Source organism: Balaenoptera physalus (assembly GCF_965194825.1).
Source record: "Balaenoptera physalus genome assembly, chromosome: 6".
Taxonomy (NCBI): Eukaryota; Metazoa; Chordata; class Mammalia; order Artiodactyla; family Balaenopteridae; genus Balaenoptera; species Balaenoptera physalus.
The window spans coordinates 115,124,593-115,196,681 of record NC_138885.1 but is presented as its reverse complement, the minus strand read 5'-3'; the positions used below and the strand labels follow the sequence as shown (position 1 = coordinate 115,196,681).

The window sequence follows — 72,089 nt, the reverse complement described above, 5'->3', positions numbered from 1 at the left end:
CTAAAGAAATACATATATAAATAAATATGCATGTAAGATAGGGGATGGGCATGGAGATAAAAGAAGAGGAATTATTGTGATATAAAGAAAGTCCCTGAACAAAGCAATGTCGATTATTTAAGAGGAGTTGTGTATTACCAGCTCAAGCCTGTCAACCTAAATCCGAAGCAATAAAAACAATCCTAGAATATGACAGGGTGATCATTCACACATTTTCCATCCTTTTAGAAATCCCACTGAAACAGAACTATACGTAGATTAGAGAAAAATTATAATCGTAGAAATAAAATAATAAACAAGTAGTGATGTACATGTCAGTAAATAAAGGCTGGTAAATCTCTCAGGATTGAATGTGGAGAAAAGGAAATTTTGTGCGTTGTCGGTGGGTATGTAAATGGTACAGCCACTGTGGAAAACAGTATGGAGGTTCCTCAAAAAATTAAAAATAGAACTACTATAGGATCCAGCAATTCCACTTCTGGGTATTTATCTGAAGAAAATGAAAACTCTAATTCTAATAGATATCCACACCCCAGTGTTCATTACAGCATTATTTACAATAGGCAAGATATGGAAGCAACCTAAGTGCCCATAAACAGAAGAATGGATAAAGAAGGTGTGAAATATATATATATATTTATATATGCCAGAATATTAATAATGGAATATTACTCAGCTATAAAAAAGAATGAAGAATGAAATCTCACCATCTGTGACAGGATGGATGGATATAAAGAGTATTATGCTTAGGGAAATAAGTCAGACAGAGAAAGACAAATATGTTGTGTTCTCACTTATATGTGGAATCTGAAAGAAAAGCCTAAAGCAAAACAAATGAACAAACAATACAAAATGAAAAAAGACTCATAGACACAGAGAACAAACAGATGGTTGCCAGAGGGCATGGGGGTGGGGGAATGAGTGAAGTAGGTGAAAGAGATTAAGAAGGACAAACTTCCAGTTATAAAATGAATACGTCATGGGGATGTAATACACAGAACAGGGAATATAGTCAGTTATATTATAATAACTTTACAAGGTGATGTATGGTTACTAAACATAGTGGTGATCAATTCGTAATGTAAATAAATGTCAAATGTCTTTGTTGTGCATCTGAAACTACTATAATATCGTATGTCAACTATACTTCCAAAAAAATGAAAAAAAGGATGTTAAAAAAATTTAATGGGAGAGTAAAACAACTGAGTATTTGCATTTGGTATATTTGGCATATATTTTATGACATTTTTTAAAAATATTATTTTATTTTTCTCAAAAGGACTTTTAAAATAAAAATAAATCTACTCTCACTGTCATTTTTAAAAGAGAAAGGGAATTGTCTCTTTTAAACCTCACAATCTCGTGTTGAAAAATGCGTGTCCTCCAGGGTCAATATGGAGGGGTTTCAGAGCCGGGGCTCCAAACGTGACTACTGGGTGTGACTCCCTCCCTGCCCTCAGACCAGGTGACCTCTGCAAATTACCTGCATCCTTCTTCCCAGGTCACCTCACCAGGGAAGTGGAAAGTGAGGGACCAGCTCCGGGACCAGGTGGGGAGTAAGCATCACGGCTGGGCCACGTCTGAGGTGGGAGTTACTTCTGTGGTGGTGATTTGTATAAACAATCTCAAGAGTATTTATTCAGTTGGGTGGAGCTATGGGTAAATTAACCTGCGGAGGTTCACAGGGGAATCAAAGCTTGTCAATATCTTGTAGCCACTCACCATGGATCAGAGAGTTCAGAGTTTCCCGAGATGCTCCAAAATCTTTGTTTTTGGAGAAAATCCCAATTGATATTCACTCTCTGTGCAAAAACATTCATAATGTGTTAAGTACTTGCCACTTTTCCCATATTATATATATGTGTGTGTGTGTATAGAGAGAGACTTACAAAATACTGATATTTTAATGAAAGTCAAAGAAAATAAATGACTTGAAATAAAAATCTGTATTTTACATAAAATTTCATAAGGAGTTGTAAGTAATAGTCCCCAATGAAACAGTATGCACACTAAATCATGTTTGGAAACTTGCTGTAGAGTTCAGTTGAATATAAATTCACATGTATTTTTTCCAAAGGAAAAAACGTGTTTCTGTATAGTGTTTATCATGTAGTATTCACCATATGTATACTACATATAAAGCTATATGGTACTGATAGCATATAGAACTGTATTGATATACAGGTACTTGTTTTTCTCTTTGAAAAGTGAAAACTACAAATTTTATGAAGGATGAGATAAAAGTATTCTTCATAATCACATACATTTCCAAGGCAGCCACCATCCCCACGTCTATGGGAGTACAGATGCCAATGCGCGTACACACACCTCCTTCTCAGGCGCTGGTACCCTGACTGCAGCCAGGCTGCCAACACGCCTCTCCTCGCCCGGAGGACTTGGGGTTCTCCTGAGCCTGCCCCAGAGCACACCTTACTTACATGCATGCTCTATTACGTAAATGCTACTACGTTTTTTCATAAAGTGTATTATTCAGTATGTACATTTTATAACTTTGTTTTCTCTTAACATATTGTAGACTCTGTCTACTAGACATAAATGTAAATATACCTCATTCTTGGTAACAGCTTCATAAAAAATGTGTACGGATGACATTTTATTTAATTAATCCCTTTTTATGTATAAAGATGGTGTTCTGATATTCTTCTGTCTTAGTAAGGCTGGAATGAGCAGTGCTGTATCTGTGTGTGTGTGTGCCCAATTCTTTTTATCACGTACTATGATAAATTCATACATGTGGTATTGCTGAGTCAAAGGCTTACATATCAACCTCTCAAGCCCTGGTTTTCTTCCTCAGATTGGGACTATGATACCAGCACTGAAAGTTATTGGAATGACCGGGTAAGTGCACGGCTGCCCACAGAGCTGTCCTGTGAGCAGATAGGGACGGTGCCTCTTCCGCCGCTGTGCCTTCTGAAGACGCAGAGACCAGGCCTTCTTCTCCAAAGAGGAGCAGGGAAACACCACTGACCTGGCTTAGGAGCAATGGAACTGAAAGTATATGTTTCCCTTTGTCCAGGTTAATCCTGACTGTTGGCCCCTTTCTTAAAATTTCCAGGAAAAAGAACTCTGGTTTTCATTTTCTGAGGATCAACTTGTAACTGGGCCTTCAAGTAACTACAAAGACTTCGTCATTTTTCATTAATTGATTTTTCAGGTTGATATTCACTCAAGTTTGATCAGATCCGTGCGGGACCCTGAATGTCTGGGTGGAGGGGGGCTGTCAGGGAGCCCTGAAGGAGGCTGACTCCTGGTGGCAGGTGGATAAAGCCAGCTGGAGAGGATGGAGGAGAGCCTGAGGTGGGGAAGTTAAAGCTCTTTGAGAATCTGGTGTGGGAGGGAGCTGAAAATGGGCAATTCCTCCGGAGGATGAGGGAGGGGGTATGGGGGGGAGGAAGGGATACTGCAGGAAAAGGGGAAAGTGACAGGTTCCTTAGCAATTGGGGTGGGGTGGACTATTCCATAAGGCAGGGCATGTCCCCTGAGACGGGCAGCAGGAAGTGTCTGTGGAGGGAACACAAGGTGGGCGGATTTGATTATAGGGTGGGAGACACATGAGGTAGCTCCTATCTAATTGTTTCTAGTTTCTCTTTGAATTAGAGAGAATATCTGCAGCAGAGTGAATGGAGGTGGAGGGAAAGGGGGAGAGAGAGAGAGAGAGAGAGAGAATATGGGAAGGAGGGAGGAGGGAAGTTGTTTTAGAGCCTGGAAGTCAAGCCCACCAGGAGGGGTGGCCGAACCACAGGAGTGACTGCGTGCCTGCTTGAGATGTGGTCCTGGATGGAAACAGACCGGTCGGCAGGGCTCTGTGGTTTTCCCTCATGGGGTTCAGGTGTTTGGGGAAAGGTAAGGGACAGGTGGATAGTTGGGCTTAACCAGGTCTGTGGTTTCACGAGGCAAGTCATGACAGCGAGAAAAACTGGGGGAAGTTAGGAATGTTTGTAAGAGACTGAGGACAGTGGTGGATTTTATAATTTAAATGGAATAAGGAAGAAATTGAAGTCATTTTTGAGGGAGGGGCCAGTGGTTGCCAGCAGATTATTTGGCTGTAAGTGTAGAGTGAGACACAGGGGACGTGCAGAGGAAATGAGCTGGCGGGAGGGGTACTGACAGTGGGACTGCAGGTGGTTGGTTCCTGGGGCTGGTGGGGCAGATGTGGGCGGTGAGGACCATGGCGTTGAGGGAGGGGAGACTGAGGAGACTGGACAGAATCTCGGGCATCCCGTACTCACTTGCCAACTAATGCCAAACCCCTTGGCTCCCGCTGTTTCTGCTTACGCTTCCTGTGTTGTATTCTGCACACTGGACCGGAGCATGTGGTCTGTGTCACCATCGTGTTGGTCCCGTGTAGCACAAGCCTGATACATAACACAAGTCCAGCGCATATTTTTTAATAAATAAGGAAGGAGGTAACTGAATGATTATCTTATTAAACTATGAAACAAAAGAATCCCATATTCTTGGTTGTAGGTGGGTGTTTTACTAAAGCACTTTCTTATAAAAAAAAAAAACCAAAACCTGTAGATTGCAAGCAATTTTCTGCAAGAAAAGTAAATAAATCAGAAGTTCAAACTTTTCAAAATTCATACACTTTGTACATTTCTAATGTACTTATTAAGAAAAAGAAAGTATTAAATGAGAAACTAGCCTCATAATTGTTTTTGTCACAGCAAAAGTTGAGGAGAATCGTATCATGTTGCTCAAATTTCTATTCATTTTTCTTAAGCCTATGAGAATCAAAGTATCTTTGTGTTCAGAAACGAATTCTCTCCTCAGAGCCTCTGTACACTTATATAACTGAAGATAAGTTTTGGGACTTGGTTATGAGTCAAAACTAAATATATTCATGGTTTATTTCTATTTGGAGACCATTCTAAAAATTCAGGTACATATTTGAATATTACAATGCCTACTCGATATATTTAATATCTTCTCCAAATATTCTTACTCAGGTAAGGATACGGTGACATAATCAGTTTTGAGTTCACTCATACATTCTCAAAGATATTTAACACGTTAGCTAAGAACCTGATTTGGGAAGGACATTTTTATTACATGGGTAATAAAATGTCTGTAATCCCTCAAATAAGGGAGGCAGTAATTTTATGTCCGTGACCCACTAGACTCTGAGCTCCGTGAGGACCTGGTGGTCTTACATTCATCACATCCCCAATATCTACTAAGGCATCTAGACATCGGTCAGCAATCAATTGTTGTTGAATGTGTGAATGATTGAAAAAAATATTGACTATTAAAAGCGGTAAAAGGGGGCTTCCCTGGTGGCGCGGTGGTTGGGAGTCTGCCTGCCAATGCAGGGGACACGGGTTCGAGCCCTGGTCTGGGAAGATCCCACATGCCGCGGAGCGACTGGGCCCGTGAGCCATAACTACTGAGTCTGCGCGTCTGGAGCCTGTGCTCCGCAACGGGAGAGGCCATGACAGTGAGGGGCCCGCGCACCGCGATGAGGAGTGGCCCCCGCTTGCCGCAACTGGAGAAAGCCCTCGCACAGAAACGAGGACCCAACACAGCCAAAAATAAATAAATAAATTTATTAAAAAAAAAAAAAAAAAAAAAGAGTGTTAGGTAACACATTAGGAACTAGGTGGCTCTGTGCCTATAATCTTAAAAAAAAAAAAAAAAGCGGTAAAATATATAAATATTTACATACAGTTATAGGCATTCACTGATCACCTGCCTAAAACCCACTCTTGGACCGTGACTTAAGAGCCCTTGCGTTATCCTGCAGTTGCACAGGCCCCAGGACCCTGGTGCTATAGCCCTGGTCAGTTTCTGAGTCCTCCGAGGATGGGCCGATTCTCAAGGGCCCCCAACAGCCATGGCTCCCCTGGGCGAGGTTTCCTACAGGAATCCCCCTCCACTGCTGTGGAATCTTTCTCTCCTTTCTCCTTCTTCTCTTCCCTTCCTCCCTCCCTCCCTCCTTCCCTTCCCGTTCTTTGAGTAGCATATTAGTGTCGATTATATCACACCATCCTTTTTAAAGTGAAATGTCACTTTTTCCAAAAAAGCTCAAAAATAGTACTCACTTCAACTCCTTAGCACACAAATATGAACAAATTTCCTAAACAATATGAATTTAGCAGTAAAATTTATTATCTGAAGACTGGGAAAAAGTGATACCTGCTCTACAATGTAGTTCTTGTAAGTTTTAGTTGTAATTCATATTAATATCAGGTTTAAAAATAGAAATATGGTAATGATCATGTGATGCTCTTTTTCTTAAATAATTATTAGTTTTTTTACTCTTTAGTGAATTTCTAATTTAGACAACATCGAGAAATTATGGCGTATGCAAACACACTTCTTTTGTAGTAAATATGGTTTTCAAAACACACACAAGGAGCTTCCCTGGTGGCACAGTGGTTAAGAATCCACCTGCCAATGCAGGGGACACGGGTTCGAGCCCTGGTCCGGGAAGATCCCACATGCCACGGAGCAACTAAGCCCGTGCGCCACAACTACTGAGCCTGCGCTCTAGAGCACGCAAGCCACAACTACTGAGCCCAGGTCCTGCAACTACTGAAGCCCGCACACCTAGAACCCGTGCTCCACAACAAGAGAGGCCACCGCAATGAGAAGCCTGCACGCCACAATGAAGAGTATCCCTGCTCGCCGCAGCTAGAGAAAGCCCACACACTGCAACGAAGACCTGACACAGCCAAAGATAAATAAATAAAATAAATTTTAAAAAAATCCCTCAGTTTAAAAAAAATAAATAAAAAAAATAAAAACACACACTAGTTTTCTGCTCATAGGAAGATGGAGAAAGCAGCATGGAAGTACCTCGAAAAATAAATAAAATTATTATTATACCCAGCAATCCCACTTCTGGGTGTATAACCAAAGGAAAACAGGGTATTGAAAAGGTATATGAACTCCCGTGTTTATTGCAACATTATTCACAATAGCCAAGACATGGAAACAACCCAAGTGTCCAGCAACGGATGAATGGATAAGGAAGACGTGGGGGTGTGTGCCTGTGTGTATGTATATGTATTGTGATATATGTCAGATATATATGTATATATGTGATATATATGTGCCTATGTGTATATGTATGTATATTATATGTACGTATACTGAATATTATTCAGCCACCAGAAAGAGGAAATCTTGCCGTTTTGCAACCACATGGATGGACTTTGAGGGCATTCCGTTAAGTCAGAGGAAGGCACATGCTGTATGATCTCACTTCAATATGGAATCTAAGAAAGCCCAACGCAGAGAAACAGAGTAGGTGGGTGGGTACCAGGGGCTGGGGAGTTGGGGTCTGCAAAGATGTTGATCAGAGGGTACAAACTGTCCAGTTATAAGATGAATACATTCTGGGGGTCTAATGTATGGCATGGTGATTCTAGTTATCAAGACTGTATTATACACTTGAAAGTTGCTCTGAATATTTTCCCACTTCTGAAAAGAAATGGTAATTATGTGACCTGGTGAAGGTCAGCTAACCGAGGGTGGTAATCACACGGCGGTATAAGTGGATCAAGTCAACACTCTGTACACCTTAAATTTACACACTGTTATCCATCCATTATTTCCCGCTAAAGCTCGAAAAAACCAGGTTGCCGTCAGAAGGAGCAGCGTCTCTCGTGTCTGTTCCACCGCCACTTGCCCGCCATGCGTCAGGCGTCCCACTCGCAGAGACGGGTCACGCCGGTGCTGCCACCTCGGCCTTCGCGCTTTCCCGCCTCGGAAGGACAGCGAACGGGCTTCCGCAGATGAAAGGCCGCGCGCGTCTGCGCCCCTGAGAGTTTGCGGGACCGGGAGACGCGGGATGTGGAAAGGGAGGAAAACCCACGCCCTTCGTAAAGGTTGGTAGCTTGGGGGGGGGGGGTGTGTGTTTTCCTGAGATTTATGCCAAACTTTCATTTACGCTTGAACGAGGATGACTTGAGTCTACGCAGCCTGATACTGTCCTGAGAGAGCAAGGGACTCACCGACCGGCTGCTGCCCCACTGCCCGGAGGTGCGCCCAGCCCCGCGCCCCGGGGCGTCGCCGGGTCCGCAGCGAGGACACGGGCGCCGCCGAGCCGCCAGCCCGGGGCGCGGGTGGGGCGCGCGGGCGCGAGAGGCGTCCTTTCCTCTTCTGGACAGTCCCCAGGGTCCAGCACCAGCTCCACGTGACGGGGAGACCCCGGCGGAGGGGTCCCCAGGGACCCGGCAGGCAGCTGCCCTGCGACCCTCCGAGGGAGGGGAAGGCCCGGAGGCACCCGACTGCGGACGGGGGGACGCCCCAGGTCAGATCCACCGGGGAGCAGGGGCGGGGAGGGGCCGCCGAGCGGCAGGAGCGCTCGGCCCCGGCCCGGGGGAGCGGCAGCCCCCAGAGGCTATCACCTCTCCCGCTCTCCCCCGGAGCGCCGCAGCCCGGGACGCGTCCCGCCCCTCGGCAGCCGCGCGCCCCTCCTCTCCCGGCGCGTCGCGTGGGCGGCGGTCACGGGCGGTGGGCGGTGCTCAGGGCGGTGGGCGGTGGTCACGGGCGGTAGGCGGTGCTCAGGGCGGGGGGCGGTGGTTACGGGCGGTGGGCGGTGCTCAGGACGGTGGGCGGTGCTCACGGGCGGCGGGCGGCGGTTACGGGCGGTGGGCGGTGCTCAGGTCGGTGGGCGGTGGTCACGGGCGGTGGGCGGTGCTCAGGGCGGTGGGCGGCGGTCACGGGCGGTGGGCGGTGCTCACGGGCGGCGGGCGGCGGTCACGGGCGGTGGGCGGCGGTTACGGGCGGTGGGCGGTGCTCAGGGCGGTGGGCGGTGCTCACGGGCGGCGAGCGGTGATCACGGGCGGTGGGCGGTGCTCAGGGTGGGGGGCGGTGGTCACGGGCGGTGGGCGGTGCTCAGGACGGTGGGCGGCGGTCACGGGCGGTGGGCGGTGCTCAGGACGGTGGGCGGTGCTCACGGGCGGCGGGCGGTGGTCACGGGCGGTGGGCGGTGCTCAGGTCGGTGGGCGGTGCTCACGGGCGGTGGGCGGTGGTCACGGGCGGTAGGCGGTGCTCAGGGCGGGGGGCGGTGGTTACGGGCGGTGGGCGGTGCTCAGGACGGTGGGCGGTGCTCACGGGCGGCGGGCGGCGGTTACGGGCGGTGGGCGGTGCTCAGGTCGGTGGGCGGTGGTCACGGGCGGTGGGCGGTGCTCAGGGCGGTGGGCGGCGGTCACGGGCGGTGGGCGGTGCTCACGGGCGGCGGGCGGCGGTCACGGGCGGTGGGCGGCGGTTACGGGCGGTGGGCGGTGCTCAGGGCGGTGGGCGGTGCTCACGGGCGGCGAGCGGTGATCACGGGCGGTGGGCGGTGCTCAGGGTGGGGGGCGGTGGTCACGGGCGGTGGGCGGTGCTCAGGACGGTGGGCGGTGCTCACGGGCGGCGGGCGGCGGTCACGGGCGGTGGGCGGTGCTCAGGACGGTGGGCGGTGCTCACGGGCGGTGGGCGGTGCTCGGCTCCTCCCGCCGCAGCCCGCGGAGCCCGAGCCGAGCCCGAGCGGCGCCGAAGCGCAGAGGGGCGTGGACGTGGCGCCCGCGGGGCCCTAGGAGGCTCGCGCGGGTCCTCGGCGCTGAGCTCGCGCGGCCCGGAGCGTTGGTCCCGCCGAGTGGGCGGCGATGAGCGCCGAGGGACCCTTCCCCCCGGCTGCCCCCCGCGGGCGCCCCGGCCGCCTGCTAGTGCCCGCGAGGGTGAGTGCCGGACCTCCCGGCCGTTTTTTCTGCGCGCGCCCCTCCTCTCCCTGCGCCCCCTTCCCCTCTGCACCCCTTTCTCCCTCCAGGCCCTCCCCTTCTCAGCGCCCCTGTCTCTCCTCCGCGACCCGTCTTCCCTCCCCGTGCCCCCTCCTCATCCTCCGCCCCCTCCTCACCCGGCGCCCCCTTCCCTCTTGCGTCCCCATCTCCATCTCCCGGGGCGGCTCGTGCGGGCGGGCGGGCGGGCGCAGACCCCCTGACCCTCCGTCCTCCCGGCCCAGCATCCCAGACGGAAACTTGTAGGGTCTGCCTTTCCCCGTCGTGAAGGTGCAGCGGCTCCGTGGCCCGTGGGAATCAGGTTCTCCAGGGTTGGGGGTTGGGGGTTCGCCCCTCCTGTCTCCCTGCGAGCGGCTCCTGGCCTCGGGGGCCGCGGCGGGCGTCCTCCTGAGCTCCTCTCCGTCTTGGGGGGGGCCTCTGCCCGGGCTGGGGGCCCCCCCGGCCGAGCGCCCCGCTACTTAGGGGACAGCTCAGCTCTGGACGCCCAGTTCGTGATACCGATTCGTGCGTGCGTGTCTGTGTGACATCTCTTCTTATCCCTGCCCCAGACGACTCCCCTCCACCCTCTTACTTCTAAATAACTTAACTGTTGGGGGAAAACAGAAATGTGGCTCAGTCAAAAACGAAAAGTTCTTGGAAGCCTTCGCGTCGCCACCCCCAGCATAACCGAGTGTTCTGGAAACAGTTTAGGAACCGCAGCCGAGGCTCCCCAACTGATTGACTAATCCGGCTGGAACCGCCTCCCTTCGGGTTTGTCCTCACAGACTCCCTAAGCCCGGGAGCGACAGTAAAAACCGGCGTGTGTCTAGCAGTCCTTTTCAGGATAACAGAGAAATGTTTCGGAGACTATGGGTTGAAGGCTTTTATAAATTCCTGTGTGTCAGGATGCTTCTAAACCAGGGCAGTACTAATGACTGTATGATTTTCTTAAAAAAAAAAAAAAAAGCTTATGTAGAGACAGTTGCTTCTTCCATCAAGTTATACAATTCTGGGGTGTTTCCACAAAATCTTGAAATTAAATTTCATGTGAAGTTCCGTGCTGATTGTGTAAAGTACTTTGTCACGGAGCAGTTTTCCTTAAACCGGGAAGACGTGCTTGGGGTAGTCGGAAGTCAAGTGCTTAAGAAAGAGGCTGGGAGTTCTGTCACTGCCTGGAGTCTTGCGGCCATGCGCTCGCTGGTTAGGAGCTGCGCATCTGCTTGAGGTGTTCTTGCAGCCGTCCTGTGTGTAACCACCGTAATTATAGTGGAAGAACCAAGTGGATTGATCATACTGCATAATTGACTCCGTGGACGAGTTATTGGCAATAACTTAAGTTTTTAAAAAATATGTCAACTGCAGGTTCTCAAATAAGTACTCTCCAGGGTGCTAAATGTTGACTCCATTAAGATACTAAATTGGGGGCTCAGAAAGGGGCTCCATACCCCATTTGCTGAGGCTGTAACTAGTGCTTATTTGTAATAAGAACCTTGATTATAAGATGCATCCTATGTGCCTCATACTGGGTTTGAAACGACTTTCTTGTATGTCATCATTTTTCTAATTAGAAGCACTAAGTTCTCCTTCTTAACTGAAATGATGAAATAACTCTGTAAACTCAATGATGTTATGGACAGTTACTGATAAGAAAAGCAGCAAACCTGCATGCTTGTCTAGATTCCAAGGATTCAAGTGAAAAATTTATGGCCATCAGAGGTCCACAGTGCAAAGATGTTTAGGGCCATTTTCCAGCCAAGGTTCCAGCCATGATTGTGTTCCAGCCAGGAAGTTCTGTCAGCACCAAAGGACAAGTGTTGGAATAGTAACATGGATCCCGTAATAGCAGGAGTGGTCCCTCCGGTGTCCTAAGTAATCAGGTGTGCTCAGATGCTGCGTGCTCCGGCCTACAGCAGAGCTCAGATTCTTGCTCATTTATAACAAATCTGTTAACTGTTCTGTCTACACATGTGTCTTTTAAAACAGGAACATTCATAGCTCACAATCATGGCTGGAACCTTGGCTGGAAAATGGCCCTAAACATCTTTGCACTGTGGACCTCTGATGGCCATAAATTTTTCACTTGAATCCTTGGAGTCTAGACAAGCATGCAGATTTGCTGCTTTTCTTATCAGTAACTGTCCATAACATCATTGAGTTTACAGAGTTATTTAATCATTTCAGTTAAGAAGGAGAACTTAGTGCTTCTAATTAGAAAAATGATGACATACAAGAAAATCGTTTCAAACCCATTATATTTCTAGTTGTAAACATTTTTTTGAAGTCAGAAAAACAACATGTTCTTTATGACTGCTGGTTTGAATCATGAGAATTTGGCCACATTTGAATGTCTCTTGCTCAGGATTGGAACTTCTTTTTCTCTTTCGTTTTAGGTAGCCGTACCCTGTTACATGTATTCCCTAAGTTGAGCCAGTTCGTATACCTGTGTCCCTGAGTCTCCTGTGTCCCTGTGGTTAAACCCCTGGGTGGAGAACCGCCAGTGCAGTGTGTAAAGGTGTCCTGCTTTCCTGTTCAAACACTGCTGTTGGTTTGTGCTGAACGCAATTTTCTGTTTTTAATTAACATCACTGCTTCAGTCGAGGGGCTGGAAGCCTGGGAGAGCCAGTCATATGTGAGTTCTCACGGTGAGCTTGGCGACTGGAAGGTGAGAGCATGTCAGGTCATTTAAAGTATGCATCTAGTAATGTCACCACTTCGTCATCTAGTTAGAGATGTGAGTTGTCGCGGGAGCTAAAGGAAACAGGTAACCTCTGGGGAAGGATGTCCGTTTGTTCTAGGCTTTTGTCACGTGTTTCTCATCCTTGCTGACTCATCTTTGATTTCAAGTGTAGAATTTCTGATGATCTCTATGATGTCATAAGCAAGATTCACATATTTTAAGATGGGGAATTACCTGACTTTACCAGGAGATAGGTTTCCTATCTTGGATAGGTTTCCAAGATCCAAGTTTAAAAAGTGTGCTTATTTATTGAAAATACCAGATGTAAAAATTGCCGTATTTCACCAAATGTGTAGAACAGCGACCTTTTATATCTACATGTCTGTATAGCTACATAAACATAAATGTGGCTTTTTAAATTTCAACGTTAATTTAGTTCCATGTCCCTAGATGTCCCAGGAGACACACTTACGAAGGGTGACAAGAGGGCAGCACTGATGTGAGTTCGGTCAAGGGAGTGAGTGGCAGACGGAGACGTCGAGCTGCTTTATCGCTGGGTGGAGGGAGGGAGCTCGTGTCAGTGAGTTTATAGCCCGGTTCCCTCTCTGTCATACGGGTACCCAAGCTGCAGAATTATGAGAGCAGCTCGCCTGCCACCACAGGAAGCAGGTGGCGTCGGGCACGTGAGGTCCGTCTCTGTACCCCAGGCCCCCGCGCTGTCCTTCTCAGAGCAGACACTCGCTCTGAGGCACGTGGACACGGGTGATGGGTGGCCGCTCCAGGCGGGACGGGGACGGGGAACCGTGTGTCCCCTGCCTCCCCCTCGCCCGAAGAACCTGTGGTCTGGGTTCTGAGTCACTTCAGACCTGATTCCGACATCCTCAGAAACTCGCTAATTAGAATCTACCTGTATTTTTTGCAATGTACCAAGGCAGGTTCAAGAAATGCTTTTGGGGGAAAAGTGCATGCGAATTTCGTGGAAAAAAGTATTTGTGTTTCGACTGGCGTGTGCTTTTCCTTAGTATCAGCTGGTTACTGCATGTTGTCATTCAGATTGTACCTTTGGAGAGCTTTGGGCTTGTTTTCAGGGAACACTGGATGTCAGTTTCCCCCAGGCCACCGAGGTCCCCACTCATTCTGCGCTGAGCAGCGGAGGCTCGGCGCCCTGGACGCCCGCCCTCCGGCCTCCCCGCAGCCTCACCTCCTTCCTCTCTTGCGTCTCATCTTCAAGGCTGTTGCAAAAGTGTGGCGAATATTATGCTGTTGTGATTTCTCAATTGAAATTATTGGTGAGACAGTTTCTGTTTTCTACGGAGGCTGTAGTTTTACATCCATAAATATTGTTAACTAGCTATCTTTTAATGAAGCAAGGAAGTAGGACTTTTAAAAAGTGAATGTGACTCTTAGCTTGCTTAGCGGACCACTCAGCAGGCCCTGTTGGAAACAGTTAGAAAAGGCCAGTTACGTGTGGGCGCCGAGCTGCCCTGCCGTGGAGCCCTGGCACCGGCGATGACCTTGTGAGAGTTTCCAGAGCGGCTGAGTCTCGGCGCTTTGCACTCAACACTGTCTGCAGGTTATTTACAGTCACACTTATTATTCTGAGTGACTAAATCTGACTCTAAACTGTTGACATTTGACAGCAATTCTAGTTTTGATAGGCACCAAAATTCATTTGAAATTTGGATGAATACCATTGTATTATGGCGCTGAATTGTACTATTATAAATACGATCATATAAATGGTAAGGTTCAGTATTGTAAATCTCATGGTGTTATTAGCATTCATACTGTTTTATTTCTCGTGCTGATTTTAGTTGAAGGCTGACTCCCCTCCCCTTCCAGTGAGTGGTAATTGCATTTAAGCGTTGACTAAAAGAGAAGTAACTGTAATTATTTGTATTTTAATCGAAGTAGTTTGAATGACAAATCATTGTAAGAATCCAATTCCATTTCTAGAATGAATGTGAATGCTCTCAGCAGGTGTATATTTTATTGTCTGTTTTATGAATTCATATCAGTAAGAATATAACCACATGGATGCACCCAGATTCTACATTAGGACATTTTTGTTCATTGAGCTAGTGTTTAGGAGAATAATCTGTATTTATAAAGTGTGACATAACTGCCAATTATTCCTATCAGGAATTACAACACTTTCTATTGACAATAAATGTCACATTTGACAACGTTCGCACACATTTTGCATGACACGACTTTCAGAAACTAAGTGCGGTGGCCGTCGGGTCTTCTTTAAAGGGAGACCAGCTTCCCTTGCTAAGTCAGAATCCAAGAGGTGGCAGGGGAGCTGAACCCACCTCCCTGACTCTTTCCCTCCGAGTGTGTTGCCCTGGGAGCTGTCCCTTCGTGGTCCCTGCCCCCAGCTGACCATCTTCACCTCTGTCCCTGCAACACTTAGGCCACCGTGTCCCCAGACCTGCTGCCCCTCTGGCTTCACCTCCAAGGGGTTTGAGCTGCTGACGGCTCACCTGGCACGCCTCCCTCCCCGACCCTCTGCTTTTCCTCCTTCCGTCTCCGGCTCTTTGGGGACCTGGTCCTCTGCTCTGCCTTTCAGAGTGCGGTGTACAGACCTTCTGCTGTAGGTTCTTTTCTCGCTGTATGTTTCCAGGTGGCCTCACCTGCCTCTGGTTAACCCACTGATGCCCAACACGGTGCCTCGGTGAGCCCCGCTTGGCTGTCCAGTTAACACTTCCAAGATCCTCCGCCTAATCTGAATCCCGAAACCCCGCTCTCTCTCTGTGTTTATATGTCAGACAACGGCAGCACCACCCAGCCAGCTCATGTCTCTGTCTGATGTGCTCGTGCCCTTGAGGCCGCCTCAGGGCCTTTGCTCACGCTCTCGTCTCTCCCTGGACGTTGACCCCGTCCCTGGCCTCTGTCCCAGCCTCCATCAGCCCTGCTCATTCCCAGTCACAGCCGCGCCCCTTCTCTCTTGCTTTCAGAACCCACGTTTGTCTGGGTATCTGGTGCCCGTATGCTTTATGGGCCTCATCCCACCCTCAGGTGTAAATATGGACCAGTCTAAGTCAATGATTGCCTTTGGAAAGGGCATGATTGCAGCTTTGCCAGTGAGGCTGCTTGTGAGTGAGGGGGGAAGTTCCCCTTTCTTTCAGAAAGAGACGCAAGACTGGGTGAATAAATTACATGCCTGGTACGTAACAGCTGATACGCACTGTTGAATCATAAGTATTTATCTGAATTAATGGTATGTCATGCTGTTAGAGGGAGGAAGTTCTGTTTCTGGCTCTTGTACTGAGAATTTATATTTATGATTAGCTATTTTGTAAATTTATTTATTTATTTATTTATTTATTTTAGGCTGCATTGGGTCTTCGTTGCTGCGCGTGGGCTTCTCTTGCTGCAGAGCACAGATTCTAGGCGTGCGGGCTTCAGTAGTTGTGGCACGGGGGCTCAGTAGTTGTGGCTCGTGGGCACTAGAGCGCAGGCTCAGTAGTTGTGGCGCACGGGCTTAGTTGCCCCGCGGCATGTGGCGTCTTCCTGGACCAGGGCTCGAACCCGCGTCCCCTGCATTGGCAGGTGGATTCTTAACCACTGTGCCATCAGGGAATCCCTGATTAGCTATTTCGGGTTTGAATAAAATTGTGCCTTTATATTTTTATAATTGCTGCATTTTGATATCAATTTTACAAATCAGCATAACTGTTAATGGTAAAATATACCGTATTCTCTTCTCATCTCTATCCTGCTGAATATTATCCTTAATGATTTCTCTTCAGATAATTATACTTTACCAAATGGCTCCATTAGTTGACTCTTCACATTATAATTATCTTAAGTTTTTGTTACGTGCTGAGGAGCATGAAATTACTCCTCAACTGTAAACCTGGGGACATTCGGACCCCTTGAGGCGGCAGCAGTGCTTTGGGGAAGGTGTGTGGGCTCGACATAGGCAGTGCTAGTCCTGTCATCTTGGTGATAGATCCAGGCTGTCATGGCTTGTGTGACAAGGTAGACAAATAGCAGCTTCTGCATTTGTGGCATTAGAAACGCCAGAGGTTTCACTGCCTTCCTGCCGGGGAGGGCAGCCAGGAGAAGTGGCGCCAAGCTGGCCTTTTCCACAGCCGTGAGGGTTTTCCTGAAGGGGTCAGGACTTTATGAAGGTAAACTTAAATGTCATTTGGAAAAGTACTTTGTGGTTACAGATGTGTACATACCTGCACCTGCGTGCACACCATTTATGCGTGTACATCACTAACAGAGCAAAGTCTGAGCACCTGTTAGGAGCTGTGCTGGGAGCTGAGAGGACAAAGCAGGACAGAAGGGGTCCAGACACAAGGTGCATGCCGGTGAGCACCCCCCAGCTCCCCCCACCCATGACCACTAGCGGAGGTAGATTCTGGAAGCGCAGGCTTTGGGGCGGGGCAGGGGGGCGTGAGTGGCGGGCGACAGGTGCTTCCTTCCTGCCCCGAGTGGTGACTGCTGCTTGTTGCTGGGGGTGCGGCTGTGGCTGTGTGCACAGGAAAAGAGTGACACACGGAAAACATGATCGCAGATGTTTATGGCTGTTATGAGGGAGAGAGACACGACCTTCAGAGAATACCGTATGTGTTAATCATAAGTGCTCAGCTTGGCGTCTCGGGAGGCTGCCTGGACCATCAGCTGCCCGGTTGTACCCTGGCTCTGTGACCCCAGAGTCTGGGGCCTGGATGCTCTCAGGTGACTCTGTGCGACGGTGAGCAGGTACCAACTTCTTTGTGTGACTCACCTGTAAGGTCGGGAGAAAAATAGGGAGGATACTCATATCTCTAGAATAATGACTATCATTTAATTCTTTTTTTTGAGGGGGATTAATAAGAAAAGATCCAGGTGGGATAGAATTGATTACAAACAGGAGACAGTGTGTGCGTGCATGTGTGTGTGTATGTTATAGCACATTTGGAAAAATCATTTGCTCTTATTAGTTATCTATATTATACACATTAGTGTATATAAGTCATTCCCAATCTCCCAATTCATCCCAACACCACCACCACCCTGCCCCCGCTTTCCCTCCTTGGTGTCCGTATGTTTGTTCTCTATATTTGTGTCTCTATTTCTGCCTTGCAAACCGGTTCATCTGTACCATGTTTCTAGAGTCCACAAATATGCGTTAATATACAATATTTGTTTTCCTCTTTCTGACTTACTTCACTCAGTATGACAGTCTCTGGGTCCATCCACATCTCTACAAATAACTCAGTTTCGTTTCTTTTTATGGCTGAGTAATATTCCACTGCGTATATGTACCACATCTTCTGTATCCATTTGTCTGTCGATGGACACTTAGGTTGCTTCCATGACCTGGCTGTTATAAATAGTGCTGCAATGAACATTGGCGTGCATGTGTCTTTTTGAATTATGGTTTTCTCTGGGTATATGCCCAGTAGTGGGATTGCTGGGTCATATGGTAATTCTATTTTTCGTTTTTTAAGGAAACTCCATACTGTTCTCCATAGTGGCTGTATCAATTTACATTCCCACCAACACTGCAAGAGGGTTCCCTTTTCTCCACACCCTCTCCAACATTTACTGTTTGTAGATTTTTTGATGATGGTCATTCTGAACAGTGTGAGGTGATACCTCATTGTAGTTTTGATTTGCATTTCTTTAATAATTAATGATGTTGAGCAGCTTTTCATGTGCCTCTTGGCCATCTGTATGTGTTCTTTGGAGAGATGTCTATTTAGGTCTTCTGCCCATTTTTTGATTGGGTTTTTTTTTTTTTTTAATATTGAGCTGCATTAGCTGTTTATATATTTTAGAGATTAATCCTTTGTCCATTGATTCATTTGCAAATATTTTCTCCCATTCTGAGAGTTGTCTTTTCATCTTGTATATAGTTTCCTTTGCTGTGCAAAAGCTTTTAAGTTTCATTAGGTCCCATTTGTTTATTTTTGTTTCTATTTCATTTCTCTAGGAGGTGGGTCAAAAAAGATCTTGCTGTGATTTATGTCAAAGAGTGTTCTTCCTATGTTTTCCTCTAAGAGTTTTATAGTGTCTGGTCTTACTTTTAGGTCTTTAATCCATTTGGAGTTTATTTTTGTGTATGGTGCTAGGGAGTGTTCTAATTTCATTCTTTTACATGTAGCTGTCCAGTTTTTCCAGCACCACTTATTGAAGAGACTGTCTTTTCTCCATTGTATATCCTTGCCTCCTTTGTCATAGATTAGTTGACCATAGGTGTGTGGGTTTACCTCTGGGCTTTCTATCCTGTTCCACTGATCTATATTTCTTTTTTGGGCCAGTACCATATTGTGTTGATTACTGTAGCTTTGTAGTATAGTCTGAAGTCAGGGAGTCTGATTCCTCCAGCTCTGTTTTTTTCCCTCAAGATTGCTTTGGCTATCCGGGGTCTTTTGTGTCTCCATACACATTTTAAGATTTTTTGTTGTAGTTCTGTAAAAAATGCCATTGGTAATTTGATAGGGATTGCATTGAATCTGCAGATTGCTTTGGGTAGTATAGTCATTTTCACAATATTGATTCTTCCAATCCAAGAACATGGTATATCTCTCCATCTGTTTGTGTCATCCTTGATTTCTTTCATCAGTGTCTTAAAGTTTTCTGAGTAGAGGTCTTTTATCTCCTTAGGTAGGTTTATTCTTAGGTATTTTATTCTTTTTGTTGCAATGGTGAATGGGATCATTTCCTTAATTTATCTTTCTGATCTTTCATTGTTACTGCATAGGAATGCAAGAGATTTCTGTGCATTAATTTTGTATCCTGCAACTTTACCAAATTCATTGATTAGCTCTAGTAGTTTTCTGGTGGCATCTTTAGGATTCTCTATGTATAGTATCATGTTATCTGCAAACAGTGACAGTTTTACTTCTTCTTTTCAGTTTCTATTCCTTTTATTTCTTTTTCTTCTTCCAAAGAAGAAGCACTACCTGACAGCACTATTTACATAGTTTTTTGCAAAACTATGTTGAATAGGAGTGGCAAGAGTGGACATCCTTGTCTTGTTCCTGATCTTAGAGGAAATGGTTTCAGTTTTTCACCACTGAGAATGATGTTTGCTGTGGGTTTGTCGTGTATGGCCTTTATTATGTTGAGGTAGGTTCCCTCTATGCCCACTTTCTGGAGGATTTTTATCATAAATGGGTTTTGAATTCTGTCAAAAGCTTTTTCTGCATCTATTGAGACGATCATATGGTTTTTATTCTCCAATTTGTTAGTATGGTTTATCACACTGAATAATATGCATATATTGAAGAATTCTTGCATTCCTGGGATAAATCCCACTTTATCATGGTGTATGATCCTTTTAATGTGTTGTTGGATTCTGTTTGCTAGTATTTTGTTGAGGATTTTTGCATCTATATTCATCAGTGATATTGGTCTGTAATTTTCTTTTTTTGTAGTATCTTTGTCTGGTTTTGGTATCAGGGTGATGGTGGTCTCATGGAATGAGTTTGGGAGTGTTCCTTCCTCTGCAATTTTTTGGAAGAGTTTGAGAAGGATGGGTGTTAGCTGGTCTCTAAATGTTTGATAGAATTCACCTGTGAAGACATCTGGTCCTGGACTTTTGTTTTTAATCACAGTTTCAGTTTCATTACTTGTGATTGGTCTGTTCATATTTTCTATTTCTTCCTGGTTCAGTCTTGGAAAGTTACACCTTTCTAAGAATTTGTCCATTTCTTCCAGGTTGTCCATTTTACTGGCATAGAGTTGCTTGTAGTAGTCTCTTATGATCCTTTGTATTTCTGCAGTGTCTGTTGTAACTTCTCCTTTTTTATTTCTAATTCAATTAATTTGAGTTCTCTCCGTCTTTTTCTTGGTGAGTCTGGCTAAAGGTTTATCAATTTTGTTTATCTTCTCAAAGAACCAGCTTTTAGTTTCACTGATATTTGCTCTTGTTTTGTTTCTATTTCATTTATTTCTGCTCTGATCTTTATGTTTTCTTTCCTCCTACTAACTTTGGGTTTTGTTTGTTCTTCTTTCTCTAGTTCCTTTAGGTGTAAGGTTAGATTGTTTATTTGAGATTTTTCTTGTTTCTTGAGGTAGGATTGCATTACTATAAACTTCCCTCTTAGAACTGCTTTTGCTGCATCCCATAGGTTTTGGATCATCATGTTTTCATTGTCATTTGTCTCTAGGTATTTTTTGATTTCCTCTTTGATTTCTTCAGTGATCTCTTGGTTATTTAGTAATGTACTGTTTAGCCTCCATGTGATTGTGTTGTTTATGTTTTTTTCCTGTAATTGATTTCTAATCTCCTAATGTTGTGTTTGGAAAAGCCACTTGATATGATTTCAGTTTTCTTAAATTTACCAAGGCTAGATTTGTGACCCAAGATATGATCTATCCTGGAGAATGTTCCATGTGCACTTGAGAAGAAAGTGTAATCTGCTCTTTTCAGATGAAATATCCTATAAATATCAATTAAATATATCTGGTCTCTTGTGTCATTTAAAGCTTGTGTTTCCTTATTAATTTTCTGGCTGGATGATCTGTCCATTGGTGTAATTGAGGTGTTAAAGTCCCCCACTCTTATTGTGTTACTGTCGATTTCCTCTTTTAGAGCTGTTAGCATTTACCTTATGTATTGAGGTGCTCCTATGTTGCGTGCATATATATTTATAATTGTTATATCCTCTTCTTGGATTGATCCCTTGATCATTATGTAGTGTCCTTCTTTGTCTCTTGTAACATTCTTTATTTTAAAGTCTATTTTATGTGATATGAGTATTGCTACTCCAGCTTTCTTTTGATTTCCATTTTCATGGAATATCTTTTTCCATCCCCTCACTTTCAGTCTGTATGTGTCCCTAGGTCTGAAGTGGGTCTCTTGTAGACAGCATATACGTGGGTCTTGTTTTTGTATCCATTTAGCGAGACTGTGTCTTTTGGTTGGAGCATTTAATCCGTTCACATTTAAGGTAGTTTTCGATATGTTTGTTCCTATTACCATTTTCTTAATTGTTTGGGGTTTGTTTTTGTAGGTCCTTTTCTTCTCTTGTGTTTCCCACTTAACGAAGTTCCTTTAGCATTTGTTGCAGAGCTGGTTTGGTGGTGCTGAATTCTCTTAGCTTTTGCTTGTCTGTAAAGCTTTTGCTTTCTTCATCAAATCTGAATGAGGTCCTTGCTAGGTAGAGTAATCTTAGTTACAAGTTCTTCTCCTTCATCACTTTAAATATATCGTCCCACTCCTTCTGGCTTGTAGAGTTTCTGCTGAGAAATCAGCTGTTAACCTTATGGGAGTTCCCTTGTATGTTATTTGTCGTTTGTCCCTTGTTGCTTTTAATAATTTTTCTTTGTCTTTAATTTTTGTCAGTTTGATTACTATGTGTCTTGGCGTGTTTCTCCTTGGGTTTATCCTGCCTGAGACTCTCTGTGCTTCCTGGACTTGGGTGGCTGTTTCCTTTCCCATGTTAGGGAAATTTTTGACTATAATCTCTTCCAATATTTTCTCGGGTCCTTTCTCTCTCTCTTCTCCTTCTGGGACCCCTATAATGTGAATGTTGTTGCGTTTCATGTTGTCCCAGAGGTCTCTTAGGCTGTCTTCATTTCTTTTCATTCTTTTTTCTTTAGTCTGTTCCACAGCAGTGAATTCCACCATTCTGTCTTCCAGGTCACTTATCCGTTCTTCTGCCTCAGTTATTCTGCTATTGATTCCTTCTAGTGTAGTTTTCATTTCAGTTATTGTATTGGTCATCTCTGTTTGTTTGTTCTTTAATTCTTCTAGGTCTTTGTGAATCATTACTTGCATCTTCTCAATCTTTGCCTCCATTCTTATTCCGAGGTCCTGGATCATCTTCACTATCATTATTCTGAATTCTTTCTCTGGAAGGTTGCCTATCTCCATTTCATTTAGTTGTTTTTCTGGGGTTTTTTCTTGTTCCTTCATCTGGTACCTAGCCCTCTGCCTTTTCATCTTGTCTATCTTTCTCTAACTGTGTTTCTTGGTCCACAGGCTGCAGGATTGTAGTTTTTCTTGCTTCTGCTGTCTGCCCTCTGGTGGTTGAGGCTATCTAAGAGGCTTGATGGGAGGCTCTGGTGGTGGGTAGAGCTCTCATTTACCAGTTTTATTTTACATAGGATGCCTCATTTACTAAAACCATAGATTCCAAGTTGCTCCATGAAAAATGTGATATTCTTAGCCGTCAACATTAGGGAATTTCCCCAATCACATTTTTAAATTGATTTAATGTGTTTTTTTTTTTTTTTAAATGAAACAAATAACTTTTATTCCACATTGCTCTTTAGAGAAAAACAATACTAATTCCACAATATATATCACTAATATAATAGATCATTTTAACTATTGAATACACTCATTCATAGTCACATTTATATCATTTCCTTTTTTTTTTTTTCACACACACACACACACACACTGTATTTTATTTTTACAAGAGATAAATAGACTGACACCAAGCATTGTACATGGATGACCACAACAAAAGCAACAATGATTGCCATTACCAAACATGAAACACACTCATACTATGTCATAATATTGACATTCAGTCCAGTAATCCTCCACTGTAACAGCTCCTTTACTTTGCAGTGAAAATTGATTTGTATATTCTTTGCCTCTGAGTCCTTGTGGGATTTTTTTTTTTTTTTTTAATTCTGACAGAAAGTCACAAAAATTATACTCATCCTCATCAGTTCACTCAGTCCCATGTAATTAATTGTTTTTTTTCATCTTGATCTTTTGTTAGCACTTTTATGAGTTCATAAGTTTTTCATCAGAGTTCTGAAAATGCTTATTCATTCAGTTCAGCAGTACAGTCAGTTACCAGAAACCTGTACATGTCAGAGTCTTTTCCATGAATTTCTTGAAGATGAAACCCTTTTATAGGAACATATTTGCAAAATCATCAGAGTACACCCAGAACTGTCTGTAAATGACAAAAGCCTTAAAAATGACCACGGTAAAAGATTTGATGAAAGTTCATAATAATGCAGTTGACAAGAAAATTAGTTATTTCTGAGATATACATTTTAAAGTAATAACTAGGATTATTACATATAACATTATACCAGAACATATAAGATTTTTAGAAATTTCATGTAATGTCTGAAACATTTATATTAACATATTTCCATACATATTTCCATACAAATACAAATATAAGATTTTTAGAAATTTCATGTAATGTCTGAAACATTTATATTAACATATTTCCATACATATTTCCATACAAATACAAATATAAGATTTTTAGAAATTTCATGTAATGTCTGAAACATTTATATTAACATATTTCCATACAAATAACCCAATGAAAGTTTAGTATTAGTTGTTTTGTTTGCTTTTTTATACTGCAGGTTCTTATTAGGCATCAATTTTATACACATCAGTGTATACATGTCAATCCCAATCGCCCAATTCAGCACACCACCATCCCCACCTCACCACAGTTTTCCCCCCTTGGTGTCCATATGTCCATTCTCTACATCTGTGTCTCAACTTCTGCCCTGCAAACTGGCTCATCTGTACCATTTTTCTAGGTTCCACATACATGCATTAATATATGATATTTGTTTTTCTCTTTCTGACTTACTTCACTCTGTATGACAGTTTCTAGCTCCATCCACGTCTCAACAAATGACTCAATTTCGTTCCTTTTTATGGCTGAGTAATATTCCATTGTATATATGTACCACAACTTTATCCATTCGTCTGTTGATGGGCATTTAGGTTGCTTCCATGACCTGGCTATTGTAAATAGTGCTGCAATGAACATTCGGGTGCATGTGTCTTTTTGAATTATGGTTTTCTCTGGGTATATGCCCAGTAGTGGGATTGCTGGGTCATATGGTAATTCTATTTTTAGTTCTTTAAGGAACCTCCATATTGTTCTCCATAGTGGCTGTATCAATTTACATTCCCACCAACAGTGCAAGAGGGTTCCCTTTTCTCCACACCCTCTCCAGCATTTGTTGTTTGTAGATTTTCTGATGATGCCCATTCTAACAGGAGTGAGGTGATACCTCATTGTAGTTTTGATTTGCATTTCTCTAATAATTAGTGATGTTGAGCATCTTTTCATGTGCTTCGTGGCCGTCTGTATGTCTTCTTTGGAGAAATGTCTATTTAGGTCTTCTGCCCATTTTTGGATTGGGGTGATTGTTTCTTTGATATTGAGCTGAATGAGCTGTTTATATATTTTGGAGATTAATCCTTTGTCCGTTGATTCATTTGCAAATATTTTCTCCCATTCTGAGGGTTGTCTTTTCGTCTTGTTTATGGTTTCCTTTGCTGTGCAAAAGCTTTGAAGTTTCATTAGGTCCCACTTGTTTATTTTTGTTTTTAATTCCATTACTCTAGGAGGTGGATCAAAAAAGATCTTGCTGTGATTTATGTCAAAGAGTGTTCTTCCTATGTTTTCCTCTAAGAGTTTTATAGTGTCCAGTCTTATATTTAGGTCTCTAATCCATTTTGAGTTTATTTTTGTGTATGGTGTTAGGGAGTATTCTAATTTCATTCTTTTACATGTAGCTGTCCAGTTTTCCCAACACCACTTATTGAAGAGACTGTCTTTTCTCCATTGTATATCTTTGCCTCCTTTGTCATAGATTAGTTGACCATAGGTGCGTGGGTTAATCTCTGGGCTTTCTATCTTGTTCCATTGATCTATGTTTCTGTTTTTGTGCCAGTACCATATTGTCTTGATTACTGTAGCTTTGTAGTATAGTCTGAAGTCAGGGAGTCTGATTCCTCCAGCTCCATTTTTTTCCCCTCAAGACTGCTTTGGCTATTCGGGGTCTTTTGTGTCTCCATACAAATTTTAAGATGATTTGTTCTAGCTCCGTAAAAAAGGCCATTGGTAATTTGATAGGGATTGCATTGAATCTGTAGATTGCTTTGGGTAGTATACTCATTTTCACAATGTTGATTCTTCCAATCCAAGAACATGGTATCTCTCTCCATCTGTTGGTATCATCTTTAATTTCTTTCATCAGTGTCTTATAGTTTTCTGCATACAGGTCTTTTGTCTCCCTAGGTAGGTTTATTCCTAGGTATTTTATTCTTTTTGTTGCAATGGTAAATGGGAGTGCTTCCATAATTTCTCTTTCAGATTTTTCATCATTAGTGTATAGGAATGCAAGAGATTTCTGTGCATTAATTTTGTATCCTGCAACTTTACCATATTCATTAATTAGTTCTAGCAGTTTTCTGGTGGCAGTTTTAGGATTCTCTATGTATAGTATCATGTCATCCGCAAACAGTGACAGTTTTACTTCCTCTTTTCCAATTTGTATTCCTTTTATTTCTTTTTCTTCTCTGATTGCCGTGGCTAGGACTTCCAGAACTATGTTGAATAATAGTGGTGAGAGTGGACATCCTTGTCTCGTTCCTGATCTTAGAGGAAATGCTTTCAGTTTTTCACCATTGAGAATGATGTTTGCTGTGGGTTTGTCATATATGGCCTTTATTATGTTGAGGTAGGTTCCCTCTATGCCCACTTTCTGGAGAGTTTTTATCAGAAATGGGTGTTGAATTTTGTCAAAAGCTTTTTCTGCATCTATTGAGATGATCATATGGTTTTTATTCTTCAATTTGTTAATATGGTGTATCACATTGATTGATTTGCGTATATTGAAGAATCCTTGCATCCCCGGGATAAATCCCACTTGATCGTGGTGTATGATCCTTTTAATGTGTTGTTGGATTCTGTTTGCTAGTATTTTGTTGAGGATTTTTGCATCTATATTCATCAGTGATATTGGTCTGTAATTTTCTTTTTTTGTAGTGTCTTTGTCTGGTTTTGGTATCAGGGTGATGGTGGCCTCATAGAATGAGTTTGGGAGTGTTCCTTCCTCTGCAATTTTTTGGAAGAGTTTGAGAAGGATGGGTGTTAGCTCTTCTCTAAATGTTTGATAGAATTCACCTGTGAAGCCATCTGGTCCTGGACTTTTGTTTGTTGGAAGATTTTTAATCACAGTTTCAATTTCATTACTTGTGATTGGTCTGTTCATATTTTCTGTTTCTTCCTGATTCAGTCTTGGAAGGTTATACCTTTCTAAGAATTTGTCCATTTCCTCCAGGTTGTCCATTTTATTGGCATAAAGTTGCTTATAGTAGTCTCTTAGGATGTTTTGTATTTCTGCGGTGTCTGTTGTAACTTCTCCTTTTTCATTTCTGATTTTATTGATTTGAGTCCTCTCCCTCTTTTTCTTGATGAGTCTGGCTAATGGCTTATCAATTTTGTTTATCTTCTCAAAGAACCAGCTTTTAGTTTTATTGATCTTTGCTATTGTTTTCTTTGTTTCTATTTCATTTATTTCTGCTCTGATCTTTATGATTTCTTTCCTTCTGCTAACTTTGGGTTTTGTTTGTTCTTCTTTCTCTAGTTTCTTTAGGTGTAAGGTTAGATTGTTTACTTGAGATTTTTCTTGTTTCTTTAGGTAGGCTTGTATAGCTATAAACTTCCCTCTTAGAACCGCTTTTGCTGCATCCCATAGGTTTTGGGTCGTCGTGTTTTCATTGTCATTTGTCTCTAGGTATTTTTTTATTTCCTCTTTGATTTCTTCAGTGATCTCTTGGTTATTTAGTAACGTATTGTTTAGCCTCCATGTGTTTGTCTTTTTTACGTTTTTTTCCCTGTAATTCATTTCTAATCTCATAGCGTTGTGGTCAGAAAAGATGCTTGGTATGATTTCAATTTTCTTAAATTTACTGAGGCTTGATTTGTGACCCAAGATGTGATCTATCCTGGAGAATGTTCCGTGCGCACTTGAGAAGAACGTGTAATCTGCTGTTTTTGGATGGAATGTCCTATATATATCAATTAAATCTATCTGGTCTATTGTGTCATTTAAAGCTTCTGTTTCCTTATTTATTTTCATTTTGGATGATCTGTCCATTGGTGTAAGTGAAGTGTTAAAGTCCCCCACTATTATTGTGTTACTGTCGATTTCCTCTTTTAGAGCTGTTAGTAGTTGCCTTATGTATTGAGGTGCTCCTATGTTGGGTGCATATATATTTATAATTGTTATATCTTCTTCTTGGATTGATCCCTGGATCATTATGTAGTGTCCTTCCTTGTCTCTTGTAACATTCTTTATTTTAAAGTCTATTTTATCTGATATGAGTATAGCTACTCCAGCTTTCTTTTGATTTCCATTTGCATGGAATATCTTTTTCCATCCCCTCACTTTCAGTCTGTATGTGTCCCTAGGTCTAAAGTGGGTCTCTTGTAGACAGCATATATATGGGTCTTGTTTTTGTATCCATTCAGCCAGTCTATGTCTTTTGGTTGGGGCGTTTAATCCATTCACGTTTAAGGTAATTATCGATATGTATGTTCCTATGACCATTTTCTTAATTGTTTTGGGTTTGTTTTTGTAGGTCCTTTTCTTCTCTTGTGTTTCCCACTTAGAGAAGTTCCTTTAGCATTTGTTGTAGAGCTGGTTTGGTGGTGCTGAATTCTCTTAGCTTTTGCTTGTCTGTAAAGCTTTTGATTTCTCCATCAAATCTAAATGTGATCCTTGCCGGGTAGAGTAATCTTGGTTGTAGGTTCTTCCCTTTCATCACATTAAGTATATCATGCCACTCCCTTCTGGCTTGCAGAGTTTCTGCTGAGAAATCAGCTGTTAACCTTATGGGAGTTCCCTTGTATGTTATTTGTCGTTTTTCCCTTGCTGCTTTCAATAATTTTTCTTTGTCTTTAATTTTTGCCACTTTGATTACTATGTGTCTCGGCGTGTTTCTCCTTGGGTTTATTCTGTATGGGACTCTCTGCGCTTCCTGGACTTGGGTGGCTATTTCCTTTCTCATGTTAGGGAAGTTTTCGACTATAATCTCTTCAAATATTTTCTCTGGTCCTTTCTCTCTCTCTTCTCCTTCTGGGACCCTTATAATGCGAATGTTGTTGCGTTTAATGTTGTCCCAGAGGTCTCTTAGGCTGTCTTCATTTCTTTTCATTCTTTTTTCTTTAGTCTGTTCCGCAGCAGTGAATTCCACCATTCTGTCTTCCAGGTCACTTATCCTTTCTTCTGCCTCAGTTATTCTGCTATTGATTCCTTCTAGTGTAGTTTTCATTTCAGTTATTGTATTGGTCATCTCTGTTTGTTTGTTCTTTAATTCTTCTAGGTCTTTGTGAATCATTTCTTGCATCTTCTCAATCTTTGCCTCCATTCTTATTCCGAGGTCCTGGATCATCTTCACTATCATTATTCTGAATTCTTTTTCTGGAAGGTTGCCTATCTCCACTTCATTTAGTTGTTTTTCTGGGTTTTTTTCTTGTTCCTTCATCTGGTACATAGCCCTCTGCCTTTTCATCTTCTCTATCTTTCTGTAACTGTGGTTTTTGGTCCACAGGCTGCAGGATTGTAGTTTTTCTTGCTTCTGTTGTCTGCCCTCTGGTGGTTGAGGCTATCTAAGAGGCTTGATGGGAGGCTCTGGTGGTGGGTAGAGCTGACTGTTGCTGTGGCGGTCAGAGCTCAGTAAAACCTTAATCCACTTGACTGTTGATGGGTGGGGCTGGGTTCCCTCCCTGTTGGTTGTTTTGCCTGAGGCAACCCAACACTGGAGCCTACCCGTGCTGTTTGGTGGGGTTAATGGCAGACTCTGGGAGGGCTCACACCAAGGAGAACTTCCCAGAACCTCGGCTGCCAGTGTCCTTATCCCCACGGTGAAACAGAGCCACCACTCGCCTCTGCAGGAGACCCCCCAACACCAGCAGGTAGGTCTGGTTCAGTCTCCCCCAGGGTCACTGCTCCTTCCCCTGGGTCCCGATGCACACATTACTTTGTATGTGCCCTCCAAGAGTGGGGTCTCTGTTTCCCCCAGTCCTGTCAAAGTCCTGCAATCAATTCCCACTAGGCTTCAAAGTCTGATTCTCTAGGAATTCCTCCTCCCGTAGCCGGACCCCCAGGTTGGGAAGCCTGACGTGGGGCTCAGAACCTTCACTCCAGTGGGTGGACTTCTGTGGTATAAGTGTTCACCAGCCTGTGAGTCACCCACCCAGCAGTTATGGGATTTGATTTTACTCTGATTGCACCCCTCCTACCGTCTCACTGTGGCTTCTCCTCTGTCCTTGGACGTGGGGTATCCTCCTTGGTGAAGTCCAGGGTCTTCCTGTCAATGATTGTCCAGCAGCAAGTTGTGATTCTGGTGCTCTCGCAAGAGGGAGTGAGAGCACGTCCTTCTACTCCGCCATCTTGGTTAATCTAATGTGTTATTTTTGAAAACATAAGTTGGGATATCACAAAATGGACTTAGCCTGCAGAGGCTTACTTTCAACCAGAGAGCTCCATTTCCATGTTCCGCTTAACAGAACCCAAAATGATCTTCCTTCCCAAACCTCTTCCTTTTCCTGCACTATCTAAGAAAAAGTAACCACACTCTACATAGTTCCCTAAGCCAGAACCCTAGCAGCCATTTTTGCTTCTCTTTTCCCCTTCCCGCTCCATATCTAGTCACTGAGCACTTCTATTCTACCTCCCAGATGACCTCAGATCCTTTCCCTCCACTCCAATCTCTGCCACTGCCTTTAGTTTGAGCCCTCACTCCTCTCTTAGATGAATATAAAGTCTCTTAATGGGTTTTGTTGCTTCCATCAGTCCTACTTATTCTCAAGCGTGACCTCACTACAAACCACCTGATAGTGACTCCTTAACTTCACAACATTCAATGGCTCTCATGTTTCTGGGAAGAAAACCAAGCTCTTTACCCCAGCATCTACTTGGGGTTAATAGATCTAGGTTTGAATTTCAGGTTTAAGTACTTTGCAGCAGTGTGACCTCAGACTGTTGGGCTTTCTAAGCCTTTGTTTTCTCACCGTGCCTGAGGTCACTGAGGGCAGGACTATTTTTCACACACGGGTGCCTGGCATGTAGGAGGGACTAATCAATGTTGAATGAAGGGAAAGTATTTTAAAATCCACATCAAAAAATTGTTCCTCCTTAAAAAAAGAAAATCCTGATACACTATGCCACTTCCAACCAAATTTGACTTCGACCTTTATTTTCTGATGATCACAATAAGGTGCCTTTGGGGATCCACACAATCAGGGATCAAATCCTGGCCACACCCCTGAGCAATCATGTGACCTTGGGAACGTGACTTAGCGTCTGTAAAATCTGTAAAATGAAGGTTTCTGAGGATTTTGTTCCCGAGGGTTAAATGAGTACCTCACTTGGAACGGGGGCGGGCGCATAGTGTTTGCCAAATGTTAACTATCGTTATCATCTTCATCAAATCAAGACCGTGGTACTTCACTTTGTGACTCTCAAGTTTGTATGAGAAAATCGTGCTTTATGCGTTGTTGTTGGCTAAAGTAGGGAAACCTGGAAACTCCTGCCGTGGAAGAGAGCAACAGGCGAGAAAAGCGAGTTGCTGAATCCCAGCGCCTCAGAGGTGGGAGGGGGGAGTTTGGTCCCTAATTTGCTGATGAGGAAGTGGAGGGGTGACGTGTCCTCGAGTCTCATTCAAGACACAGCCACAGCTCTTTATTGAGAGTAGGACCAGGGCCCCGGGGGTTGCTATGGTTAAACTGTAGGCGGAAACTAACACTCTTTGGAAGGCAAGACAGGAGGAGCATTCAGTTATAAAAAACGGTCAAAAATTGGGGTGAAACTAAGTTCGTTGAGCAATACATCAAATGAGTCAACTGTGGACCCAGTGAAAGCGAGTTGCTAACTGAACTGGCATTTTACGAACAGGGGCTTTCTACAGAGCCCACTGACTCAGGACGGCTTCGATTAACAAACTCCCGCGGCGCTTCCCGCAGGACCGGAAAGCTCGGAGCGCGAGAGATGAATGGAAACCAGAGTCTGGGGTGCGCCGCTCGGGGGGCGGGGCAGCCGCGGGCGGGGGCGGGGCATTGTGAGTCACATGCCTGCGCTCTGAGGAGGGCGCGTGGAGGGAACTCTGGTCGTGATTGGTCCGTCGTAACCAGGTAACCGAAGGACACATTCCGGTAGGCAAGGGCCGGCCGGGCTAGCTACTTTCAGTCGGGAGGTGGCAGCGGAAGGAGGAGGAGCTCCGGCTGCGCTCTCTCCCTCAGTGGCTGCGCGTCTCAGCGCTTGTCTGGTTCCCAGCCCTTTTAAATAAGCGGGTCTGGTCACCGCCCTCACAGACTAGTTGGTTCCGGGGAGGCAGCGGCGGGGGTGCGGCCGGGGCCGGACCCCTGCCCGGGGCCCAGCGGCTGGGCAGGGGTGCGGCCGGGGCCGTACCCCTGCCCGGGGCCCCGGCGGCTGGGCGGACAGGAGAGCGGCGGGCGAAGTCGCGTCTGCATGTGCGGCACAGCCCCGGCATAGCCCGGGGCTGCCAGTGCCCGCCGCGCCATTGTTGGGGGAGGGGGCGGCTTCTGTGCTCGGCAGAGTCGGGGGACGAGCGGAGGCGGCGGCGGCGAGGAGTGAAGGCGCCCCATGGGGAACTCGCTGTGTTGTTGCCTGTCCCCCAATGCCAGCCCCAAGTCGGGCCGGCGCAGGGGGTCAGCGGAGCCGGACTGCGAGTCTGAGGTCTACAAGGCGGCGGCCGGGAATGCGGTGGCAGTAGCTCCGGCGGCGGCTACCGTGGAACCCGCCGAGTTGGATTTCGCAGGTGGCGAAGGCCACCACCTGCAGCACATCAGCGACCGGGAGATGCCCGAAGGTAAGAAGCGGCGGGCGCGCCTCGCCCCTCGCGGGGTCGGCGCCGTCTGCTCTCGGGCTTACCTCTGGCCTCCGCCGCCCCCAGGGTCCCCCGGGAGGGAGACGCCGCCTAGGGCTCCTTCTTGCCCGGAGTTGGCTCTCCCAGGGCTGGGCACCGGGGACGAAGGCTGGCTCTGCTTGGCGTCCCCACCCCTTATTCTTTACCAGTCGCGTCCGGCCAGTCTCCTTCCCTCTTCCCTACCCGAATGCCCAATTCTTTCCCCCGTTCCCATTTCCCAGCCCGGCCTGAGACCCTCCAATCCGCGGCCCTTCCTGTTCGTGGTTCTATTTAACATCTCGTGGGACTTAGCAGAGACTTTCTGGTGTAGTCTCTCTTTTCTTAATGCAAACTTAAATACTCTAACTTCGGCGTATCCATCCCGTCTCCCTATCCAGATGGTACCTAAGCGAAGGAACTAGGTAAGGGCCTGATGACAGATTTCTATTCCTTAAGGTAGTTGATACTCGAGACAATTAAGACAAACATTAGAGGATTTGTCATTTAAATTCAAAATAGAGATGGACAGAGTCAGTGTGGTGTTCTTAACTAAAATTCTTTGGATTTTAATGTTTTCAGTCGCCCTGATAGAAGCTACTTTATCCCTTCTAACTATAATTTGAACACGATAGGAAAGAAAATGGTGGGAGAGGGGCTTAAAATAACTGTGAACGGTGTGAAACGTTACTGCCACGGCTGCAGAGAATAGTTGTTGGGTTTTTTTTCTTTACCAAAGGAGACCCCATGGAGTTCTGATTACTTTTAAATTCCCACTTTGACACAAGTATGTCTTCAGTTGCACAGCCTTAACCGACTTCTTTTGCACGTTGCCTGTTCTAAGGGAGGGGTGAGGTGGTTCCTGAGACTGCTGGACAGAAGTTTCAAAGGAGAAAAAACAAATTCAGATTGTAATTTGTAATATAAAGGTTTGGGAGTTAACATACCACATCCATCCTGCAGAAAAATGTCTCCATGGCTCCCTCCTCCTCCGCCCCCCCCCCCAGTAGAATACTATTTAACTTTAGGAATGTTCAGGTAAAAGTTCTGTAGACTAAGTGGCTGGGGGTGGGTGTTGTCGGGGAGGAGAGGAGAGAGAGAAGAGAGGAAATGTTTGATTTTTGCCTCTAGAATTTTGGAAAGGGATGGCTCTAGGTTAAAAAAAAAAAAAATTCTGGGTAGCATAGTGGCACTTTAATAAAGACTGTTCTTTGAAGTATAAAACATTGTATCATAAAGATGTTAAAGCCCCACTGGCCCATTTGTTTCATTTAAATGCCAGAGATTATTTCATTATTTCATAGACGAAATGTCTTACAGCTCTTCTATTTAAATTTTAGTTGGGTTTATTTAATTTCTTTAAAAGTTAGAATAATGAAGCCTGTGGATTCACCCTTATGATGGACGTGGCTTTGTAAGTGGAAAGTACTCCCTTTTCAGAATCGTTAGATATTGTGAAAGAATGAACAAATTATGTGAATTAATTGTAGCTTTAAACACAAAGCATGTAAGTACTTGTGAAAACTGCTCTGCTTGTTGCTATAAGGTAAGCCTCTAAATGATTTTTAAAAACAGTTAGTAGTTGGCTAGTGTAGGATGAGAGACGAAAATTGGACCTTTATAGAATTCTTTTAAGATTTACAATGCATTTTCTTGTGTATTTCACTCGGCCCTTCCATCTACAAATAAGGCCCGTATATATTCTCCCTCTGTTGCCGATGAAGAAGCCAAGACTTAGAGATCTGAAATGACTGTGTAACACAGCTACTGAACAAAAGAGACAGACTTGGGAGGTGGTAGATATGCCAAATTCAGTTCTTGGGATGCTTAAGAAACTGTTTAGAGTGCACCTTATATTTTATTATAATTTATCCATAAGTTAGGCCTATCTCAGCATACTCCAGTTTTGATTATTGCCATTCCAGTTTATTGTACACAACTCAGAAGCAACATTTACCTCTCCATTCTCTGTCTGTACATACATTGCAATGGATATGAATAAAAGTAGAAGTCATGAAATAGCCTAAATTTATCAGTCAGGTAAACACGTTGATATAATTTAAAGAGTTTGTTCTGGTGAAATCCAATTGAAGCCGAGAATGCCCTGGACAGAGGGACATTAGGGGAAGCTGGTAAGCGGGCAGGTAAGGTACTAAGCATTTAGCATACGACTATGTATGATAAGGAAGGAGTGCTAAATCAGGAACTGGAAAAATAGAGTTCATGAGTACAGAATTTACCTTTTTATGTTTAACATGATTGTTAAAATTTCATTTCAATTTGTCTTTTTTGGGGGGGGCATTCGATAAAGTGATAAGAGAAACCTCAATTTCAGCATTTGCCTATTAATTAAGTTTCCATAGAAACAAGGTCAGAACACCAAATATAAAGTACAGGCACATTGGAAGTTTGCTCTTCATGTCTTTATTTCAGACAATTTTGTATCAGTTTCCCTGGAAACTGAGAAATACCTACTCAGATATAAAACATTTTGGCTTTTCTACAGTGAAGAATTATTTGGTTACTTAGAGAAAATCGTACATAAATGATGCTCTGTCTTGTTCTTCAGAAACATTGGAGAAGAACATGATTTCTTCAAGCCATCTCAAAAAAGTAACTCCTAAGAACGTAGTATAGATTTCAGATAGACTCAAAAGAATTTTTTACTACTTTGTCTTTAACAGTATATCTAATATAACTGATGGTAGTGTCATAATAGAAAAGAAGATGCTACGGTCCTATTATCTGATTTTATTTTTATTCATCAACTTTTCATACAGCCTTTATGTTCTGACCTTAGGAGCTTTGCTAATTTTCTGGTGAAAGGTGCTCTCTCAAGTGACCCCTACCTCCCATCCCCCTGAAGAGTGGGTAGGGAAGGAATTGGCAATATGATGTGGAAAAACCTCTGAGCAACAGATCTTTCCTTTTTTTGGTGACAGTATTAATGAACATTTGATGTGAAAGATTGAGAAAACACAGAAAAGTCCTTCACTCACACTCAGAATATCCAGAATTTTTATTAATATTTTGGTGTTGATTCTTCCTGAACCTTTTGTATGCATATAAACATAACATTGTGTTTATTTTACAAAGATGGGATTGTTCTTTATGTGCCACTTTGTAACTTTTTGTTATAAAGAAAAGTAACGACATGAAGCTCCTGTAACCGTGCTGACACCTAGAGAGTGCTCCAGGGTGATGTATTTCCATGCAACTGCGCATAGCTCTACAGCCTGCCTTTTACCAACTGTTTACTGGGCCATCGAATAACCTTGGAGCATAATTCATTTACCCAGCCTTTATGGTTGAGCATCTTTTATAATCCCATTATAATGCTTTAGTCAGGGGACACAGATAAAAACTGATGCATTGTATTGATACTTCTCTATAGCATTCTGATTGTACACTTTGTCTTACGACTTAATTAAATTCATAGGGTGAGTCATTTTGTAGTAAAGGTATTTTAACATTAAATGTTCTTTTTCCAAATTAAAGTTACCATTGATTTTTCACTGAACATTAGATTTCCTCTTTTAGGTTTTCGTGGTTCTTGGTAACCTGTCTTGTGTCTTTGATTCTGAGTAACTAAACTACTACTCTAAGAGATCTGAAATTAACTCTGGTCCTAGGTGACAGACACATCAAAAGACAGCATTAGAAGAAATCTTAGATGATGTGGGAAAATTGGGAAAACCTTAACTGGTTTTGGGTACACTGAAACATGATTATTAGGCACCATTCCAGAGGCAGGACAAACAGTGGTTAGACAAGACAAAACCCGTATCCTAACTCAGGTCCTTACTTTCTAGAGGTGCCTGGGGGCTGACGACACAAGAATAACATCAGGTAGTGAGAACACTAAGAAAGAAAATGAAGGTAATGGGCTGGGGAGGAGGACAGTTTTACAAGGGGTGGTTAAAGACAGCTTCTCTCCTTAAGCGACCCATGAGCAGTCCTAAGAGAGCCGTGTGAGGCTGTGGGAGAAGAGGCTTCTGTGCAGTTCCTAAGAAGGGAATATGCTTGATGCGTGCCAAGGACAGAAAGATGGGTGGCTGCAGCTGAGTGAATGAATGCCAGGAGGAATATGGGGGATTAAGACCTTGTATGCCTAGTGGGCCTTGACCAAAAAATATGAATTTTAGTCTAATTGTAATGGGAAACCATTGAAGGATTATATGCAGGGGAATGATGTTAATTCTTAGAAAAAGGGAAGGGGGGTAGAGAGGGCGGAGGGAGATCAGACCAGCTACTGTGTGAGAATAGACTGTAAGGGTGGAAGGAAGCAGAGAGGGAGACCAGTTAGGAGGCTGGTGCGGTAGCTCAGGTGAGAGCCAACAGTGGCTTGAACAAAAAAGCGATAATAATAAGGGTCTAAAATAGGCTGTAGTATATAGATTGCTCTTGCATTTCATTTGATTCTCACCATGTTCTGAGTTAGGTAGTGTAGGAATTCTTCTCTTAGGTATAAATTGAGTTGTCCAAGGTTTTAAAAATGAGTATTGATAGAGAGTAGGACTGTAAATTCCAAATGCATGGCATATAGGAACAGAATTTATTGTTGACATTATGTGAGCTTCTTTGGAATACTACCTTTTTTCTCAGCCTTTTTTGTTGTTGTTGTTTTAGTGTATTAAAGTAATAAAACTTAAGAGTTAAAACAGTAACACTGCGTAATGTGAAATGAAATGAAGGTAACTTGCAACCCAGAAAGGTTCTTAAAAGTCCAAGAAACTGAGTAAAGTGCTCTTTAGAAATATATAAAGCCAGGTGTACTTACCTATGTGTCACCTCTCAGTCATGATCACTGTAACACTGATTGAGGATTAAAATAAGGCAAAACTGAGAACCAGGGTAGAGGCAGGTACAGAAGCAGTTGGAAACCAGAGCTGGGAAGTTTGGAAGCCAGGATTGTCAGAAGCTAGGAAAGCAGGATCAAGGCTTGGGTGAGCAGTAGCCTGGCAGGTGCAGGAGCCTGCTGTGTACCCGCTGGTGAGGCAGCCCAGCTCAGGGCTGGCTGGCAGGAACTCCCTGACTGCGGTGGAAAGTGTGGACGCAAAGAGATGAAATCATCAGTTTACATGGTAATTGTAAAGATTGTAATGTTTGTATTATGAGCCATAAAACTAATACACTGCACAGTATAGGGATGCTAGGGCAGTTCAGTAAATGCAGTGGTTACCGTTAAGTAAACTGGTGCTCAGCAGTTGGCCCAGAAACTGCTGACATCTCCTGTTTATTTGGAATATATTGAAATCAATATGTCGATATTAATCGCTTTCTGAAATATGCTGCTTCTGTCAGATGCTTTCTTGGTCACTTCCCTCTCCCTCTAATATTTTAACAAGGACAAATCATTTATCGACAGTTTGATAGCATAGTTTTAACACTTTTAGCCTTCAGTAATGCATTTCATTTGTTCTAAGTTGCCTATGTTTTCACACTTTTAACAACTGCAATTGAGATGGATCTTAACAACTGGTAGAATCTTAGATTGGAGGAAAAACAGTACTCAGTGTCGGTGGTGTTTTACAGGTTTCCTCTGAGGAATGTTTACATGAAGACCGAGTTTAATTTTTTTTTAATCATACTTTTTCTACATCGACCTATCATGCTGTCAAATAAGTTGCAATTTAAATTGATAATACAAAAATGATGGGTCTTAAAATACAGTTTTAATCATAACCCCTAATCATGAGCTCAAGAATATTTCTCCTGGGTAAAACATTCTTAGAGGTTTCTAAAGAAATAACTTTCGGAAGAATCCATGTAATTTCCTGAATGCACAGTAATTCCCTGAAGTCTCTAAATTACTGTGTGTGCATGTGGTGGGGAGAGGGATGAGAGGGATGGTGGGTGGTAAAGCTTTGCTTAATAGTTGGCAGTCTTACCTTTGTGATAGTGAAGAGTGTGGTAGGTTTTATCAGAGTCTCCTTAGGCTCTTGGGAAGATAGTTCATGGGAAGTGCAGAAATATTGTGTGTATGTATGAGTTTACTGTCTAATGGCTCACATGTCCATTCTATAAGATAGTGATGTGGTATTTTTCATTAGCAAAAAGTGCAAGTTATATAGAAAATTGTTAGTTATATAGGCTATAAACAAAAGATTAATATTTTCTGAAAACCTCATGCAAACTGACAGCAGTAGGGCCCTGGTGTTTACAGTACATTCAAATGATAGGCCAACTCACCAAAGTGGAAATAACACTGATAACTGTGGGAAAATGGTCAAACTGTGTAATCAGAAGAAATACAAATTAGATCTACAGTGAGGTTCCTCATTCATATCAGTAGGAATTTTTTTTTTTTTTTTCAAGTATCCAAAGCAAGGGTAGGAACTCAAAATGTCATGATTGGTAGCATTATACCCTAATGTGCCCCCCACCTTCTTTAGGAAGCAATTTAGCATTGTACATGGAGCCGTGAAAGTGATCTAACCTTTTGGCTTAGTCATTCCACTTCCGAAGATCTTTGCTAAGGAGATAAAACCATTATTTTAAAAAACTATGTACATAAAGATTTTCCTCATAATATTTTAAGAATAGAACTTTGTAAGCACCAATCCCCAGCAATAGGGGATTGGCTAAGTCCAGTATAGGAATAACACTTGATGGGCCAGTGTGTATTCATTAAACAATAAATATGCAACAGTGGGGTGGAGAGCGCTTGTTAGTAACAAGAAGACATAAATTGTACACTAATTAGAGCTTTTTTTAACGTATAAGAAAAGCAACTAAAAGTAACAGTTGTGAATCATTGTGTGTTAATGATTGTGAATGGTTGTGTGTAACTTTTAAACAGAGCATCGTTTTGTCTCATGCAGATTTTTGTTCATGATATTTGATAAAGGAATGAGCAAGTGACTTTTACCTTTCCCCACCTTTAGTGTGATCATCAGTACTGCTGATTAACCAGGTCTCCTTCAGTTGCAAGTTAAAAGAACATCACAGAGTTAAGCACTACTTGACCCAGGAGTTAAATGATCTCCTCAGTTCTGCTCTCCTCTGTTGATGTCTCCTGAAAAGCCTTTCCCCTCATGATAGCAAGGGGAGTGTCCAGCAGCTCAAGACTAGCTAAGGATCCTAGAGTACAGTTCTGCCTTTCTCTTTTCTTGGCAAGCCCCAGGACAGCTGTGATTGATTGGCCGTTCCTGGATCCTGTGCCTACCTTTGAACCCCCTAGGATAGAGTAGGGAGAGTGCCAGCTTTTTTCTGGTCACTTGGGCTAAGTTTACTTTTTTTTTTTTTGCATGTTGTCATTTCTTTTATCCCAGCCTTCTTGACTTTTGTATTTAGATCTGTAGTAGCACATCTTGGTTTGGCGGGTGTGTGTGTGTGTGTGTGTGTGTGTGTGTGTGTGTGTGTGTGTGTGTGTGTTAAAGCTTGCTTCTCTTTGATTCTGGCACTTAATTTTCCTGGACTTCCATTGAAAATTGTTAAGTTTTACCATGCCATAGACACTGATAAATAAGACAGCTACTTTGCAAACATTTCTGCTTATTTTTTAGATTCAAATGTAGTCTATTTACTTTCTTTTTGGTATAGGTAAGTAGTCATGAATTCTTTCGGAAGCTATAGGTTAGAGGCAGCTGTGAAAGTCTCTGCCTGCCATTTTGTGTACAGCTGAAATAATTTATTTTCCCATTGTCTTAATTTTTCAAATATGTAGGAGAAAAAAACTTTAAAATAATTGTATGGGTCTTTTACATAAAAATGTTGAATAGAATATTTTCTCCAAAAGCAGCTTGATAAACTTCAAATTCAGTGAAGGAATTTTCATGAAGAACAAAGCAGTTGGTTTAGCTCTGTAAATTACTAGTGCTGGCAATGACATTAAAATGGATGGCTCAGATTCCTGTTAAAACGGGAAGTCCAAAATTACTGTTCGTGCCACATTCTTTCTGGGTGGGAAAAGGGGATTCTAGGTAGATACATTTGTGAAATGCTGGGTTAGACAGAATTCACTACTAGACTAATTAGTTTTTAATATATCAATGTGTGTATTCTTTGGATTCTCTAAGAGGCAGGGATATATTTGTATTTCACTTTGACCATCAAAGCCATCTTTCAAAAACAGATCAGTTATTATGTGGTTTGGGAAATAATTGCCTTAACCATTACTCTTTATCTGAATCTTGGTCCAGTTTCTTAAAAGATTGGTTAAATGGTTTGAGATGGACTTTGCTGAGGAAGTGTCATAGGGCTTTTATGTTTGTTTGTTTGTTTGAAACAACAACCTTACTATCCTGTGTGGTAGCTTGTGCTTGTTTTGTATTTCTGCCTAAATAGAAGACGCTATCCCACCTTGGTGCAAGGTGGGCTACAGGCAGACCCACCTTTTCGTGTAGGTATGGCCAAAATTTTTTTCTAGTAGCCCTATGATCTGCTCCAGAAAGTACTCTTATTGAAGCCCCAAATTAATCATGCAGCGTGGAATGAAGAAGTGAGTTTAGCTTTGGAAATAGAGGGCAAAGTTAAAAATCACTCTCATGGAAGTGTTCCTCTAGATTAGAACATTGAACTTTTATGTAGTCCTCTTAAATCTGCCATGATGAATAGCCCCCAGATAAACCACAGCCAATGAAATGAGTTCATTTGTTGAATGGAGTTAGAATTAGCCATTTGATTGTCTGAAGAACATTTGCCAAAAGCAACTCACTTCGTTTTGGCATATTTGATATATTGAGCTGGTATCTGACAGTAGTTGGCCACAGCATAACTTGCTTCTTGAGACTGTTCCTGGAATGTGCTAGTAATATCAGCTTTAAAAGAGGGTGACTGAATTTTTAATTGATAAATAGGAGGGGAGTCACATATATGATTCATCTAAAAATGGCATAGATTATTTAGGTGCAAGTTAAAGAAGTCTAAGACATAGCCATGGTTTTAGTCCACATGTATGGAGAGTTTCTACAATTTTGCTGTTTCCCAATAGAATTTTTATATTGTGCCTTTACTAAAATTGCCTTTTTGTCATTACTAAAAGCTCTTCTCAAGACTATTAATAAGTGGTTTCAATCAATGTGTAGCTATCTTTAAAATCATGTATTTTTCTACTCAACTAAATCACCACACCTTTTTCTCTTCTTCCTATACAGACTTAGCTTTGGAACCAAACCCTTCTGACCACCCAAGGGCAAGCACCATTTTTCCGAGCAAATCTCAAACAGATGGTAAGGCAATGCTTTTTTTTCCCTGAGAAAAAGAGTGAAAACTGTTTTTGTTTTGTGTATTATAGGAGGTATTTAGAAAAACTCTTACAGTGGTTTAAATGTTTCACTTTTTTATGTATTCACTTGTCTTATTTTAATATGTTGATGATACAGTTTCCTTTAGTTGTCAGTGTTTTAGGGAGGAGAACACTTAGACTATCTGTTTATACATTTTGCCACCTCTTTATCAACATAGTCAACTGGCCACATGATTTAGATGTGGTCTATTTCTCCATGCTACTTTGTCCTTTTCCCCTTGCTCCGAAGAGCACATATGTTAAAGACAAATGATAGGGTTTAGGTCACAGTTAGGTTTTCATTTGGTCAAATCAGAAAAATCAGTTGTTATATGTGGGAATTGAGCCTTGTGATTTTGGCCCTGTTTTACACAGTGTTCAACCAGACGAGCCTATCTCACATCCAGATTTATGCTACTCAGAACTTTTAAGCTATTCAAAACTTTCTCATCCTAATGTAGTGCTGTGCCAGGGTAATAAGAGCAACATGCCATATGGGGTTTTCCAGAAGATTATCCTCAGCATGTGAAACTCATATACATTTCCTGTGTCCTCCTTGTTTTAAGATGAGAATCAGAACCGTAGAATTTTTTGCACTCCTGCTTGCCTGCTTGTCTTCCTGAATGTTATGTTAAATCCTAGTTTATTTGCTAAAAAGCCATACGTGACCAAGTTTTTCAGTTGATTACGAGAGCAGGAATACAAGAAGTGAACATTCCATAATATTTAAAGTGATGCAGCACAATAAAAAACGGAGGTTTGGTTTTTTGTTGTTGTTGTTTTGCTTTTGGTTTTTTTCCGTTAGATCACTGGTTTTTATAAAAGGATATAACTCAGGAACAGCCAGATGGAAGAGATGCATAGGGCCAGGCATGGGGACAGGGCACAGAGCTTTGATGCCCTCTGCAAGGGTACTACATGCTCACCAACCTGGAAGCTCCTGGGGTTTCTAACTTGCATTTTTCTAGTGTGTGTACTTGAGCCACTCATTTCTGGTTAGGATTGCTCTATTTCTCAGTTTCTTCCAGAGCCATGAGCTGCTCACATGTAGAGGGGCTCTGGAGACAGTAAAAGAAAAGCTGTCCCATGCCTGTCTCTCTCTTCAGCCTTAAGGAATCCGTGCCTGTGATGCCTGTCTGGAGTTAAAGGAGGCAATGTGAGCAAGAGTGTGGCCTAAGACCCTCTTCAGGCTTTTATTCTTCTGGCCTTTGTTGGAGCAAAACCGTTTTGTGTGCTGTAGATATGTTCATTTAGGTCAGCACACTCATTTTAAAATTTACGTTTAACATAGGTTACTTTCCAGTTGTGTATTTTTTCAGTAAGGTATTTGAGTAGGTTACCATTAAGTGGTTCAGGATGCTTCCAGAGATCCTGGTGCGTTCGGAGACGAGTGCCTGGCCAGAAACTGGTTCTTAGAGTCGTCATCTGTAGATTGTGGTAATTAAAGTAAGCTGTGTGTAAATGAAGACTGAGAAAATACTCCTGGCTAGTAGTTCAGCTATGCAGCAGGTACATTTTTTTATTAGCTAAGTTTCTCACCTGGCCTGATTTGCTTTGTCCTTTTCTTTTGTAAATGGGGAGTCTTTCATTTGTGCCTAATACAGAATATCTATTAGGTCAAAAAAGTGAAACTAAGTTTTTAGATTTTATTTATAGGACTCATCTTGCTGGGTGATTTAAATTATATATTTTGTTGGAAATTATTTTAAAAAATAGAATGGAATTCTATCTCATTGTGTTATTGGTAATCCATCAGATAATTAGTGACTACTTTTATTTTTCTATGGCATTTGTATCAGAATTCATCAGTTAATTTTTTTTATTCTTAGTGCGGGAAAAGAGGAGGAGCAACCATTTCAACCATGTAAGTAAACAGTTGAAAAGTTAAGAAATTAATAGTTTGAATTAAAAATATGTCTGCCATGATTCCTAAAAATATGATGGATCCAATACTGTTAGCATGGACCTCTTTTTTGTAGATTTTCTAAATCTCTATTTTCCTAATTATCAAATGGATTCAGGAAAGTCTTTGACTTAGTAGTGCCCATTTTTTAAGGGTTCTGACATTTACGTTAAATTTCACTAATACGGTTGTAGTATAAAGATCTGCCTTAAATTCTTTTGCCTTATTTTTTTGATCTTATTTTTTAACCAAAGTAATAAAAGTATAACAGGTAAGTTAATTTTTAGCACTGTCCATTGACTTCTTGTCATAGCAGGTGAAAGCTGAGCTTCTTCGCTCCACCATGACGTTATTTCCCTCCCTGTGTTCCCTCAACATGTATCAGTTTTTATTAAATCAGAATCAATGTTTACATTACTACGACTCTGCAAATATTGTGCATTGCTGAGCCATATAGTTCTCTGACTGTGCCTCCTCCTTGTACACCCTTCATTCTTTTTCTTAAATATTAATGAAATTGGAGCACTTCTGCACTTCTCTAGGATAACCCAATCCCCCTTTTCCTAGCCAACGTGATCTCACACAGCCAAATGCAGTAAGTAGCTCCCTGCCCGGTCTCCCTGCTTTCACATTCTTCATTTTTTCTGTGGAATTAATTTCCTGACTATATTCACTTGCCTGTTTTCTAACAGCTATTTTTTTCCCCAAATGTTTTAACATTTGTCACATGCCTATGAAAACTATTTTCCGTCTACTAAGCCACATCTCTTCCATTTTTTTCTTGGAGACACTTTGCCCCAATCTTTTGTCTTCCTACTCCCATATAGACTAGTGTTCCCCTAGGCCTGCTCTATGCCTCTTTTCCTGGGATATCTGTGTGAAGTCATCTGGGATCTCACATAACTCTGCTCTCTTATGTTGGATCCCCTATGTCCTAGATTCTGTTTCCCTCTTGTCTTGTTATACTTCCTTGTTTTACTGGAGCACATTTTCCTGGGAAAAGGGCACATGGGCAGAAAGTTTAGAGAGATCTAGCTTCTCTGAAACTCCTTCTATTTGATAAAGTATAGAATTCTCAGTTGAAACTAATTTTTGCCGTTCTAAAGACATTTCCCTCTCATCTTCTCATTTACACTGTTGCTCTTAAACCTGTTGACATTGTATGGTACATTGTACATTACCGATTTTAGTCATTTTCCCCCATCCCTTCCTTCTCGGGAACCTTTTAGTACCTTCCCTCTCCCTGGGATTTTGAAATTTCATAATTTGGTTTGGTATAGACCTTTTTGGTGTGTTTCTTTGATATTCTGTTTTTTTCTTCCAGGTTCCTATTATTCAGATGTTGGAAGTCTTAGACTTACCAGATCGCTAACTTTTTTCCCCTCCTGCTTTGCATTTTGTCTTTTTGTCCTGCTTCCTGGAGATTTCCTTGACTGTGCTCTAATCCTTCTATTGAATATATTGTTTTGTCTACCTTATTTTCAATTTATAGAGTTCTCTTATATCCTGTCATTCTTTTTTTCACTGATGCAATTTCAAGTTTTCATTTGCTCCTGAGTTTTTATCACTCCCATCAATTCCTTCTTCCCGTTTTGTTTTGTTTTTTTTTAAAGCGTCCTTATATTTTATTTTATTTATTTATTTTTTGGCTGCATTGGGTCTTGGTTTCTGCACGTGGGCTTTCTCTGGTTGCGGTGAGCTGGGCCTACTCTTTGTTGGGTGCGTGGGCTTCTCATTGCAGTGGCTTCTCTTGTTGCGGAGCACAGGCTCTAGGGCGTGCGGGCTTCAGTAGTTGCGGCTCATGGGCTTTAGAGCGCAGGCTCAGTAGTTGTGGCGCATGGGCTCAGTTGCTCTGTGGTATGTGGGATCTTTCTGGGCCAGGGCTCGAACCCGTGTCCCCTGCATTGGCAGGCGGATTCTTAACCACTGCGCCACCAGGGAAGTCCCATTCCTTCTTCCTGTTTTGATCTCTTACTTGTTGGGGGCTTCCCTCAAACGTGTGATGGTCCTTGGCTGTCTGTTAAGATCTAATTGGAAGCATCACTTGGACAACTCGTTAACTGATGGGCCTCACTGCAAGGATTTGGGGACCACGCCTCTGAACTCTGAGCCTGCCTTGGGTTCTGTAAGACAAACTGGTTTTCTTGTTCCTGTCCTAGTCAGCCTCTGTAGGTACCAAGGTTGTGCTTCCTCTGTTCTGCCATGTCAGTTACCACTCCTTTATCTAGTCTTTTCACCTTTCAAACATTAAAAATCATCTGCTGTTTATCCTGTCTTATGTATAGCTTTTTTAAAAAATGCCTTTAATTCTAATGAGATGATATCTGAAAGAAGGGGGAGAGGAAATAGATTTGTGGTCAGTCTACTCAAACTTAGATTTATTCTTTGAATATAGGTTCTGAGTTTGAAGTTTAATGCAATATAATTAACGATATTAATTCAGACAATATTTTTGATTATACCTATAATTAGAATATTATACTTTTCTACTAAGGCCTTGAGTATGAATTCTATTCAAACCACTCACCCTACATATTGTCCATTAATGTGCAACATAGATGGAGTATTACAGACTTTTCAGTGAAAGTCATTGATTCTTAATAAACGTATCCAAAACTTGTGAAAAGGGGGAAGAAAAAAGTGAACTTCAGCTTTATTCTCTCTCTTTTTTTTTTTTTTTCATTTATATACTTTTATTTGGGAATGTTTAAATCAATACAGAGAAAACGAAATTTCAGAGACAATGAATATCATTAGTTTGGATATCATTACTTTATTATAAAAGAAACACGGAAATTATTTACAGGATGAAAGATTTCAGAACTTCAGTGGCAGCTTCACGTGATGCCATTGGGGGAACGGGCAGCTTCACGTGATGCCATTTCAATAGTGACTTATTTTAGTCGACATATTTTCCAAGAATGTCACCATCTCTAAATAAGAAATAATCCTTGTCATCTAGAACTACTTTGGTGCCTCCATATTCTGGGAGAAGAACTTTATCTCCAACTTTCACACTAACTGGTTGAATCTCTCCACCCTTTCCTTTAGAGCCTGATCCAACAGCTACTACCATTGCTTGCAATACTTTTCCTTGCGATTTTTCTGGAAGCATAATGCCTCCTTTGGTTACAACTTCGGGTGCACTTCTTTCAACTAATACTCGGTCAAAGAGGGGAAGAAACTTTCTAAATGCCTGTCCTGCCATGACTCGGGTTGCCGCACTTCGTACTCTCGCTCTCTCCAGCTTTATTCTTTTAATGGGTTAAAATCAGAGGCAGTAGGCACAATGGGAAGAGTCATTGGGTGGGGGCAGGATTTCAACAGGTACTTGACCTTTAATGATAAGCTTTGAGGGTTGTTACTTACTAGCCTCCTAGGTATGATTATTTTCTAGTCTTCACCATTAAACCTGCAGTCTACTAAGCAACCTTTCCCCTTATAAAGATTGTAAAAGTCCATGTATTTTGTCCTTAGTGCTGAATGAAGATAAATACTCTTCTTCAGTGACCAATTGAAATAATACCTATGAACATTAAACTGTCAGTAGTGTTTTTTGCTACTTGTTTTTTTTTTTTTTTGTATTTGCATTTTATACCCTTATGTGTGTCAGTGCAGTTTATTGAGGTTGTGAGCCAGCAATGGTAAAGCTTTAATCATAAGGGACAGTTATCTTAAATTTTCAAGCAAGATGAGAGGAAAGTAATCTGCTGGCAGCTAACATATCTAGGCTTTGCTCAGAGGCTTCAATTCTGCCATCCTTTAGTGAACACTAGATGCTGGAAAGTTTGAATAGTTTCAGGAGTAGGCCTGTGGAAGTGTTTCTTTTGTAGGATCGAGCCAGTAGACTGTAAGTTGCTGATACAACTTAAATGAGCCCCCATAGGATTATAGAGCACATCTAATTAAAAATTTTAAATGTTTTAGCAGTAATATTTCCAAAGACAAATCAATATACATTCATAATAGAAAAAAAAGTTTTTAATAGAGGAAAACAGGATAAATAGCACCCAAAGCTCTACCAACTAGTCTATATTTTGGTACATTTCCTTACTATTTTTATTCCCCTCATATATATAGATTTTTGGTCAGAATTGACTTTTATTACGTGTAGTGTATGTCATATTATACCCTAATAGTAGTGACCTTAAAAGATAACCTGCTTCGTTTAGAATCAAAGTATTTGAATGAGTGAATTTTCATTTTTCATGCTGTATCTGTTTTTTGAGATTCTAAAATTACACATTAACCAAATAGCTTAAGGACCATATCAGAGTTTTAGTTTAAAACATTTCTAGCTTGAAGGAGAAATTAGTCTTCCAAATAGTGATACTGTTTCAAATATGTTACATCTAGAACTTTTTGTTAATAAGGAATAAGTGGCTTTGCATAAAGCATCTGAAACAAGCAAAATGGTGTTTTATATATGCCATTTGGATATTTCTGATTATTGGATACTGGCAATTTTTATTTAAATGCTCTGTATTTTAAAAAGCATCAACTAGATTTTCTCCCTGCCTCACCTTTCATGTATTTGTGGAGGACATTGATGGGAGAGTGTGACAGCATGGTGAAAACTATTTTATATGAATAGGAGGAAGGAAGGCTCATCTGAATTAGTAAACAAACAAAAACCAAAACCAAAACCCAGCTTTAAAATTGTTCGTATTCTGTGGTATTAAAGAATGCTACTCTTCCTTCCAGTGGCTTTCAGTGATTGGGATTTGGTTATTGGCCTTACTTTAAGGAAGAGAGTTGTCCTAACATAGTTTAGGCCATTTTAGTATTTGACTATTGCCGTGTTCATGGGCTCTTCACAAATAAATGGATACTTCTAAAGTGTTTTAAAGATAGTTCATTCTCTAGAGGGTCTCAAAAAGTTCTTTGTCACCTATCCAACACCACTGTAGATAAATTCTCACGAATTTGTACCTTTAGTAAGATTTACCTCCAGTTGTAACTGATCTTAAATAATTTCTCAAACACTTGTCGAATCCTAATTTGTCCCAGATTCTGTGCTCAGTAGCTGGAGGTAGGAGAAGAATCTTCCTAACCTGGAGAAGCTTGTTTACTTAAGAGGGTGGTACTATGCAAGCAGCTGAGACCATGGAACAGTTGGTAAATTAGATGTGTGAGTGTGCAGAAAGTGAGAAGTTTTGTGGTGTGCCTGCTGGCAAAGGGATCCTAGAGGCAGATGGGGTCAAGCTTGCTGGGACAGGAGGAAGAAAAAGGCATTGCAGGCAGAGAGCAGCATGGGTGAGGCAGGAGTGTCAAATAACACGTAGAACAGAATTAGTACAATTTTGAAATGAATGGCAAGTATTCTCTGAGGTTCTCACTTGAGTAATGTAATGGCAGTCTTACTTAAACATGAAGTGAGAAGTTAAATTCTCAGAGTTGTTTTATCCGTTTTTTTTGGATGCGAGAGAATCTTTAAGCAGTACCTTTTTGTCCTCCAGATAAGGAAATTGAGGCCCAGAGAGACTTATGGCCCCCAGCTTTTTAGTGATAGAGCAGCCCTGGCATGCCCAGCCTCTGATTGGAAAACGTTTGTTTCGTCACACTGTCTCCTGAACATTTATTATTGGTGTTCATTTACTGCAGTGAAATGCTCCTACATCGGTATTATATAAAGCATTACGTTTTATTGTAGTAAATGAATAGAAATAGGAAATCTCAGCTGCATTTCATTGCTTAAGGAAAAAACCCTGAAATCTTATTCTAAACTTTTTACATTATTATAAAGGTAATTTATAATAGGTGCTTGCCAGGTTTGATTATAGGTACTATATCAAGGCAGCATTTTAGAACCCATTTCTCAAAGCTCGTCTGTGGAAGTCAGAGTATAGAGGTTTCCCATAGAGCTGCACATGATATCACACTCAGGCAGTTCATGGAGTGTAAGAAAAATCTTAATGCTTTATCGTTTGACATTTTAACCGAGGAAAAACACACACTTGATAGGTTTAACTTACTGTGACATTTTCTTCTATTTCCCTTCCCCTTCAGGTATCTCCAGGGCAGCTTACTAAAAAGTATAGCTCATGCTCAACAATATTTCTAGATGACAGCACGGTCAGCCAGCCTAATCTTAGAACCACAGTAAAATGGTGAGTACAAGTAGGTTGCCAAGGGCTGAGTGACAGACCCCCTTATCGCTAAAAGCATCCTAGCCATACATAAGTTCATTCATTTGAATTGTCCTTTTCAGTGATCAGGTTAAAAAACTGGTGTCAACTATAGATTGATTTCAAGGACCTAAATATGAATTTTCAGTTTCCATTTTAATCTTAGAGCGCATGATAGAAGGGAAAGTCAGTTAGCAAATAAGAAATCCCAGAAAAAGTATAAATCTTTATTTGACGCGTTTCTGTTGCTAAGCCATTGTTGAACACAGTGAGAAAGAGAGGTGCTTTTGATTGGCTGTTTCTAGAGACAATTATTACTGTATGAGTTGTAGTCCTCAAACAACGTGCACTACTTTGGAAGCTGCTCTTAGAAGAAGGAACAGCTTGTCCCCTGCTGGCACCAAAGCGAATCTGCATTTAAATTTAATTGGAGTTTGTCAGATTTATCCCACTGTGCTTTTTTTTTTTTCCTGCACTCTTTCTGTATGAAATTTTACTTCTCCTTCCTGTCCCCCAAAGAGGGGGAGAATATATCAAACCAGTCTTAAGAAATACACACTCAAGCTTAATTTCTTTGTAGATGAAATTTGTTCAACTGAGGTTTTAACTTAATAGACACATTTAAGTTTTGTTTATATATATATATCTCCAACACACTGTATCACTCACAGCAGAGAACAATAAAAGAGGTGAGGTTTCGGAAACATGGCTGTGGTCAGGCTTATACTTAAGGAGACACGAACAGTGTCATGATGATGGAAACTATTCTTTAATTTCTGGGAGCACCTCATAGTCCACAATTGGAGATGCACTTTCAAAACACCCTAATGATGAACCTTTCAAGCTTATTTAAGAGAAAAAAACCAAACGGGATGCAGAGCTTCTTGCCTCCTCCCTCGCGGTTGTCCACGAAACATTAACATCTCCTTAGGATATGAATGTTGATTTTCCAGAACACAGTTTGGGAAATGCTATTTGAAAATATTAATGTCCTTATCCTTAATTTTATTTGTTGTCTTAATTTTATAAGCTAATTGTATTTTTAATTGGTTTTTAATGTGCCAGCTTTTTTTTTAGCTATTTAAATTCTCAGTAACTTCTACTTTAATTAAAGACAGCAAGTTCACAGTCATAATAATGTAACTTTCCTCTCTTGCTTACAATAATAGTTGCAGTCAAGTCATGTTTCAGCAAAAACTGAGCCCCATCTCTAAAGTCCTGAGTTTGGGCACTTATCACATAATCACTCAATGTTTTTCTTCAGCCAAGACACTGAATCTGTGGGTACAAAAACCACTCTACTTTGGCTAGAGTCGCAGCTTCTTTTGAATTCAAAAGAGTCTGATGTCCAGTATATAATTCAAAAGTACTTTGAAAGTAAACCTTGCTCAGGGACTTCCCTGGTGGTGTAGTGGTTTAAGAATCTGCCTGCCAACGCAGGTGACACAGGTTCGAGCCCTGGTCTGGGAAGATCCCACATGCCGCAGAGCAATTAAACCCGTGCGCCACAACTACTGAGCCTGTGCCGTAGAGCCCGCGAGCCACAACTACTGAGCCCGTGTGCAACTACTGAAGCCCACGCACCTAGAGCCCGTGCCGTGCAACAAGAGAAGCCACCACAGTGAGAAGGCCGCGCACCACGACAAAGAGCAGCCCCCGCTCTTGGCAACTAGAGAAAGCCCGCGCGCAGTAACAAAGACCCCATGCATCCCAAATTAAGTAAAATTAAATAAAATTAAAAAAAAAAAAAAAGATTTACCTTGCTCAGACAAGAAGGTTTCATCCTTTTTTTTCCCGACCTAGTCTAATTTTTGGAAGTACAGTAAATTTTAATTTGCTCTCATGAAGTTTTAGAAATGATCATTCATCACATTCATTATTGGTGAAATAAAGGTTTACTGAGAAAATTAATAGGGCCAATTGGCTTTTAGGAATGATTTTGAAAATGTTTATCATGGGGTTAGTTTTCAGTGGGGTAGCTGTTCTCAGTGGGGTAGGTGAGCCTTATTAGAATCACTTATGCAACTTTTCAAGATATATGTTTCTGGATGCACAAAGTCCACCCGCCTGCCCCCGCCTCCAAGACACAGTGTCTGTGTGTCTGTCTGTCTGTCTGTCTCTCTCTCACCCACGCACACACACCTGTTGACAAGATGGGGAATGATGTGAAGCATGATTATATGGACAAAAGCATCCCGAGTGATTCTCCGATCTTAACCCTAACTCATTCATCCCTAAACTTTGCTGCACGCTGCAGTCATCTGGGGATCTTTAAAAACAGTCCTGATGCCCAAGTCATACCCAGTGCCGGTTAAATCAGAACATCTTGAAGCAGAAGCCAGGCAGTTTTTAAAGCTTCTCAGATGATCCCAGTGTGCAGCTGAGCTTGGGAGCCACTATTTGGTTAGAGGGCAGGAGAAAGAGAACTGCTTCTGATAATTAGTGGGACCTTAGGTAAGTCAGTTTTAAGCCTTGGTTCCCTTATCTGTAAAATGGGTGGTTTAATTAAATGTCATCTACGGTTCAGTGGTCCTTTCCATCATAAAACTTCTAATGCTGTGATTTTAAAATCAATTTGAAGATGAAACTTGGAAGCACTATAGAAGTATCCATCTTTGATGCTAACGGTGTTACAGGCCTTTATACAAGTGCTAAGATTCTATAGACCTATTCTAAAATTCAGATTTGCCTTCCCTCAATTATTTTGAGTTTCATTTTAGACACTGAGAACAAAGGGGAGCATATAACTTAACCAGAGAACCCCTTTGTTGCCTAATATACAACATCTGTGAATAACTTAGGAATATAGTAACTTAAAAAAGACTACCTAAGGACTTGTATCTATCTGTTCGTTAATACTTTATTTAAAATAATTTGGAAATACCTGTCATTAATAGGATACTGTGTAGTATTATGCTGTCTTATTAGCACTGCTTATTTCAGGATAGCTAGACCTATCATCAGTTTTGTGGCTATAAAATTTTGCTATTAAATTTTCTAATAATTATGTAAAAGTGATTTGAAATCATTTTGGTATAGAGCACTTTTATTATTTACTTTTAGGGAAATAATGGAAAACGGATGGGTAGGTGGATAGCGAACTAAATCAACTGAAATGCAGGGGCTAACAAAAAAACCACACACACACACACACACCCCCACACACAAACTACTATATGGCTTAAATTTAAGCATGTGTATAGATAGATATAACTTGTACAGGACAGAAGGTTTTGTGGGTAGAAGGACAAATGACAGGGGACATATGTAATAATTTATATATTATAATAATCAACCAAAACATGCCTTCTAACAGCATATCTAGCATTTTGGGTCTCCTAATTTTGCTAAAAGCTGAAGAACCTAAAACAAGGGGGAAAGCACCCATGTGGTACTGTTCTGAATTCGAGGATTTCGGGGCCACTGGGCCTCTGGAAGGTCTTCCCTCCTTGCTAACCCCTTTTTAAAAATGTCTTCAGGCCTGATATGATAAAAATCAGTGATGACAATGTATTTTTTTTCCTCCACAGTATGACCTTAGCAATATATTACCACATCAAGAACAGGTGAGCTCTTTTGAAACCTATCTTGTTATTCCAGCTAATTAATTTACAAGGTATCAAGTTTAGTGTTAGGTAATAACTATAGATGTTACTGGCATAAGCTTTTATTATTAGAGTGCTTTTATTACAATATAGAAGTGAATCATTTATTTTTCTCTTAGGACCCTTAATTCTTAGGTTACTGAGCATCCCAAAGAGTATTTGTTTATATGGGTTATATTGATAATTTACTGTATTAGAAATTGAAATTGAGAATTTAAAAAATTAAATTCATTGTATATTAAAACAGGGTGTGCCTTAGCACTACTGAAATTTTGAGCTAGATAATGCTTTGTTGTGGGGTGTCGTCCTGTGTGTTATAGGATATATAGCAGCACCCTTGGCCTCTACTCACTAGATGCCAGTAGCACCTTCTTCCCTCCACATTACGACAACCAAAACTGTCTCCAGCCATGGCCAGAAGTCCCCTGGGGGACGAAATCACCCCTGATTGGGAACCCCAGTGTTCAACATAAATCATTTTTTTTAATGAAAAATAACTATTTTCCACAACAAAAAATATTGAGAGAAAAGTATCTCCTCAATAGAAGACAGCTGATTCTCATATCTATTCTGTCTTCAGTCATTTGTTTTGAAGAAACAATATGAAGAAGATCCAGCCGCTTGCAGATATATAGTTGGAAAAAGGTGTATTTTTAAAGCCTTCAGATAATTTGGTATATTCTTTGATACTGTACCAAAAGTCTGCATGTGCTAGTTTCTTAAATTAGTTAAAATGGAATTCTAAATCATATCAATGAACTTGTAATAAATACTATGTTAAATTAATACCCATTGATCTGTCATGCATACTGAGTAGATCTTTTTACCTGTACCTGACTTTATAATATTATACATTGGTCATTTGGAAAGTATTGGTTCACATTTCTTTAGACAGTGTCAAAAACTCACTTTTGTTAGTATCACCACCAGTCTTACCAGAAAAGTCTTTTAAGTGTTGAGAAGTTGTCAAGTTCACAATCGAAGGTAGAAGTTTTCCAAAACTCCTGATATTTTTAGCTTGATGGCTTGAATTTTATCATTGGCAACAAATAACTTTAGAGTTATTTTCCTTGAAGTGACAGGCTCACTTTGTTCATTTTTGAAAGAATGACTGTGTCAGTTGTACATTCAAATAACGATGGTGTTCGATGAAAAAAGTGTTTCAAATAAAGATGGTGTTCTATGAAAAAAATGACTTACCGCCAAGTCACAAGTGCTTTTCCTTAACACAGCCATATTTCAGTATGTAAAAGTGCTTAATGCATACTTTCCACTTATTCAGAATATTAAAAAGAAGGACCAAGGTTTAAGAACACTATTAATTTTTACTCTTTTATCAAGGATGTTCTTCAAGCAGATTTTTTAACTGCAAGTGGCAGTGAATAATTGAATGACTTCTAATTCAGTTTGGTACCACTGCCTTGATTCATGCTCAGAAACCAGCAGTTTTACCCACTTTTGCTTTTATACATCCATAGCAAATGTCACACAATGTGAAGGGCAGGTAGTGTCTTAGTATTCTTATAAAAGCAGTTTTGACCTCTTGGGCCTCCTGAAGGAGGGGATAGGGGAGAATCCCAGAGGCCTGCAGACCACATTTAGAGAACCACTGTTCAAATGAGCGCAGTGTATTAGTGTGGTGAAATTTTAAATTAAAAAGCCTGGTTTCTTTTAAAATAAAAAGACAATTACATTTTTAACTCAAACTATTTAAAAGAGACAAGAAGAAATACACAAGAAGAATATAAAGAACTAAAGAGAAAAAAACGGGAAAAAACCATGAATCTCATATTCACATTGATTGAAGTGAGAAGAATTTATTGCCCACCACCACTGCTTCATAAAATGTTCTTGCATATTCCAGTGTGAGGTTAGAGGGGTGAAAATATATTGGTTTACTAGCATTGCCTGTTAGGGAGGGTCAGTGCTTATAGAGGCAACTCTGGCTGGTTGTTGTAGACAAGGTTTCACAGAACTTGATGTGCTGAGTAAAAATAGGTCAGGAAACCTTTCTAAGGGTGGAATCCAGGAGAAGAATTTATAAAACTGTTTGCTTCGTTGAAGGTTAAGCTTCCTCTACCCCTCTCTCTACTCCTAGCCGATATTTTACTAAGATAGTAAGTCCTGAATTAATTTTTTAAATGCACATTCTTATTTTATAGAGTTGCAGATAGATCCTTGGATATTTTTGATGAGAGATTACATCCACTCACAGTAAGTGTCAGTTTTATTGAAGTGGTATTTTTCTCTTATACAGTTGTGTTTATTTCATGCTGATTTGCTTTGAAATTAATTACTAGAAGAAAATTACTTCCTCCAGCTCGAAGTCAAATTCATCTTCCTTTAAGTCTTCTTCCCCACGCCATGTTGTGTCTAGTCATTTTCCCGAAGGCGTGTTGTATAAGGGGTTGATGGATATGAACCAAGTTGCACTTTGTGTGAATAGTGAGCAGGTAAGTAAACATACCCAAGTAACAGAAAATGTATCTTTTTAAAGGATGATGTTCCATAGCATCAAACAATATAAATATTTGTAAATAAACCTAATATGATAAGGCCTCTAAGAAGAAAATTAGAAAACTGTTTACATTTTAAACGAATTAAAATGACAAAGTTTTAAAATTCACTTCTCCGGGTGCTCTGTGGCCACACGTGGCTGGCGACTGCTGTACAGGACAGCACATTCTTAGAGCCTTATGGTTACAGGACACTGGAAATGTGTTTTCAAAGTTGACTACAGAAAAGTATGACATATGGTGATCAGCAAGACTTTTGAGCCTAAAAGTATTGGGTTGGCCAAAAAGTTTGTTTGGTTAGTGAATATATTGTTCAATAAAATGCTTGGTGAAAATGAAAACTGTGTCTTTTATTTTTACTTAAAACCAAATGAACTTTTTGGCCAACCCAATAGTTTACATTTGGTTAGAATTCTGTGGGGAGGAACGTGGAAATACATAAATTTTCTGCGGTTGTGCCTGTATTTTTCTTTAATGAATGGTGGTGAGTACTGGATCACTGTGGTATTTTAGGATCCCATTGTTTAGATTTAAAAGACTACAAGACATGTCACCCAATCAGAATTATTTTAAGGGGCACGTGGGCCCAAGTGTGAAGACTGCTATCTTAAGGGTACTTTTAAGTATTTTTCTTCCGTGGATACTTAAATTGCATTTTTTCTCCCTTCAGCGAGAAAAGATTCCAGAGGAATACTTCGAGCATGATCCTGAACACAAATTCATTTACGGATTTGTTCATACTCTTTCTAGTGCCGCACAGCTAACTGCTGAAGGTGCAGTAGTAACTTTGGTAAGATATTTTTTCTTTCATAAAGCATCTGTAGAAATTTCTGTCTTGTACACATGGTATGGTCCTGTTTTTCCCAAATGAAAGTAGGTTCCTGAAACGATCATTAGAACTTTATTAAGAGAAACCTATCAAAAGAAAGTAAAGTATACACATTTGAGCTTTAATCATCATTATGATTTAAAACGTTGCCATTGCTTTTCTCATCACAAAACAATTGCTATTAAAGGCAGCAGGAGAGATTTCTGGTTTCTCCTTCCACACCTGAGGGGACACACGCACGCACAGTGCACACACGCACACACAGACGACGCGTGTGGTGGTGGTGGGGCGGGGCAATCACTGAGCGCTCTGGTCCACAGGCAGAAACAGGTTCCGGGCAGTTTGAAGCTGAGTCCCAGACTGCACTGCCTAGGCAGTTCTGATGTGTGTCCTGACTGAGAACTACTGCCCTCAGTTCTCTGTTCCTTGGATAATGGATAATGGTGTTAACCATCCCTGCTGTCCTCTTATTGCCTGCATGTGAAGTTGCCCAGGACTAGGGTGCCAGTAGGACTTCAGAAGGCTTTACTCTAGTTAGCCTGCTAAGCTACAGCTGTGTAAGGACCTTTTTGTCATCCATTCCTAATTCCTATGGTAAGATTTTATCATTTGAATAATAAATCATATTCAAGTGAGAGGTAGTTGGGATTGTTTTACTCCTCCCTATAGCAAACCTGTAGGGGGGAAAGTCAGCTGCGTGGTCTGCAGGGAAGGAATACTTAGGCCACTCACTGCCTGCTCCTATCAAGGCAGAATTTAGGACAGGAGGCTTGTCCTTTTGAAAAGAGACCCCTCAGTGGGTACTGGATCAGACACAGGCCTTTTCTTGGCGCTACAGGCCACTTGGAGTGCTTAGCACATGCTTGAGAGAGGCAGGAATGGTGCTTGCATATGGAGAGCTAGGAAATGCAGGAAGGAGAGTATTTGGGTTGGAAGAGGGGCATTTCTTTGTAGCCAAGTTAAGCTTGATGTACCTGCGAGACAGCAGAATGGCAGTGTCTAGTAATCATTTGAATATATGGGATTGGAGCATGAATCTGAGCTAGAGGGAGGGAATTAAGTGTAGCTGTTAAAATGCAGAGAAAGTATGTAAAATAAAAAGTGGGTAGAAGATAGATCCTACTAGAGACTGTCAGCACTTAAGGGACAGATCCCCAGAGGAGTGGCTACAGTGGTAGGAAACCCAGCAGAGAACCCTAAGAGACACCAGGAGAGGTTCAAGAAGGAGAGTATGGTCCAAACGCTAAATGCTACCAAGAAGTTGCTCATGTCATAAATACCATGTCACTGAATACCTACTCTGTGTCACTTTTCTACATGTGGGGGGTGGAGGAGAGAACAAGTTGGATAAATAAAGTTCTCGCCTTTATGGAGCAAGTGTGGAAGACGTAAATTTTTTTTTTTTTTTTTTTTTATCGGAGTACAGTTGATTTACAGTGTTGTGTTAGTTTCAGGTGTATAGCAAAGTATAAGTGTTTTTTTTTAATGAGTGTTTTTTAAAAGATGACTATTTCAAGTGGTGGTAAAAACCATGAAGAGAAAGCAAGGTAAAGGGATAAAGTGATTAGAGGGGCTTACTAGAAAGCTCAGGAAGAGCCTCTTTAAAGAGGTAATGTTTGAACCCAGGACCTGGCTGAACTGAGGAAGATCAGGTACGCTGGCATTACGGGCAGAGGGGACAAGTGCAAGGCTCTGAGACAGGAACTTGTTCTGTGTGTTCAAGGAAAAGCAAGGTGGCCATTGTGATCCGAGCGGGGAATGAGGGAAAGAGCATAGGTGATGAGGTCACGGAAGGACAAGGCCGTACCGCACAGGGCCTCGTAACTTGCAGGCCACGGGAAGAAGGTATTTGTTTGATGGGAAGCCTCTGGCAGATCTGGAGCAGGCGCATAAAGTACTCTTAATTTAAGAGGCTCTCCTGGCTGCTTTGGGGAGAACAGACTGTAGTCTGTTGGGAGGCAGAGAAGTTAGGCAGTGGCAGCGATACAAGTCAGAAGTGACAGACAGAAAAGCGGTCAGGGTACCAGTGAAGGTAGAGATAACAAGAAGTCCTAACAGATTGGAGCAGGATACACTCAAGTGCAGGTTTTTGGTCTCAGCGACTGGGCGTGTGGCAGTGCTCTTTCATTTATGAGGGAAGGCCTGGGGAGTGGAGCTCTGGGACGAAGAGCTCTGGGTTGTTTGTGTGAAGGCACCGGTGACCACGGCAAGAGTAGTCTCTGTAGAGTGGTAGCAGCAGGAGGCTGACTGAAGTGGGTTAAGGAGAGGATGGGAGATGAGGAGCTGGCCTCAGGCCTGAGGACGCCGTCTAGGGGCAGTGGGGGACAGGCTGGGGACATGGAAGCATTCACACTGGAGGAAGCCTCTGACAGGGAGAAGTTGTTCAAAAGGAGACTAACTGTGGGCACAGTGCTCTGCAGAAGTGAGGTGGGATCAACTTCATTCATAGGAGAGTTAGCTTCAGTGAAAAGAAAGAAATCTCGCTTCCTCCGAGACAGGAGGGCAAGTGGGATAAATGAATATCAGCACGTGTACCAAGTTTGCCAGTACAAAGGTGAGAGGAAGTTGAGAGATTGCCAGTGTCGTTTCAGTGCCTCTGATGAGTCCCATAAAGTAGAGAGTTGAACCTTGCGGGGAGAGTCGTTCTTAGGGTACTAGAGAGTGCTGAGTTCTTTGGGGAATGGGAGCCGAATTTCACTAAGAACATATAATCTCAATACCCGTGTTTGAAAACACAGTAGAGTTTGGAGGGCATGGGCGAATCTGAGCTGTCAATCTGATAACCCTTCAGAGAGTAAACAGACTCTTTCAAACTGGACATTTTTCTTTTTGTCAAATGGCATATACACTCTTCTACAGAGGTAACAACAAATCACAGCTTACCTCTCTAATCTTTGCTCAGCTGTTAACTCCATCCAGTTCTTTGTAGGGTAGACATTTGATACATGTAAAAGAAACCGTGAAATCATCTCACAAACCGGCAGGTTTAGAGGAGCCCCAGGGATACAGACACAGGCAGGTCTTCCCACCTTAAAACCAAAAGAATTGACTAAGCTGCAGATTATGTAAGACAGAAATGAATAATGAAATGATAATGGAGATGTGAAAAATTGGGGCTATGAAAAGGACTACCCTTTGTATGCATGTGTGTTCCTTCAAAAGGCACTAAAATATGGGAATACTTGACAGTTGTAAAGCCCCTTTGTACTGCCTGTCCTGCTGTGCCACGCAGCAGCCACTGGGAGGCTCTCTTGACCACCAGTTTTTATCTTCAAGTTCATGCCACAAAAGGACTGGTGAGTGACTCTGAAGAGAAGGTAAAGATGTGCTCAGTCTTACCAGAATTTTACACACTCAAGCGTTATGTAAAATCGCCATGCAACCACCACCAGTCTTGTAGTTAACATTGCACGTGATAGGCACTCAAGCATTTACTGAACAGTTGAAGTCGACACTGGGCTGTATGTGCTGCCCTTGACAAGTGGGAAGGTAATAATACAATGCGTGTCTTTAGAATGCCCTTTGCTGAGATGTCCTTTCATTCCTGTGACCAAAATTGGGTTGGAAATTCACACGGGCAGAGTAGAAATATCAGACTCACAGAAATATCTGACTTACAACTGTGACCTGGCCTCTGGCCTTGGCTTGGCTGAGCAAAGTCTTTGTAGAACCTAGGAATAAAAGGGGTGTCAAAAAGAGATGAAATCTGTCATTCCTAACAATTCTTATCACAGCACTTAAACTGAACGAAAATCAAAGATCAGTGCTCTACTTTTGCAGGTTTACTTAGAAAGGCTTTTAACTTATGCTGAGATCGACATTTGCCCCACTAACTGGAAAAGAATTGTTTTGGGAGCCATTCTTCTTGCCTCCGAGTTTTGGGACGATCGGGCTGTATGGAATGTGGACGACTGCCAGATCCTCAAGGACGTTACAGTTGAGGACATGTGAGTTTGTAAGGTTACCGTGAACTTTCTAACCATTTTCCAATACCTCATTTGCTCTCATAAAGTTTACATTTTTAAGAAATGTTACATTTTAAGAAAGGTTACCTTGTGCAGAGAGCTGAAATAGACATAAAATTACAGCCTTCTTTCTATCTAGCTGTAGTATAACAATTTGTATTTCCCCTCATTCATTGGTAGGTCTTGATGTGTTATTGTTGTAATATTCTGCTTGAGAAATTGAAATTATTTTTCTGGTGGTTTTTGCCAAACATTTTACAAGCTCACTACCAGAGCAACATGGTACAGTAAGTAACTTGACAGCTTTCTTAAAGCTGTCTACCAGGTCCAGTCCATTTTTAAGGGGCACATGCCTGGTCTTTGAAGCAAGTGGCCACTGTTAAGGTCTTAGGGCCTCTAGACTACTGACAGGTTATAATTTCAACCTGAGTCACACATTGTGTATTTGCTTTTGCTGGTCTTTTTCTCCTTTTTATCTGAGGTTCTGTTGTTACAGAAACTATGATGTACAGGTAGCCACATATAAAGGTTTCAGATCCCTGTGTTCCTGTCTCCTCCCCTAAAGTCTGCTGAGCTAGGAAACACCTACCTCTCAGGTCGTCCGGGAAGCATCCCTGGGGCCTCACCCAGGGCACTCAGCAAACACAGCGGCACTTTGTGGGGCCTTGAGTTAACTAGGCAGGTTCTCCTCACAGATGGCACGCTCACATTGGCATGAAACGCCAGGCTTCCAATCTGGCTCTGGTGAAGGGCCCCAAGGGTGGGAAGCAGGATGAGCCAGAGAGGTAATTCCAGCAGACTCTCGAAGTGCCCGCTTGACAGTGAACCTGTCTTTGTGGGTGGCATTCAGGAAAATGTGAAAGGACACCTCTTGATTATATTGGACAGCAGCGGCCGATCAAGATGGCAGGCAGGGGCAAGAGTTTGTTTTTGTTACCTTTGCCCCTTACCCTAGATAATTCACAATTACCAAAGTGCATATTTACAGCTGAAGCGAGGAAAGCTGTGACTAAGAGAAGGGACCAGTGACTGTCAGTAGCTGTCAAAGTGGCTTTTGGTGAAAATGCCCACTTTGGTGATCATGTAAACCAGGTGGTCGTGGTGATATTGCTGGTAGCAATCTTAGCAAACAGTGGAACAGCAGATAATGAATTTGAAATGAATAGAAGTACTTTTGGAAGTTGCAGAAACTAAAGTGACGTTGACCAACACTATCATCAGTCTTTGAACTGGTCCCTTGAAGGAAGGAAAATTTGTAATCGTGAACACCATCCCTGCCATGATGGCAGCTGAAATTTTCTCAGAATCTGCAGCTGAGCTGACTGGGGCTCTGGTTCCAGGTACAACATCCGAGAACATGCAGGGAAACGTGTGGGTGTTCATAGACATTGAGCCCAGGAGCATTGGCGGCACTGTCCAGCTATGAAGAAACTAATTCTAAACAACGCTTTTCTGTGTAGAACGGAGAATCACCAGGAGTTATGTTTATAATAGGCTGCTTTTGTTTATGATCTTTGGGAGTTGGAAAGCATTACAACAAAGTGTTTAATACACATTTGTTTCATCCCTCTGCTGTTGACTACTATTTGTAATGGTCTCATTTTGAGTCTGAATTGAAAAATTGCTGTCTATCAGCTTTTCCTTAAAACTTTCTAACATCTCTGTGTCTTGTTAAATATATATTTCCCTTCAAAAGAGTAAGTTAAACTGAGCAGCTGCTGTTCAGACAGTTTGCTGCGCCTGTAAGTGGTAGGCTCTTCAGCCACCTAGCCATTTACAAACAGCAAAAAACACAGAAGATGCATATTCTGTAGGCATAATGCTTTTCTTCAGTGATTAAAGCTCTATTAATAGACATGTTAATCCTATGAAGTACTGTATTTCCACACAATTAAAATGTATTAGTGGAGAAAATATAAAAGGGATAGTGAAGTGCATTTATTCCTGTAGTAAATTAAGTCCTGATTAGCTGATTATCAAAACATTATCTGATTTACATTTCTATAGACTTCTGGCCGTATGAACAGGAAATTAATTTTGGAAGTAGGTTCAGTTAGGTTTAAAGTTCAACAAATGAGAAACCTCATTTCTGCTCATACTCTGCTCTCCATACAGGAGAACATGGAGCATTTGTTGATTTATCCAATGGATAAAATATTAACACTTGAAAACCAAGAAACCAAATGTATTGTAAAATAAGCCACTTGCATGTTTGTTTGGGTATTTATCATTTTTATCTAATCAACTCTCTAAAGTGATTGCTGTGAAAAGTGGTAAGATTTACTCTAACTTTATATTTATTTACTTAAACATTTGGCAAGCAAATGGCTGGATATGGTCATATAGCAGAAGCCTGCTCCCAGCACTCTACTTTCCCACTTCATTGAATTCGCCCTCTGTGGGCGTGTGCAGTCTGTCCTGGCAAGGGGCGGTAGGTCTGAACATTCTGGGCTGCTCTCCTAACACCGGGGGCAACAACTGCTCTATCAGAGGTCGTATCGTAAAGTGGGTTTAGTCTAGCTGAGACATAATCTTACTGCCTTCCTAAGCTTAAAGAGTGCATCCTGTCCTGTCATGGTGACGACAACTCACCCTAGTAAGGTTTTAAGGTGAACAGAAACTTGCATTATGCCCTTTGACACAGCCCCATGCACGGGGTGGGGGTGGGGGTGGGGGGATTCCCTTTCCCATCGAATGTAGCTTATTTATTTATTTACTTGAGATGAATCCTTGTTGCCTCAAGAGTTTTCCCCCCTCAGAGATAATAGCAGTGGCTCTCGATGGATCCATTTGTTGCCGTGGTGATGTGCCCACTCCTTTTGTTGGCTCGTCTCTACTTCAGTAAGCCCCTTCCTGTCACCAGCCCGGTGAAAATGTCTGCAAGTTCTTCAGAGCTAATAAACAGCATACATCATTCCTTTCAACTGATCACTAGAGCGGGGCCTCGTGAGTGAGTGTGGAGCATGAATCGTACAGCTGCACTAATGGAACTCTGAAGAATGAGCCCCTGAGTCAGCAGCATGAGTGCATAAGAGGGCCATGACCTCTTCCTCCTTGTCCCAGACTCAAAGTGCTGGGACGCAGAAAGGACCACAAATAGCTGTACCTTGTTTGCACATTAGGGTATTAATCCAGCTGGGTAGCCATTATTGGTTTCAAAACAGTATTTAGAGCCATCCTAGTAGCTCAGAATGGTATTTTTGAAGATAGCCCAGTTGACTAAAATTGTCCTGTGTTGGTTTTGTCTTCTCCTCCTCCCCCAGGAATGAGATGGAAAGGCACTTCGTGGAGCTACTTCAGTTTAATATTAATGTTCCTTTCAGTGTGTATGCCAAATACTACTTTGACCTTCGCTCCTTAGCAGATGACAACAACCTGAATGTTCTATTCACTCCTCTTAGCAAAGAAAGAGCACAGAACTTAGAGGTAAGGCTGTGAAATCACTAACTGGGGTTTTCTGTCAGCCACCGAAGCCACACCTGTAGCTAAATTATATTAAGCAGTGATTAGGAAAATGGAAAGCTGTTAACAGTTTGAAGAGCTTATTGACCCGTTGGCATCATATTTCCTGTGTCTTTTATGGTTTATACAGGGATCCCACATTATAAAAAAAAAAATTGTCTCTTCTGTAACCATAATTCAGAATACTTTCAATCATATTTAATCTGTTCTTAATGGTTTTCCATTTGAACCTCTACACTTACATATAACCGTACATGAATAATTTCTTAAAATTGTATCCCTAATCAGATGTACCTACAGAATCTACTTACCACTCTTAACTGTCTGTTTTTTTTTTAATAATTGATGTTTTGGACTATTTCTACTGTCTTGATATTTTTAATAAATAAATAAATGTATTTATTTATTTATGGCTGCATTGGGTCTTCGCTGCTGCACGCGGGCTTTCTCTAGCTGCGGCGGGCGGGGGCTGCTCTTCATTGCGGTGCGCAGGCTTCTCATTGCAGTGGCTGCCCTTGTTGCAGAGCACGGGCTCTAGAGCGCAGGGTCAGTAGTTGTGGCGCACGGGCTTAGTTGCTCCTCGGCATGTGGGATCTTCCCGGACCAGGGCCCAAATCCGTGTCCCCTGCATTGGCAGGCGGATTCTTAACCACTGCGCCACCAGGGAATTCCCTCTTAACTGTTTTTTACTCAGCTTGCAGTTCGTGTGTGTGTGTGAGTGTGTGTATGTGTGTGTGTGTGTGTGTGTGTGTGTATCACAGTTCAGTCCCATGAGTTTATTAGACAAAGCATCCGTGGCTAACCTGAGAGACCTATACTTGGAAGGTATAATGTGGATTCAGATACTGGATGTAGAAAGTACATGAGTTTTTAATATAAATGGTAACGTACATGGAACAACGTAATACTTATGGCTTATGATTTTTGGTGGGTATACAGCAAAATTCACAACTGAAATGAACACATTTAAAATTGATACTTTCTGTGGTACCTTGGTGGTACTTTAGAATAAGATGTTTTTCTACCATAATTTATGTGCAAGTGAAATAGCACCTTTCAGCGCTTGTCATTAGACCTCTCCTACCTTCAGCACATACCTACCTGATTAAAATTTTCTTAGAGTATGTAATAACTAATGAAAACTGAAGAGAAGTTGAATAGCTGAGTAAACACTGATTTTGCCCAAGTGTATGTCCATTACGTTTAAGGATCACGTGTGTAGGTAACAGATGATATTGCTATTAGGAGCCTATCATTAGGAAGCCAATTTTTAAGTAACTCTAAGTTATTAGGGCAAGTTACCCCTTGCCCCAGCAATCTAATCATAGCCCTTAAAGGTTATTACCTTAGGGAACTGTCAGTTAGTGTAGATATCAGCTATCCAAAGTAGCAGTAACTATGAACTTATCTAAACGAATGGAGATGTGTGGCTTATCAATGATGCTTTTTTTGTTTTTTTAAGGTCCGAACATTTTTTTCCCCCCTAATTATACCTATGTTCTACCTGATTGACTTTCCTAGGCCATTTCCAGATTGTGTGACGACAAATACAAAGACGTGTGTAGAGCTGCTATGAGAAGGTCTTTCAGCGCTGATCATTTCATTGGTATTCGGCGCTCCAATGCCATCCTCTCTTAAGGGAGAAGTGAGGGGTTGTAACATCATAAACCCCTCGAAACAAAGACTGGAGAAATATCACCTCTCCTGCTCAGAAACCAGCAAAGTTAGTATTTTCACCTTAAAGAAAGACATTGAATTCAAGAGACTCATGGACAAGCGAAGATTATGCTCATAGGAAAGAACGGGACCTCGTCAATGTAACACGCTCTTCTGTCCTTTTTATTGTAAACAGAGTTACAAAAACCACTCCAAAGCTAAAAGCTCCCAATCCACGCACAGATATCTGCTCCCAATCCACGCACAGATATCTGATAGCTGTGAGCTATGTGAGGTTTTTTAATTAATAGTTTAAATTTTTAGACTTTAAAGACACTAGCTATATAACTTCTATGTTTTTCTTACCTCACTGTCCCATACTGCTGCATATTCCTTTAGAATCAGTGCAGTATTACCATCAAAAAATGGGACTCCAAAAAAAAAAAAAGTAAAAAAACAAAAAAAGAAAAAAAAACAAAAAAACAAAAAAAAAACAAAAAAGAAAAAAAAACAAAAAAAAACAAAAAAGAAAAAAAACACAAAAAAAAAAACAAAAAAAAAACATGGGACTCCTAACAACTCATAAAGCCAAACTTCGGAACAGACTGTTGTAGCATCGTTAGGTTTTGCAGGGTTCTTCCTCCCTACTATATCATTGAAGCTGCTAGTCATTATTGGCAATCAATTTAAACCAAAAAGCTGCTGAATAACACATGTCATCCAAATTCTTTGCAGGCAGTACTTATTAGCATATTAGCATGTTTGCGATCATAAACAGAGAAAGTAGGTTATTTCCTTCTATTGGGTCCGTGCTGCATTTCTTGTTAACTATAATGGTGCTTCTGATTTTGTGATGATTTTCCTCTTTGTTATGTACTTGTGTTAAAGGATATTTTCATAATTCCAGCCAACATGGTGGTCCAGTAATTAACAAGCCGGTGATGAAATAGAAGGTGTCCCAAAAGTCTTAGAACAATTTTAAGCTTTAATATAGTGTGCTTGGATACTCCAGAACAGTGTCGCAGAAGTATAAATGCTAGACTGGCAAAACATCACTTGAAACTTTAATCGAATTTCTTCTAAACTCATTTACTTTTGTACATTTTAAACATTAAGCTTTTATTTTTTTATTTTTTATTTTTTTAAATGAATTAATTTATTTAATGGCGTGTTGGGTCGTTTCTGTGTGAGGGCTTTCTCTAGTTGTGGCAAGCGGGGGCCACTCTTCATCGCGGTGCGCGGGCCTCTCACTGTCGCAGGCTCTCTTGTTGGGGACACAGGTTGGAGCCCTGGCTTGGGAAGGCCCGTGAGCCACAATTACTGAGCCTGCGCGTCTGGAGCCTGTGCTCCGCAACAAGAGAGGCCGCGATAATGAGAGGCCCGCGCACCGCGATGAAGAGTGGTCCCCGCTTGCCACAACTAGAGAAAGCCCTCGCACAGAAACGAAGACCCAACACAGCCATAAATAAATAAATACATAAATTTTAAAAAATAAAAAATAAAACAATAAACGCTTAACGTTTAAAATTTACAAAACTAAATGAGTTTAGAAGAAATTCGATTAAACTTTCAAATGATGTTTCGTAAGTTTGTGGCATTTATACTTCTACAAGTATCAAAGCTTAAAATTGCACTAAGACTTGAGGGGATACCTCCCCTCCTCTTTTTAAAATAGTCCTTTGCAAGGCTGGGCTGCTTACCTGCTTGATCACCTAAGTTTCTTTTTTCTAGATTTGGTGAAGGAATTATGAACAACAGTGTTAATTCACATGTAATAAATTGAAAAGAACTGGACCCTAGTAGTAGTGACAGGAGAGTAAGTGATACGAAACAGCTTTTCTATCCTGTGTGTTAACCTGGCTGTAGGTGTCTCACTTCAAGTTCTATGTAAGAGGAAACATATAAACCTTAGGAACCCTTACCTCAGGCTTTAAAAGGCAGGGAGGTCCAGTAATCAGTCTTTTTGGAGATTGGTAAGGATGTCACCTAAACTTGAAATATTAAAAAAAAAAAAAAAAAAAAGTGTTCTCAACTATGTGAAATCTTTCTCCTCCTACCTTCTCAAATGTAATCCTAGGAATTTTGCCTGTAAACAAAGCATTTCTGGGCCAGAAGTACTTTCTCTCTTTATAGCAAGGCTTCACATTATACTGAGTGCTGCAGGTTCCATCATTTTTAAGGGACAGAGACATAAATGATAAATTATGGTATATAAAATACTACAATCTACCACCTCAAAAAATATTGTTTATGGAGTTTGGAGCTTGGAAATTCAAGTACTGATTGCAGTTTTATTTTGAAAAGAATGCTACAACTTATGTGGTTTTTCTTCCTCATGTTTATATTAAAAGAAAAGCTAATAAACTCTGTTTTAATTAAAATATATGGCTACTGTGTTTGTAACACTTCTCACTGTTCACATAACATTACAACTCTGCCTAACTCAAATGTTTTCAGTCAGCTCTGATAGTCGGGCCTTAAAGCATTTTCCAACTAACCATTCATAAGTTGTTTTGACCCCTGCCTTTAGTTAAGATGTAGACATTTATTTCTTCAGCTTACGCTCTTTTCAACCTGAAGATAATCTAGTCCACTTAAAATCACTGGCTACAGTGCTCAGTGGCATAATGCATTAGATGGCATTTTTGAATTGTTTGTTATGGTGCCAAGATGGAAATGCACATTGAAAGATAAAAGTAGGTAAATCCACAGAGAAAGGAATTACAGGAATACTGTAGAATCAGAACTTGTTGTTTGAGGGTTTCAAGCAATTGAACAGGAAAGAAAATGGAAGAACAGGAAGCAGTAGAATTGTGGTTGCTGTTAAGAGGGTGACTTTTAAACAAGCCACGTAATTTGACTTTAACATGCTATTTCACTTAACATTCAGTTGGAAATATACCAGATCTCTAAAGTTTCTTTTAGACCCTAGCCACTGCACTTGAGCAATATTCCATCAGTCCTGATAGTATTGCCGTAGTATTTCCTCCACCTTAGTTACCTTCCTAAGGTCACATCTTTAACTTTGTTCTTGTTAAGTTGCTGATGAGGAGAAATGATCTGATTTAGTACAGAAGGGAAAAAAAATCGATCACAAGTCACTGTTTATATCAATAGTTTGCACCGCGTAGTAATATGCCAGTTACTAAGCAGAAATGCTGACATATCTCGAGTGGTCGAAGGTTTGAAAAAAAAAAAATTGGGGGTAGGAACATTGGGCATGACTGTAGCTTCAAGAACAAGTTGGTAGAATAAGGGGAATCGCTAAAAATTGCTTTTCCCCTTCAGCTTTAATTCTAGAGGCAATACAGCCATTTTAATAAATGGGAAATTGAGGCAACTTAAGGTAAAAATTTAAACATCACAAAGTAGGTTCTCCAACAAATATGGGGCATGGAAACTAGTTATTAATAGGGTGGCAACTATGGCATGTTTTTCCAGATTTTTATACCGAGGAAGGGTTTGTTCCCTAAAGTAGTAAGACTATAAAAGAATATCTGACTACCTGAACTCAAATTTTATTTTTTCGCTTTTTAAGAAAAATTATTTTTCTCTATTGGAATACTGACATCTGTGCAATTTTAACTCTGGTATACCGTGAACTGAACTTTATTCTTTACAAGGAAAAGACAAAAGTTTGAAATGTATGTTTGAACCAAATTAAATTGCCATTTTTGTATGTTAAATTCATGTGGTTGACCCTAAGACAACTTCTTAGGGCCCAGTGTTTCTGGTTAAGAGAAATTTTTTCCACCCTGTATCAGATTCCATCATGACCCTATGCTTTCACATTTACTCCTAATGTACCCTGTATGCCCATTCTTGAAATTCAACAGCACTAAATCCTAGTTTTACAACAGGTCAAATTTCATTTCTTAGTTTTCCCATTCTATAAAATATACCATTCCTTGATTTTTGAAAAATGCTGAAGCCAGTATTTACTGGAAAACAATTCACTCTGTATTCAGGTTATGCAATGTTTTTGGAAATGTTTACCTATAGCGTGTAGGTTAGCTAAAATCTTTCATCACCCAAGACTTCTCTCTAACCACATGTAAAATGACTACGACTGTTCCCTCACCCAGAAGCCGCATTCTTGAGTATAGAGCTATTTGGTAAAGCACTTGACAGCTGGTAGGGGCTCTCCCAGGGGTAAGTGCTAATTTCTATGCAGAATCTGTAGATTACACCCAGCATCTATCAAGTTAAGGATTAGATCACCTAAAATCTTAACTGTTAGCCACTCACCAGCCTGGCCAGCCTGACACCGTGCCAGCAAGAATACAAAAGATCTAGGAGCCCTTCAGAGACACCTGGTCCCTTGTACACAGGTGCAATCTGTTTGGCTTCTGAGGCAATTTCCACTAGTCCGTTTTAAATGGGTTTGGCAGATGAGATAACATGTACTTCATGTGAAAGAAATGTTATGAATACCAGTTTATGGTTTAGGATCGCTAACATGCAGAAAGAACCAGGAAAGTGAAGTAGTATAGAAATTAAGAGAAATCCAGAGTCAAATGAAAAGAGGTGAATGTTCTTTAAAGAAAAAAAAAAAAAAAAAAAAGGAACAGGTTAGGTGATTACTTAACTGCTGTGAGGGCAGCTAAATAATTTGAATGTGATTAGAGAAAGTCAGTGACAGCCTCAGAACCTAAGGTCCTCAAGAATATGTCGATCTCTACTTCAAGACCTCAAATTACTCTGCTAGCTTTTTCTTACAACATCTATTCCTTCATCTTACCGTTCTCAATTCTACTGACCTTTACTTCTAGCTCCCCAGATGGTGGCCCTTTATCTCCTCACTGTGGGAACCGACTCTTCCAAACGCAGGGCATCAGTGTTTTGTCCACCTCCCACTGCCCTCTCTCAACAAGGTCATCTCAGCTTCACCCTTTGACTCTCTGCTCGTGTCCAATGTGGCAGTGCTTGATGTTGGTTACTACTATGAGCCATTTCTAAAACACTATCACCAGGTTCCAGGAAATACAGGATTTCTATGGCTCACGGGCTAACTGGCCCCTTGTAATCCCCTTTAATCAACTACTTGAGCCCTCCTGTGTTCCCACAAAGTAGTTGTTCCCAATTTGCTGCACTCACTCCCCTGATCTGCCCACATCCCTAGATGTATCTCCTCAGGCTAGGCAGCAACCCCACCTTCCAAACTCCAAAACTCATTTCATCTGGCATTAGGAATAGATGCCTCACTTCTTAAGGTAACCCCTCTCATCTAAGGGAGAGGATTCCATCCCAACTCTTCAAATCAAATTTCTATATCCAACACCCCCACCACCAGGATGGTGGTGAGGATGGGGCAATTTGACCTTCCTCAGCCCTTGACATGTCCTAGTGTTTCTCAAGATGTGGTCTCCAGACCACCTGCCTCTCATGGGCTGAAAGTCCCTGTAAGAAATGAAGCTTCTCTAAATGCAACGCGGAATCCTAGAACAGATAAAGAACATCAGTGGAAAATCTGGTGAAATCCAAATGAAGTCTGGAGTTAACAGTAGTGCGTTAATGTTGACTTCTTAGTTTAACAAATGTGCTATGATAATATGTTAATATTAGGGCAAAACGGATATATCTTTGCAACTTGTCTGTAAACCTAAAATCATTCTAAAAGTTTACTAAAACAGAACAAAAAGACCTAATTCTTGGATCCCAAATTCATCTCAATTCCTGGAGCTGAAGCCTGGGAATCTACATTTCTAATAGGAAGCCCAAATGATTCTTATGCAGACACAAATTTGAAAACTAGTCTTTCAATTCCCTTTCCATTCCATGCCTGAATGGCTGCTTCCTCCTTGTTTTACTTACCTTAACCTGATTTCATCTTTTAGATCCTCTCAACCCTAAAATATAAGTACTATCATTATCCCCCTTTCACAGATGAGAAAGTATAAGATGCAGTACACAAACGAAGTACTAAGAGCTTAAGTAATTTGTTCAGGATCAACAGCCCATGAATGATGGAGCTGGGAGTTGAATCCCTAATCAGTCTAGCTCCCAAATCTATGCACAGAACCATTCTGCTTCCTCTCATTCTGTTGCACGTAAGAGCTCTGTAACTAAATCACTAAAAGAAGCATTATTACCTATTTCTCCAACTTCCTAAGTCCAACAGTGCCCCCCTTTTCCACTGGGGGGAATGAACAATGAGAAAGCATTGGGAAGATGTGCCAACTAGAGACCTGGACGGGTAAGGCACAGTGGCTCTTGCACCAGGATCCAGCTCAACTGCTGTATTCTCTGTTCTCCCAAATGCCCTAACATGTACCAATCTAATAATGCTCATAGTACTCACTTTGATGCTAAATTAATTATCTCAGGTTTACTAAGCATCTGTCCAGATTGTCAGGGAAGTGCCAACTCTAAATCAATTTACAGTTGGCCCTCCGTATCCACAGGTTCTGCATCAGTGGATTCAACCAACCATGGACTGAAAATACTTAGGGAAAAAAATTTCAGAAAGTTACAGAAAGCAAAACTTGAATTTGCTGCACACCACCAACCATTTGCATTATATTTACAACTACTTACTTAGGATTTGTATTTGGTGTTATAAGTAATCTAGACATGACTTAAAGTATAAAGGAGGGTGCGGGGGAAGATGGGAGGATTGTGCGTAGGTTATATGTAAATACTGCACCGTTTTCTATAAGGGACTTGAGCATCCATGGATTTTGGTATGGGGTGGCACGGGGGGGAGGGAGACTACTGGAACCAATGACCCACAAATACAGAGGGAGAACCATATATCCTCTTATCTTAGCTGGGTTCCCTGACTT

At 41.6% G+C, this 72,089-nt stretch overlaps 1 protein-coding gene across 2 annotated transcripts; it reads left to right on the top strand.

The window, feature by feature from the left end:
- Nucleotides 1-31,752: 31,752 nt before the first annotated feature.
- Nucleotides 31,753-66,088, top strand: LOC309662494 (cyclin-Y-like protein 1; the record flags this gene model as incomplete). 2 transcript variants are annotated; one of them, XM_082465252.1, is made up of 10 exons in its annotated part: nucleotides 31,753-31,978; nucleotides 41,110-41,184; nucleotides 43,070-43,104; nucleotides 49,153-49,253; nucleotides 52,802-52,837; nucleotides 55,039-55,090; nucleotides 56,063-56,182; nucleotides 60,002-60,168; nucleotides 63,450-63,612; nucleotides 65,170-66,088. In XM_082465252.1, the coding sequence occupies 10 exons, from the start codon at nucleotides 31,753-31,755 to the stop codon at nucleotides 65,284-65,286; spliced, it is 1,092 nt and encodes a 363-aa protein (XP_082321378.1). In that variant the 3' UTR covers nucleotides 65,287-66,088. The 2 variants fall into 2 exon arrangements, with proteins under 2 accessions (XP_082321378.1, XP_082321379.1); XM_082465253.1 differs by lacking the exons at nucleotides 49,153-49,253; nucleotides 55,039-55,090.
- Nucleotides 66,089-72,089: the final 6,001 nt, after the last annotated feature.